Source organism: Callorhinus ursinus, unplaced genomic scaffold, assembly GCF_003265705.2.
Source record: "Callorhinus ursinus isolate GAN/ISIS: 27379988/994484 unplaced genomic scaffold, GSC_fseal_2.0 scaffold2, whole genome shotgun sequence".
NCBI classification, from domain to species: domain Eukaryota; kingdom Metazoa; phylum Chordata; class Mammalia; order Carnivora; family Otariidae; genus Callorhinus; species Callorhinus ursinus.
In genome coordinates, this window is record NW_027397064.1 from 6,380,066 (window position 1) to 6,441,013 (window position 60,948).

Sequence of the window (60,948 nt, forward strand, 5' to 3'; positions counted from 1 at the left end):
GCTTGTGTTCCCCCTCTCACTGTGTCTCTCTCTGTCAAATAAATAAGTAAAATCTTTAAAAAACAAAAAAGACTTAAAGTAACTAAAAAGAATAACAAACCATGTCAATTGTTGCTTTTATTTTAAGTAGGATTAAATAAAAATAATAATGTGCTATTATCTCCTCCCTGGTATCGTAACTGCTGCTATAGTTTCACAATCAATCCTTTAAAACAGATTAAAGCCGACCATGGCAAAGAGAAAGAAGCAACGGTTTCCCATGTGGAGAAATGCTCTCTAAATGAGAAGTTAAAGAGAAATGTCTGGGGCCTTTCTCTGAATTCCTCCTAGCACCTAGACAATCACTACAAACGTCTCTTCCTCATCAAAGCCTAATGGGACTTAGAAACAATCCAATTTTATCAAAGGAAACCTGCCGAGGAACCTAAAGAGCAGAGTTCCTCAGTTAGCATCATATGATTTTCTGCCTCCTCCTGGTTTGGGTACCCAAGCTCTCCATTCTACCAGATACCCCAACAATATTTTCCTTCATTTTAAAGATTTTTTTAAACTTCCTACTGTATCAGCCTACTTCATTACTTGCCCTTTTCTATACAGTCCCTATGGTATTTATGTTGATATGCTTGTGCCCAGCATTTATGCTGAAATCAGAACCTGATTCAAAGAAGTAGCATGATGCGGTGCTGTGGAAGGAATACGGGCTCTGGAATCAGACAGACATGGGTGCATACTTTGGTCCTCCCACATATTGCCTCGACTGGAAGTAAACTCCCTGAGCCTAGTTTTCTTATCAGTACAAGAGTCAAACCATCTTTCTCACTGGACAACAATTGGTATTAAATGGCATACGGCATGTGAATTATTTGACACACAGGAGGGGAGAGGGCTCCAGAAATAATAGCCTCCATCCTCTTCTTTCTTTTCTAATTAGAAGGCATTTTCTGAGGCAAGGTACCTCCATCAGCCCTTATCAGCCCCAGGTGTCATCAGTGACATTTTCACTGTACTTTGGGCCCATTAAAGGCCTTCTCTGCCACTGTGAACACTGTCTCTTGTCTGCCGACATTAGTGGGTCCCAGAGGCAGCTGTATTAGAATGTAAGAAAGGAATTAAAAGTATTTGGATGTTGGGGCGCCTGGGTGGCTCAGTCGGTTAAACATCTGCCTTTGGCTCAGGTCATGATCGCAGGGTCCTGGAATGGAGCCCCACATTGGGCTCCCTGCTCTGCGGGGAATCTGTTTCTCCCTCTCCCTCTGCCTGCCACTTCCCCGCTTGTTCTCTCTCTCTCTGCCAGATAATAAATAAAATCTTAAAAAAAAAATAGTTGGATGGTACTCCCATGTTCATAGCAGCATCACTCACAATGGCTAAAATGTGGAAGCAGCCCAAGTGCTCATCAAGAGATGAACAGAAAGGCAAAATGTGGTATATACATATAATGGGATATTATTCAGCCATTAAAAAGGAGAAAATTCTGACATATGCTACAATATGGATGAACCTTAAGAATATTATGCTAAATGAAATAAGCCAGTCATAAAAAGATAAATACTGTATAATTCTACTTCTGAGGTACTCAGAGTACTCAAAATTGTAGAGACAGAAGGTAGAATAGTGGTTGCCAGAAGCTGGGGAGAGGTAATACAAAGTTGTTTAATGCACATAGAATTTCAGTTTTACAAGATGAAAAATAGTTATGGGGGCGCCTGGGTGGCTCAGTCGGTTAAGCGTTTGCCTTTGGCTCAGGTCATGATCTCAGGGTCCTGGGATCGAGCCGTGCATCAGGCTCCCCAGGGAGCCTACTTCTCCCTCTCCCTCTGCAGGTCCCCCAGCATGTGCTTTCTTGCTCTCTGTCAAATAAATAAAATCTTAAAAAAAAAAAAGATGAAAAATAGTTATGGAGATGGACCGTGGTGATGTTTACACATTACGAAAGTAATTAATACCTCTGAACCATACACTTAAAAATGGTTAAGACAGTAAATTTTACCACAATAAAAAGAAACTCGAAAAATAAGTTCTTTGTACTAACAGTTGACTAAACCTGACCACTTCCAGCCTCAATGTGAGACTTAATCGCATAATTACAACTTGGGGCATCAAGTTCTTGCTATGGTTCCAAAATAAAATGCTATCTGAAAAGTCCTTGTCAGATCCTTCTATGTCCCATAATGTGACACAAAGGAGGATCTCGTGCAGCTCCACCACCCTCCATTTAATAAAGACAACAAGAATTCTGGCTGTCTCCCTGACATCACCAGTAATGGCACAGATGGCTGGACCTCAGAGGGATCTATGGAACCATGCCAGGCCCACTCACAGTCTGACTTGTGCATGTGCTCAGTAGTATTTGCATGAAAATGAACTTTACTTCCCACAGCAATTCCCCATATAAAACAAAAAAATTTTCTGAAGATTCAAAGGACATTCTAACTGGATTCTATAAGGCTAGTTCTACAACACTGCAGGAATGCAAAGTCTAGGACAAATTGGGAAACTGCAAATAAAAGTTTACAAATCTCCCCCATCCAAGAAAATACTTTGTTATACTTTTTTGTACTTAAAATACTGAGCCATCTCAAAATCATTTTCAGTCCAATACCCAAAATCAACTGGTCTGAAGGCATTCTGAGATGAGTACTATAAGATGTGGTACAAATAATGATTCTTAAAACATTTACAGCAGGGGTGCCTGGGTGGCTCAGGCAGTTAAGCGTCTGCCTTTGGCTCAGGCCATGATCCCAGGGTCCTGGGATTGAGCCCAGCGTCGGGCTCCCTGCTCGGCGGAGAGCCTGCTTCTCCCTCTCCCTCTGCCTGCCGCTCTGCCTATCTGTGCTCTCTCTCTCTCTGTCAAATAAATAAAATCTTAAAAAAAAAAAAAAACAGCATTTACAGCAATAAAACTCAAATGCACCAGAAGCTGGGGAGGGGGGGTGGTAGAAATAGGGAGTTGTTCAATGGGTACAGAGTTTTAGTTTTGCAAGATAAAAAAGTCCTAGTGTAAATATAGTTAACATTACTGAACATACACTTAAAAATGGTTAAGAGGGTAAGTTTTATGTGTTTTTATTACTACCATTAAAAAGAAACAGTCATAGGGGGACCTTGGTGGCGCAGTTGGTTAAGCTTCCAACTCTTGGCTAAGCGTCCAACTCTTGGTTTCAGCTCAGGTTGTGATCTCTAGGTCCTGAGATCAAGCCCCACCTCCAGCTCCAAATTAGGCAGGGTCTGCTTAAGACTCTCTCCCTCTTCTCTAACCCTCCCTCCCACCATGTGCTCTCACGCGCGCACTCTCCCTCAAGTAAATAAATAAATCTTAAAAAAAAAAAGTCACAGTAGTTAGTGCCCTAGCAGTCATACTGATGCAAAACTATTTCAAATCAACTAACCTCTACTGTCCAATACTAATCCCTAAAACTCCTTTTGTCCCAACTAAATAAATAAATAAATAAAATGGACACATCTTGCTGGTAGGACATGGAAGCTTCTCTAACTACAATAAAGCTGAGGGAGCATGTTAAGGAAATAAGGAAGAAGACAATACAAATACTAAACAATGGTAGAAATACAAAGCAGACTATTTAAATCCAATCTGTGTCATCCCCATCTGCAATCCAGCCTAAGTCTCTAAGTAAAACTGTATAGAGACTTCACCTTATTCCAAAAATAAAAACTCCTCAACTGCTTACAAGGCCCACCACACCTCTCCAACCCCCTCTCCCACCAGATTCTTCAACACTCTTCCTGTTCTCTACATAGAGCTGTACCCTAAATCCCCAGTCCTCCCCATGAACCCCACCATCTTTGCCCTTGCTGTTTGCTCTGACTGGAACACTCTTCCTTTCCTGTGCATCCTTCAGATCTTAGTGCAAATGTCTTTCCAGTGACTTCCCTTAAATCAAATAGTGTCACTGTTGCAGTTTTACATTCACGTGATTATTTGGTATCCTCTGCTGAAGACAGGGGCCAGAGATGCATTTGCTCTCCCCTTCCATTTCCAAGGCCAAACACGGTATACCCAATAAGCAGTCAAATATCTGTTGAACAAGTGAATAAATGGGCACTAAACCTATAAGAAAGCAATGAAACATCCTAAGAGGTTTCCTTAATGAATCTTTGGAGGATGTCCAAAGCAATTAAGCCTAAAATCCCTATGCAACTCTTAAGGGAAAAAAAAACCTCTCTGGCCCTTCTATGTCCCTAGGCAAATGCTGAGCCTCGAAGGCTGGTAAGTAAAACACACAAATACACACACACATCGTAGATAAAGCAGAATTACTATTTGCTGAGCAAATTGTTTTTGGCATTTCTTGATACAATGCCTGCTACATAGGGGGCACTCTGGAATACCTGTCAAATGAACAAAGAGCAACATTTCACAGGACTGGTGAGTATATATGAACTAGTAACTAACTCTACTGAAAACTGTGGTGACTCGTATAAAAGTAAGACCGTCACAGAAGCAAAGGAGTGAATCTCTTAAGTGGGAAAGCCCCCTACTATAAGCCATACTTATTTAGATCTCAAACAGGAAAAATGCCAGATTTGTACTAAGAGTGAAAGAAATAGATACTGCCATCAAGTAACCGTAGAGCTTTAAAGAAAAACTACAAAATGTCACTTGGAACTATTTCCCAAAACCCTTAAGAACATAAGAAACTATTTAGGATTCCCTGTCCCCTCCAACACAAATACAAACTATCTATACTTTAGAGATATAATCCATAAACATAATACAGAAAACTCCAGCCCACACTGCTCTCTCCTCCCTCTGACTTTGCCTTTAAACAAATGCTGCTTTATAGTTTTCCCAATAATTTAATCTATACACTCTTATTTTATATCCTTTCACATAATAACACTGTGGGTGCTTATTAAATACTTACCGAACTGATAAGAAATTATACTGCGTTAAATAATGGATTTTGGTATAGAAATTCCCGCAAATATCATCCCTGAAATGTCATTCCTAAAAATTTTTCATATGCCTCAGTTTTAGCTCCATCATTAGATTAAATATAAAGTCGTTATCCAACAATGTTCAAACAAGGTTTAGGGTTTTCTTAGTACCACATCTACAAACTCAATTAAGGGAGGTTTTCAGTGTCATGGTATCTTTTCAAATGTAAGCCAAAGATATTAACAACACCTGTCCTACTTCAACTTAGCAAATTTCTCTTGAAATTTTTCCCAAACTTAATCAGTCCCAGGGAGAGCTCCTTCTGTAGAAAATTGGAAGACACAAAATCTAAGCTACATGATACTAACCGCACACCGCTAAAAACAGAAAACCTAATCCCCGGAAAAGGATCAGTTTAAAATGTTCAATTACATGAGTTTCCACGGTCAACAAAGCAGATAAAATACACCACTTTGGAAAGCGCAAAGCAGCAGGCAAACAGCAAGTGTTCTAGTTAAGTGGCTGCTGTTCAAGGCTCCTCAAACGCTCCATCCCTGCCAGTCCCAAGCATCTGTATCAGGACCCATAAGAACGCGCCCACAGGGGACCCGAGCCTCGGGAAGCGTCCTCTCTACAGCAACAGGCACTGTTTAATTCGGGTATTCCTATCCGCGCCCCTAAGGGGGCTACAAGGGAGGGCCGGCGGGGCCGGGCGCGAGGAGCCGAGCCTGGCAGGCCGGGTCGGCGGAGAGCTGGGGGCTTGTGGTGGGCAGGGGCGACGTCGGAGCCGGGCAGCGGTGCCAGAAGTGGAGGGCGCTCGCCCGGGGCCGCTGCCGCAGGTGCCCCACCAAGAGCTGCGGAGACCCGGCAGGCCAGCCCCGGGGCCGGTCCAGGAAAGGGGTCGAGGTGAGGCGCGCGGGACGGGGGCGAGGAGGCCTCACCGTTGCTCCCGGGAGGCTGGCGCCGCTGCGGTCCCGCAGTTGCTAAGGAGAATGCTCTTCCGGGTCAGGGGCGCGGCGGTATAGAGAGCAACGGTGGCCGGAAGGGGCCAAGAGCGACGCGCGCAGCAAGAGCGCGGCGGAGGCGGTGGTCGGCGGTTGTTTGGCTGCAGGGGGTGGGGCGGCTGGCAGGGGCTGGCGAAGGGCCAACGCGACTTCTCGGGCCTCGCCTCGCGGGGGCGATGGGCTGTAGCCGATGGCTCTAGCGAGGCCACCTCTTAGAAGCCTTCCCGCCCGACGCCGGCCGCCTCAGTCCCCGGCTCCGGACCCCGCCCAGCTCGGGTTCTAGGCCCCCGGCTGTAGCCACGCGGGCCCCTTCCTGGGTCAGGGTTTTACTCATTCTTTCATTTAGTAGACACTCGGTTGTTGGACACCTGCTAGCAGGGCTGGCCCTGGAGATGCAGAGAGGGGCGATCCAGCCGTGGTCCCTGCCCTCAGAATGCACAGACTGATGGGAGGGCAGGCAGAGGGGTGCTGCTTCCCCGGGTGGGCTAAGTAGAGGCCGTGGGGCCTACGCAGACACGGGTGGGGAAAAGCCAATGGTGGAGACTTCAAGCAAGTAAAAGAGTAGGGAGGAGTGTTTCAGGTAAGAAAGAAAGTAGGCTCGGTTGAGAAACCTACTGAAAGGTCAGTGTGGCCTGCCCAGGGACGTGGGTAGAGAGGGATGGAACCTAAGAAAACATCAACATTGTGGTGTGAGCCAAGGAAAAGGAACCTCCCAAAGAGCAGTCAGAATGTTCGGCTGAAGGACTGCTGAGAAGACAGCAGGAGAGGAAAGAATTCCAGTGAGGACGTGGTCACCGTGTCATGATGTGGCCATCAAGTGCCCAGTGGTGACCATAAAAAAATCAAAATTCAGGAATATGGTGTCAATATCGACAGTGGCTTGAATCTATGTAGTGACGGAGTCCACCACCATATGCTCCATATTCGAACAAGGAAAAGAGATACGTTAAATTGTTCCTGAATGCCTTAATGTTTTTGAAAGTATTTGTAAATTTCAGGATTCCTCTACTAATACCTCTACTAGTTCTTTTTTCTTTCTTTTTTTTTTTTAGGATTTCTTTATTTTAGGGACACCTGGGTGGGTGGCTCAGTCCATTAAGCATCTGCCTTCAGCTCAGGTCATGATCCCAGGGTCCTGGGATCGAGTCCCACCCACATCAGGCTCCTCTACCTGCTGCTGCCCATGCTTGGGCTTTCTCTCTCTCTCTCTGACAAATAAATAAAATCTTTAAAAAATAATAAAATAAAGGTTTCTTTATTTTAGAGAGAGAGTATGTGTGCAGGAGGGGGGACAGAAGGAGAGGAAGAGAATCTCAAGCAGACTTCCTGCTAAGCCTGGAGCCCAGCACTGGGCTCAATTCCATGACCCTGAGACCATGACCTGAGCTTGAAATCAAGAGTCAAAGGCTTAACGACCGAACCACCCAGACACCCCTCTACTAATTCTTGAATGTGGAAAATAATTTATTTTATCTTGCATCTACGGTGCTTGCCTCACACAAAGGCCTCAATCGATGTTTGTTTAAAGAATAAATGAACCCATGAGCCTTTTTTTTTTTTAAGGTTTATTTGAGAGAGGGAGAGAGAATGTGAGTGGAGGGGGTAGAGGGGGTTAGAGGGAGAATGAGAGAGAATCCTCAAGCAGACCCCCGCGCCACCCGCTGAGCATGGAGCCTGACCCAGGACTTGATCCCAGGACGCTGAGATCATGACCTCAGCCAAAATCAAGAGTTGGAAGCTTAACCAACTGAACCACCCAGGCGCCCTGAGCCTTTGGTTTTTAATGTTCACACAGGTCAGAATCCTCCGCAAAAACTGTGATGTAGGCAAAACTTGTCTATTCAAACTGTAGATGAGATGGAAGAAGCCCAGCAGGGGCAGGACGCAGAAGATGGCAAAGGTACAGTGATCCAATGGGTGAGAGAGGGCCCAATGGAGCCAGGGATGGGAAGACCCAGAAAAGGAAAAGAACAAAGGATTAATAACATAAAAACTGGGGTTTCAGAGCCAGAAATGGAAGATGAAGCCAAGAAAACCAAAAATATTAGAAGCAGGAATAGATGAGCAAGGACCAGAGCAAAGGAAAGACAATTATTGTACGTAAGTTCAACAGGAAAATCTCATTTGGGGACGGCTGACAGAAAGTTTGGTGTCAGCCAGTGTGACGGCTTCAGGGCTGACTGGACGTGTTCCCATGTCATCTAAGCAGAGTGAGCTCTGGGCTTCCTCATGTGGGCCAAAGGAAAACCACAACTGTAGAGCCACACTGTAGAGTGACTTGGGGTGAGAGGCTTGCCCCACAAGCATACCTCCAGTCCAGAACCAGTACATTCCCATTATATCCAGTTATTACAACAAGCTCGTCCAGAAGAGGCATAGTCTTCCCTAAGACACTGTAAATCTATCCACAATGGATGTAACCAGCCATCTGTGGGAGTAAACCAAGAAATTCGAAATGTGCAGCTGAAAAGTTTAAAACACCCAAAATATCAGCCTAGGTATAACATAAGCAAGGCAGGACCAGAAAATGGTTACAATTTGATAAAAGGAAGCTAAATCAATTGTTCTGTGAACAGAAGGGACAAAGTCAACTTGTAATATAGACAAAAAGAAGCCCCAAATCCTTAAAGTATAATAGATAAAGTCTATCCTGCATGTTCCTGGCAGCCTTGAATAGAGCATCAATTCTAAAGAACTGTGTTCTGTTGAAGGGCCAAAGTGATTCATTAGGCTCGACTTGGCTGGGGTTCCAGGAGATTTCAATGGTACCTCAAGAGATGGAAACTTATCATTGCTGTGAAGAGCCTATTTTTAGAGAACTACAGAGAATTGTGGGTGAACTTTGTACTTCCAGGATGGTGTGGGCATGAAAGGTTCCAGATGATGCGCTTTGTCTGACTTTGGTCTCTGGATAAAGGATAGCCAATTAATGATGCAAAATGCTTTGAGGAATGCCCAGAATATAAACAGAGGACCAGGGTTACCATGCCCTGTTGGTATAAACAGTGAGCCATCTGCTACCTCCAGAAGAATTCCATTTTGGCATTGGGAGGGAGTGTGTCTATTATGAAATTCAAGCCTTCCTGGGAATTTAAGGATTATAGACAACTATAGTGCCCCAGAGTTTTCCAGGTCCAACCTGACCCTGATTCCTAACCACCACCACCCCCAACTCGGTGTTCTCCTATATTAACATTACCCGGTCACAGAGGCAGAAACCCAGACACCTAGGAGACATCCGTGACTCCTCCACTCCCCACCCCTCCACCACACCCTCACCCTCACAGCCCAGTCCAAGAACAAGTCCTGTAGATTGTCTCATTCCCCCCAACCCAATCCCGCTACTACAATTACATTGAAAGGAGCAAATAACCAAGCAAATCAGGTTCAGTAGGAAGTGTTAGAACATCAAAATCGAACCTGGGTGATAAAGATAGTGTGTGTGAGAGAGAGAAAACAAACAGCATAGTAACCAAATGCCACAAGAACTTCAAGGAAATACAGTGGAACAAATCCATTCAACAACAACATGTTTGATTGCCTTTCACATGTGAATTCCATCTTGAAGGAAGTAAAAGATAACAAAAGGACTATTAAATATGTTGAAGAAAAACTAAGGTAGAATTGAACATATTCCAAGAACCAAAGTGAAGGAGTGTTTGCTGGCCTAGGGGTATGACTTTGGAAGGACCCAGTCGGCTGTGGGATGGAGTCAAGTGCCATGAGCCTCATCTTTACGTCTGCAGGCTGATAGTGCTGCCGGCTGAGTGTTATGGGTGAGCAGAAAATATGTCTCATCATCACCATGTCAATTGATCTTGGCCTCCTCAATTCCAGCAATTAGCTCCACCCAGACCACTATTTCCCACTTGGAATTCTTGTCTGATTAGAGTCTGTTTTTGTTCTTGTCTCACTTTAAACTTAGTTTTTTTTAAACTTATTTTTTCTTTTCCCTCTATCTTTATGAGTATTATTTTTCTCTTAGCTTTTTAAATATAAATCCTTCTAGATCCTTCACAACTTTTGCCTCATAGATCTTAGCCCTTATTTTAATTTCTCTTTTACCTTCTAGCTCCTATTTAAAATCTCGTCTTTTTGAATACTTCTAACTGCTCATTTTATTTTATCAGGAGCCATCAACATGTTATTCCTAATTTTTTAGATTTATTTTTTTTCATTTTCTAGTTCTTTGCTCTTTTGTTTCTTTTATTTTCTATTTAACATATGCTACTTCAAGTATGAATTTTAGAAACTTCTCATTTACAATGTTATTCTTTCTAAGTTTTTATTCCCACATCTTTGGCTTTAAATTTGCCTTAATTTTTATTTTTTAACTTTATCTCTCATCCTCCCATTTTGATCTTCTCTTCTTCTGATCTTCCATCTTTTTTCTAATTTTGAGCTCTCTCTTTTAATCACAGATATATCTCAGCAGCTGTAAATGGCATCTAATAATTACTACATTTTAAAAAAGAAAGAATGGTCCTCGCTTAGGCAGCACATATACTAAAATTGGAACAATACAGAGATTAGCGTGGCCCCTGCACAAGGATGACATGCAAATTCGTGAAGGGGTCCATATTTTTCTAAGACTAATGAATCACAGACCTGTACCCCTGAAACAAATAATACATTATATGTTAATAAGAAAGAAAAGGAAGGGAGGGAGGGAGGGAGGAAGGAAGGAAGGAAGGAAAGAAGGAAGGAAGGAAAGAAGGAAGGAAGGAAAGGAAGGAAGGAAGGAAGGAAGGAAGGAAGGAAGGAAGGAAGGAAGGATGGATGGATCACGGTGGCTCCGTTGAGTAAGCCTCTGACTCTTGATTTTGGCTCAGGTCCTGATCTCAGGGTCCTCAGATCCAGCCCCACATCAGGCTGGGCACTCAGTGGAGAGTCTGCTTCTCTCCTCGCTCTCCCCCTGCCTTCCCCCTGTGCTCTCTCTCTCTCTCTCTCAAATAAGTAAATAAATAAATCTTTAAAAAAAAAAAATAAAAGAGAAAGAATGACATTTAAACTCATTAAACCCAGAATGTTGATGCCTTTGTTTTGTTGGAGAACTCACTGCAGAGGATGGTCTTTATAGGACAAGGTTTTACATTTCTCCTGTACCTTGCCGCCTGCCAGATATCAACCTCACAGGAAGCTGGCCATTCCAATACAACAGTAATGCGTCATAGCACTTAAGGGGAATCAAACTGCTGGGTTCAAATCCAACTCCTTCAGTTACTCACTGTGTGTCCTTAGGCAAATTACTCAACCTCTCCATTGAGGTTTCCCTACCTATAGCATGTGAATAATGATGGTATTATTCACCTCATATATACCTCATAAGGTTGATGTGAAATTTAAATGAGTCAATACATGTAAAGCACTTAAAACAGTGCCTGGCACAGAGCAAATACATATTCGTTATCATTATCATTTGATAAGAATTTATCCTAAATGGTAGTCAGTCTTAGGAGTGTAAAACAGCTAAGTCTCTTGTAGATGATGGTCCTGACAGAGACAGCTTTCTTTCTTCCTTCTGTAACAGACGCTGCAGACTACCAAACTTCTCTTTTGGCATGCTAAGAGAACCCCCCAATTTTTTTTTTTTCAGATAGCAACTCTCCTCCAAGGAGTCATGTGCTGGAGGAGAGGGATGGGTTTGCTCTGCGTCTGTGTGTGTGTGAGGTGGGTGGGGGACAATTTCAATAAAAGGTGAGTCTTTTTCTCCCAGTCCAGGGCCCAATGCTGAACAAGGTGCTTCGTTTTCGAAGTCTAAAGAGAAAACAGCTGATTGGCTAAGGCCAGCCTGAACTGGGCGAGGGGTCCATGGGAGCCAGTCGGCTGACCCGGGGAAACAGACTCACTCAGTACAATTATGGCCATTCAGGCCTATACCTTCCTTAGGATCTCTGTGTATGTGTGTGCACCCATGGACCCTCAGGAAAGGGGGCAGATTTCAATGAAGGTATATAGGCAGGGAGAAATAATATTATGCACTAGATAGCTCATCTGCACAGGTAGACATAACCTAGTCTGAAAAGCAAGAGTATAACGTATAATTTTTATAAAATGTGATCATCATATTTCAAAATATTTAACTGGAGATAAAACTTCTCAGAATGCTAAAATGAAACCAAGAGGATTTGACTAAAGAGGACTTAGAGAAGGTGAGTGAATGACCCCCCCCCAAAAAAAATCTGAATCTATTCATAAGAAAGAAAAACAGTTGTTTTTTTTTTAAGAAAAGTAGTTTTTAATTAGAACAAATATAAAGAAATGAGCACAGTCTGTTTTTTGTTGGGTAAGTGAAAACATAGTAGAACACTAGGAAATTGGGTTGTTCAGAAAATTGTGAGAACATCTCATCTCACTTAAATGAATGAAAAAACACGGCCTCCAATAGAAATCCTAAATTAAGCTAAAGAGAAAACAAAGAATTTTATTAACTGAGAAAAATACAGAATAACACAATTACAACAATTATAAGATTACATGTAAATGGACTAAATTCTCCTATTTAAAAAACAGCATCATAGACTGGATTAAAAAGACAAAATCCACACCTATGAATCTTTAAAAAAAAATACACTTAAAGAAAGGGGAGATAGAATAATTTAAAAGCCTGGCTCAGGTAAATCATGCTTGCATAAAAGCAAGTATAGCGGGTCCCAGCTTGACTGATTAAGTTATGTTCATCCCAGGATTCTGGCATACCTGGGCATGCCCAGAACACCCGTGGCAGGACCCACTGGAGGTCTGTTTTCATGAGAAGGCAGCATCCTAGAAAAGAATCCCTTCTTCAGGCAACGCCAAAGAGAAGCCCAAGGGTAACAGGTCAGTATGATGCAGTGTAAGCTGCAGGGGAGGGTACGCACACAATAAAGCTGTCTGGCCTAAGGCAGCCCTGCTCTGTAGCTTTTCAACAGAACGGGGCACCAGCAGAGGAAGGGTGCTGTTGGAGCATGTTGGCGTTAACTCTCCACAATGCTCCATTCATTGGCCCCAAACACAGGCTCTGCCCCAGCCCCACTGAGAGATCATGGGCAAGTCCCTGCACCTCGGGGGCCTCCATTTCTTCCACAGAAGGAGGCAATTGGAGGAACTGATCCAAAAAGGAAAAATTGGGAAATAGGGAGCTTTCTCAAGTGCACATTAAGGCTTCACAAACAATTAATTGCAGTTTTCAAGATAAAGATATTCACAATAGATACACAAAGATTTTACACATGCTTTCTCGGACTTCCATAAAATAAAGTTGAAAAGAAAGCCAGTATACTACCTATACGCACACAACCATGCAAGAAGGGAAGAAAGACTCTGTGATGGAATAATTGAGTTAAAAAGGCAACACCAAATATGGGGACATTACTTTAAAGACAAAGAAAAAAAGATATCATTTACACAGTTAAAGCTGTGTCAGCAACTTTTGTATCTCTCCTCCTATGCTAATAAGAAGGTAAAAGAAAAAAATAATTAAATCTACACCTAAATTTTTTAAAGATTTAGGTAACAAATTTAAAAGGGAAAAGCAAAAAATATGAAACAAATAAATTAGAAAATAAGAGGGTATCTGCTTAATATGCAAAACTGAGAAGAAATTAACTAATAAAATATTTGCAGACTATTAGGATAGCCAACTAAATACCCAAGAGAATGTAAGAGAAACAAAATGCAAAAGTTACAAACACAAAAAGAGTTTCAATTATTAGGAAATATTATTCAAAGCTAAACTCTAATAAGTTTTAAATATTAAAGGGAATTAACAATTTTGAATACAACTTACACAAGAAGAAAACTCAGGTAAAAGGGAAAGATTAGCTAAAGGAAAAGGTCAAGGAAGAAACGGAAAATTTATTGTAGAATGAATCGGTGAATTCTTTAAAAAAGGCACCTAGAGTTGATAATGTTGTCATTAACACTTTCAATATCAAATAAAAAGCAAATTCATTTCATGAGGCAAATATGGTTCTTTCCCTCCTACTTGTAAAGATAAAAATTATAATACTGAAAAAAGTTTCAAAAAATTCATACATAATTTTACTACTTCATACATAATTTTACTACTTTTGCACAATTATTTTTATTTTGTTCTATTTTTCAGGACTAGTGCTATATACTCCTGCTGCATAGTTGCAAAATGTGTAATTATCTTACATCCCTTCATTTATAAATTGTAACTTAGTATGGTCAATGTTTATTTTAGGGTTTTCTTTTATCTTATGCTATTATATAAATTATAAATGTTAATTGGAAATAACTTAGATAATACATTTGATTATGAAGAAGCCACTAAAAATGTATGCCTGATTCCACCACCCAGAAATAGACAGATAGACAGATAGATAGACATTTGGGTTTGGCTTGGAATATACTTTTCTGAAATTTTTAAGATGAGATATACAGTTGACCCTTGAACAATGCAGGGGTTGGGGCACTAATCCCCCAGACAGTTGAAAATCTTGCATAAAACTTTTGACTCCCCCAAATGTTCCTGCTAATAGCCTACTGTTAACTGGAAGCCTTACCAATAACATAAACACTCAATTAACACATATTTTATATGTTGTATGCATTATATACTGTATTCTTACAATAAAGTAAGCTAGAGGAAAAAAGTTATTAAGAAAATGATAAAATACACTTACAATACATACAGGGCTACATTTATAGAAAAAAAGCTGCATATAAGTGGGCCCACACAGTTCAAACCCATGTGGTTCAAGTGTAACTATATAATTCAAATAACATCTAATTCACCATTTTAAAGTGTACAGTTCAGTGATTTATAGTATGTTCACAGTGTTTTCCAGTCATCACCACAATCAATTTAGAACATGTCATCACACCAAAAAGAAACCCCATACCCATTAGCTGTCATTTTCCTCCCATCCTCCCAGACCTAGGCAACTACCAATTTTCTGTCTCTATGGATTTCCCTATCCTGGACATTTCATATAAGAGGAATGTGGCTTGGTCCTTGTGACTGGCTTCTCTCACTTAGCATGTTTTCAAGGTTCGTCCATATTGTAGCATGAATCAGTACTTCGTTCCTTTTTATGGATAACTAATATTCCATTGTATGTATATCCACATTTTGTTTATCTCTTCATCAGTTGATAAACATTTGGGGTGTTTACACTTTTTGGCCATTATGAATAATGCTGCTATGAACATTCAAGTACAAGTTTTTGCATAAATATATGTTTTCAATTCTTTCGGGTATACACATAGACATGGAATTGCTGGGTCATATGGGCCAGGTTATGTGGTAACTACACCATTTTAAATTCCCACCAGCAGGGCACCTGGGTGGCTCAGTTGGTTAAACGACTGCCTTCAGCTCAGGTCATGATCCTGGAGTCCCGGGATCGAGTCCCACATCGGGCTTCCTGCTCAGCAGGGAGTCTGCTTCTCCCTCTGACCCTCTTCCCTCTCATGCTTTCTATCTCTCATTCTCTCTCTCTCTCAAATAAATAAATAAAATCTTTTAAATAAATAAATAAATAAATAAATAAATTCCCACCAGCAATGGACGAGGGTTCAGACTTCTCCACAACCTTGACGTCATTTGTTATTTCCCATTTTTTTTATTACAGCCATTCTAGTAGAGTGATATCTAGTAAAGTGGTATCTCCTTGAAATTATAATTTGCATTTCCCTAATAGCTAGTGATGGTGAGCATCTTTTTCATGTACTTATTGACCTTTTTTGTATCTTTTTAGAGAAATGTCTGTTCAAGTCTGTCATCCTTTTTTTTAATTGGCTTGTCTTTTTATTGTTGAATTATAAGCATTCTTTATGTTTTCTGGATGAGAGGCCCTTATCAAAGCATGTGATTTGCAAGTATTTTCTCCCATGTTGTGGGTTGTATTTTTACTATCTTAATAATGTCCTCCAGTGCAATAAAAAAGTTTTAATTTTGATGAGGTCCAAATTATCTATTTTTCTTTGGTTGCTTGTGATGTAGCTGTCATATCTACGAAAATTTTGCCTAATCCAAGGTCACAAAGATTTATGCCTATGTTTTTTCCTGTTTTAGCTCTTACATTTAAATCTTTTATATATTTTGGGATAATTTTTGTATATGGTAGGAGGTACCAGTCTAACTTCACTCTCTGGCCTGTGGTTATCCTGTTGTCCTAGCTCCATTTGTTAATGATCTTGGCACCCTTGTCAAAACCAGTTGAACGCAGGTATATGGATTTATTCTGGGCTCTCAATTTTATCCTATTGATCTGTAAGTCTAACTTCATGCCAGTGCCATACTGTCATGATTACTGTAGCTTTTTAGTAGGTTTTGAAATTGAAAAGTCTGAAAAGTTTTGAAATCAAAATGGAATATACTTTGCCATTGTTTTATAACTTTTTCACTTCAAAAACTTGAAAGTATGTATCAGCATGTGGACAAATATAATTCTATAGCATTAATTTAAATAAACATCATGAATTTTCTGTTAGTTATTTGACCAAAATTACATCATACTGTTAGATACATAATTTCCAATCTTTTATCATAAACAATGTTAAATAAACATCCATGCAACTAAATCTCTGCACATGCATGAAATTGTTTGCTTTGAAAAAATTATTTTTATTTGTTAATTTAAAAGACTGTATAATATTCCATTAAGTTTATGCACAATAACTGTATTCAGTGTTTAAGCATTATAAAGAATGGTGTGATACCATTTTTGTATATTTGGTTACGCTCCTTTTGGATAATTTCCTTAGACAAGATATACTAACTTGAGATTCCTCAATCAAGCAGTGTGAACATTTTTATGACAATTGATATATATCCAGTTCATACTCCAAATAGATGTAATTTTCAAGTTAATGCTGCCCTAAAGCAATTTCACTATAACTTTGTCAGAATTGGGTATTATACTTAAAAAAAAAACTATTTTAGTGATTGAAAATAGTGCTTTATGTTTGAACTTCATCTGTATGATTCCTGGTGATGTTTTGACTTCTTTCGTATGCTATAAATGTATTTTCTTCTGAATACATTGTTTTTTCATGACTTTAACCAATCCTCTATCAAAGCCTTCAATCCAACTAATTTGTAAAGAGTCTTATTAAAGTGTAATAATCACTGTTTTCTGTAATTCTTGCTATAAACAATTTCGTGCCCACTTTGCCTCATTTATTTTTAGTGTACAAGGATGGAACAGCAACCAGGGCATCATGCTGGGCTTAGAATATTTATTTATTTAGAATATTTATTTTGAAAAAAAAAAGGAAAACTGAAGCTAAGCTGATTTTTGATCCTTCAAAAGTGGCCTCTTATTCTGCGTGGGAAATAGTAGAACTTATTATTTGAAGTATTTATTCTGAAAAGTAATATACTCATTTAGTGCAAAGGGTAGCCAGTGAGTAAGTGCCCCCCATCCCTGTCCAGCAGCACCCAGTCCCCCTCTTGTTACCAGCTTCCTCTATCCTGACACCCATCATTCACGCAATCAACGCTTTCATGGTCCCTGCTCTGTGTGATGGCAGTCAGAGACAATGGTTCAGAGAGGCTTGAACCCATCTCTCCCCACAGACAGTCCGTGGCCTTGGGCTCGCCACTGGGTCAAGCGGTTCCCTTATCTCGTGCATCATCAAGAGGAAATAAACATAAGGGACCTGGCAGAGGCCTGGGTCCTATGAACACCAGTGAACAAGCCAAATGTCGCCTCTCCACAAGAGCTCTGCTCAGTCATCCCTCTCAGGTCAGCTTCGTGGTTCTTGCTTCTCCCCCTTCTGATCGGGCCATTTCTCTTTGCTGCCAACCTTGAATCCTCCATCATCTCCTCCCACAACCAGGAGGCCCGTACACAGGCCCCAAATTGCAGTCAGCCAGGAGGTAGAAGCCTGGGGCTCCCCACTGCCTCAGATGGTCCCCGAGAGTTCTTTTCTATTTTTTTTAATTTTATTTATTTATTTGTCAGAGAGAGAGATGGAGAGACCATAAGCAGGGGGAGCGGCAGACAGAGGGAGAAGCAGGCTCCCCACTAAGCAAGGAGCCGGATACGGGGCCTGATTCCAGGACCCTGGGATCATGACCTGAGCCGAAGGCAGGCACCTAACAACTGAGGCACCCAGGTGCCCCATCCCTGAGAATTCTTAACCAAATCCTCACACTTCATGTTCACCAGAATTATCTTGTCAGATGCAGTAAAAACAGTTAAGTTTTGCTTAACTAACTTTTGCTTAACTAACTAAAAGTTAACTAACAGTTAACTTTTGCTTCCACGTTATGGATGGCAAGTGTTTCACCATAGGGAAGAAGGTTAAGATAAACAATGAACTCATTCACCTTATTCAGGGGTCAATATTTTTGTTCCTGTTGAAGAATAGTCCCTGAACTCTGAAAATATTGGCCAGCATCTCTATCAGCAATGCCATCTGTCTGCAGAGGAGAGCAAGTTTTCAGTCGGGTGATACCTATATCCAAACACATATTTCTTTTTCTCTTTTGTTTTTAAATTGTTTTATTTTCATTCCAGTGTAGTTAACACACATGTTATATTCGTTTCAAATGTACAGTATAGTGATTCAACAGTTCTATACATGGCTCAGTGCTCATTCGGGTAAGTGTGCCCTCAATCCCCTTCATCTGTTTCATCCGTCCCCTCCCCCACCCGCCCTCTGGTAACCGTCAGTTTGTGCTCTATAGTTAAGAGTCTGGTTTTTTTGTTTGTTTGTTTGTCTCTTTTCTTCTTTGTTCATTTGTTTCTTAAATTCTACATATGAGCGAGATGATACGGTATGTGTCTTTCTCTGAATTATTTCACTTAGCATTATACTCTCTCGCTCCATCCATGTCATTGCAAATGGCAAGATTTCAGTCTTTCTTATGGCTAAATAATATCCCATTGTGTGTGTGTGTGTATATATATATATATATATATATATATATATATATATACCACATCTTCTTTATTCATTCATCTATGGATGGACACTTGGGCTGCTTCGATAGTTTAGCTATTGTAAATAATGCTGTTATAAACATAGGGGTACATGTATCCCTTTGAATTAGTGTTTTCATATTCTTTACTAGTGTGACTACTAGATCACAGGGTAGTTCTACTTTTAATTTTTTGAGGGCCCTCCATACTGTTTTCCACAAGGTCTGCATCAGTGTGCATTCCCATCAACAGTGCACAAGGGTTCCTTTTTTTCCATGTCCTTGCTAATGCTTGTTTTTTATGTTGTTGATTTTAGCCATTCTGACAGGTGTGAGGTGATATCTCACTGTAGTTTTGATTTGCATTTCCCTGGTGATGAGCGATGTTGAGCATCTCTTCACTGTCTGTTTAAAAAAAAAAAAGGAATCCAATAACATTCATGAGATTGTTTAGCTCTCACCATAATTGTTATTGTTTAAAGACTCTTTCTTCAAACCCACTAGAATGACTGTAATCAAAAAGACAGATAAGGGGCGCCTGGGTGGCTCAGTTGGTTGGGCAGCTGCCTTTGGCTCAGGTCATGATCCCAGGGTCCTGGGATCGAGCCCCCCATCGGGCTCCCTGCTCAGCGGGGAGCCTGCTTCTCCCTCTGCCTGCCGCTCCCCCTGCTTGTGTTTCCTCTCTCTCTCTCTCTCTCTCTGTCAAATAACTAAATAAAATCTTAAAAAAAAAAAAACAGATAAAACAAGTGTTGCTAATGATGTGGAACAATCAGAACCTTCACACACTGTTGGTGGGAATGTATGCTGCAGCCAGTTTGAAAAACTGTTTGACGGCTCCTCAAAAAGTTAAACATGGGATTACCATATGACCCAGTAATTCCACTCCTAGGTATATACTCAAGAGAATGAAAACATATGTTGAACCCAAAATTTGTGCATATATATTCATAGCAGCATTATACATAATAGCCAAAAATGGAAGCATTGCAAATGTCCATCAACTGATGAATGGATAAACAAAATGTGTTGGATGCGTGCCATGGAATATTATGTAACCATAAAAAAACAAAGTACTGATATATGCTACAATATGACTGAATCTTTTTATTTATTTATTTTAAAGATTTTCTTTATTTGACAGAGCACAAGCAGAGGGAGAGAGAGGGAGAAGCAGGCTCCCTGCTGAGCAAGGAGCCCGATGTGGGGCTCGATCCCAGGACCCTGGAATCCTTACCTGAGCCGAAGGCAGACGCTTAACCGACTGAGCCACCCAGGCATCCCTGAATCTTTCTTTTTAGAGATTTTATTTATTTATTTGAGAGAGAGAGTGTGTGAGAGCACAAGCTGGGGAGAGAGGCAAGTAGATTCCCCGTGGCGCAGGGAGCCCGATGTGGGGCTCGATCCCAGGACCCTGGATCATGACCTGTGCCAAAGGCAGACATTTAACTGACTGAGCCACCCAGGTGCCCCAATATCACTGAATCTTTAAAATGTTATTTTAAGAAAGCAGACACATGAGGCCACATATTGTCTGATTCCATTTATATGAAATGCCCAGAATAGGCAAATCTATAGACACAGAAAATAGATTGGTCATTGCCTAGGTTTGTGGGGCATGGAGGGATTGAAGATTGATGGTTTGGGGGTGGGGGGCGGTTCAGAGTGATGGAATGTTTTAAAATGGATTATGGTGATGGTAGCATAATTCTGAATATACTAAAAGCCATTGAATTCTACATTTTAACTGGGTGAATTGGTTAATGTACACATTATATCTCAAAAAGTGTTTTAAAACTCTTTGTTTCCTACAGGTGAAAATCACCTGTGTATATTTAAGCTTACTTATTTTTTTAAAAGATTTTATTTATTTATTTGACAGAGAGAGAGAGAGAACACAAGCGGGCGGAGCAGCAGACAGAGGAAAAGAGAGAAGCAGACTCCCCACCGAGCACGGAGCCCGATTTGGGGCTCAACGTGGGGCTCGATCCCAGGACCCCGGGATCATGACCTGAGCCAAAGGCAGACACTCAACCGACTGAGCCACCCAGTTGCCCCTAAGCTTACTTGTTACAACACTCAGTCCATTGTATTTACTGATCCTTTGATCAGATCCTTAGAATTAATAATCACGACATTAAATTTATTTTCATGCTCACATTTCTTTAAAGAAAAAGAGAGAGAGTGCACACATGCACACACACACACACACACATGCAAACGGAGGGAGCAATAGAGGGGGAGGGAGAGGGAAAGAATCTCAAGCAGACTCCACACTCAGAGCAGAACTTGACATGGGGCTCAGGCTTGATCCCACAACCCTGAGATCATGACCCCAGGCCAAACCAAGAGTCCGACGCTTAACCAACTGAGCCATCCAGGCGCCTCTCTTGCTCACCTTTAATACAGGATTTGAAAGAAAGTATTAAACTAATTTCAGCAGACTCAGAGGAGTTGGGTCTTTGTTGAATAAATATTGCCCCCTTTCAAGTGAATTTATCCTTTCCAGGAATGTAAACTCTTCTAGACATTGACTGGTAATAAAAATGTGGATGGAAGCTCTCTTTTCCATAGGGACAATATCATAAGGAAGGCTCTCGTGATTAGCTAACCTCACAGTTCTCAGAGACATAAGGGGAATTTTCAAGAGGCTATCACTTCCCCAGGTTTTGTTTCATTTCAGTGGAGGTAGGCTTGTGGAATCCATTCCTAGTTCTTTCCCTGAGACACGTTTAATTATTCTTCACAATATCAAAACCAGTATAATGGGAGAGTCATAAGCTTCACCTGCTTGGTGGACAAGTAAGATCACATTTACATTTACGTCCAAGTTACCCCAACTCTGGGACCTTCCTGCCTTGTCAGCAGGAAGGCTGGTCAGTTTGGGGGTGTAGCCTCCCCTAATATGTGAATTCTTCCTGCCGTGCTTGGATATGTCCCCACATTTGTCCCCAGTATGTTCCCTGGGCTGCCTGCTAGGGAAGCAGAAATGCAGACAGTCCTTCAGGGACACAGGCCTCCACCATTGCAGGAGTCCACCCCACCCACACGCCTACCCGGGGGCCTCTCGCTGGCTGGTGTTGCTGCCTCCAGCCCTGTGGCTCCGGTGTCTGAGGTGGCCCCGGCTCACTGGCTCTGCTCGCCAGGGTGCAGGTGTAGGTCAGGCCGCAGCGAAACTCTAGGAGAGCCTCAGAACCACGGTTCCTATGGTGCTCATGCCTGGTCCACCACCTCTACCACCATGGGGAGACCGGCCCTACCTCTGGGTCCCTTAGTTGAGTGGGGAAGGGAGAGGCTGTTGCCCATGTTACCGGTGTCCAGGGAAAGCACCGGCGCCCCAAGGCAGTGCAGCTTTTCCAACCCACACACAGCCGAGCCCCCAGGCCCGCCCATGGTGCCAGTGGGCTAGCGTGATCACAACATAGGTGTGAGCTCCTGCCCGGGAGAGCTCGATTCCCCAGACGAGAGTTAAGAAATACGAGGGTGGGGCGCCTCAGTGTGGAGTGGCTCAGTCAGTTAAACATCCAACTCTCGATTTCGGCTCAGGTCATGATCTCAGGGTTGTGAGGTCGAGCCCCGCGTCAGGCTCCGTGCTGAGGGTGAGGCCTGCTTAAGAGTCTCTCTCTTCCTCTCCCCCTCCCCCCACTCTCCCTCTCTAAAAAAAAAGAAAGAAAGAAAGAAAAAGAAACACCAGTGTGACCACGGGCTGGGGGGCTTCCTTTCAGGACTCCCATAAGGCCCCATGCTGGTTATTCTCCATTTACCTCCTCACCCCCCAAATCCATTCTGCTTATTCTCTGCCCTGCTTGGCCACGTTCTGCCAGTGGCTGCTTTCGGCAGTTAAAAGTACCATTGAAAGGCCCATCTTTCAACCCCCAGCGGTGGCTGGCGTTGGGCGGTGATGCAAGCAGACATGGGGGTTGTAGCTAAGACCAGATATCGCAGAAACCAGCCCAGGCTGATGGCACCCAGAACCGACAACCGGCAGAACCAGAGAAGTTCTGCCAAGGCCCGAGACCGATTAAACTCCTTTAAAACGGGAGGGTTTTCGCAGCAAACTGTCAGACTTTCTAGATGCTGACCCTTTCACGTCTGACCCCACCAGGCTCTGCCTGATTGGTCTCTGAACAGAACAGAGATCCTCCACCGCTTGACCGTAATAAGCAGCACGTGCCAAGAGGCGACCCAGACGGGACAGGGGCCCCATCTCACCTGCACGCCTGTGGACTGACTTCGCGTTTGGTTTGTTCGCTTCCTACCCTCTGTTGTATCTTGGTGGTTGTGCGACTCTGCAGTGTGTGACGTGTGAGAAGCCACATTAAACGCACAGTGAAATGTCATTGAGCCCAGAATCCTGAACCTGCTTTACTGTCACGTTTACCTTGCTTTATGATTGAACAAAGCTGACATGGTGGAGAGACACAACCATATGTGTGCCGTCATAGTGTCCTCATGGAAGTAGTCTTCTCTAAATTCTCCCAGTTAAACCTTCTGAGTTGCCACGAACCTGACTCCCACTGCCCCCCAGGACTCTTGAGGAATCCTCGGCAGAGAGGTGGCTCCCCAAAATCATGAAATCGACCATCCTCTCAATAAGGCAGCTGCAGACTGAGCCACGTTCAATCTGACTTCAAAAAATAGAAAAATGTAGCCTTTCCTGCACCTTAGCATTGCAGAGCAAATCTACACCCTGTTACCCAAGTTTGGACCTCTGTGAGCCCCTGGACTCTCTCACTTTGCCGCCCAGAGCTCCCCTGTATTCTTCAACACTCTGTGAAGAGATGTTAGGTGCATAAGACTGTTTGTTGCCCTCTCCGTGACCCTGCGCTCCAGGGGCAGAATCGGTGAGGGTCTGAGCCCCATGTGCTCAGGGAGAAGCCCAGTTCCTGACACAGATCTGGGGTTGATGCCTTAACCCTACAAGTTCCTGATCCGGGCTGTTTCATTTAGAAAGGGAGTCACTAATCAGAGATAAGATCAGGTAGGATAAAGCCATTGGATTCTGCCCTCCCTTCTCATTAAGTTGTATTTTAATAACTTGATATCATTTTCTGGATAAGCTGGTTACTCATGTCTCCCAACAGCAACCCACAAAACGCTTTAATGATTGTGGTGGTTGGTAACACCTGCTTTAAATTTTTGCAGGTTAAAAAAATAAAGCTGGCTCTCTACCTCACCCCTTAGTAAATTCCAGCTATAAAAATGTACACATATACCAACACATACAAAACTCCATAAAAGTACTGGGGAAGAAAATAGGTGATGTTTATTTAATCTTGGGAAGTGAAGGGGCAGGCCTTTCTAAAAATGACACCAAAGCAAAAAACCATTAAAAAATATGGGTTATGGGGCGCCTTGGTGCCTCAGTTGGTTAAGCATCTGACTCTTGATCTCAGCTCAGGTCTTGATCTCAGGGCTGTGAGTTCAAGCCCCACGCTGGGCTCTACACTGGACATGGAGCCTGCTTAAACGACAATAAAATTTAAAGATGACGGATTTGACTATATAAAAATTTGAAATTTCTATATGCTACTATCCATGTGGATTTAAAAGTCAAAGCAGAAACTGAGAAGTAACATTTTGACGCGTGAGAAGCAAAGGGATAATGTTCCCAGCGCATGAATAACTCTCACGAAACAATTAGGAGTAAAAGAATACTCCAGTGGAAAATATGCAACGGATGTGATGACGTGGTATTTGACTGAGATTTGCAAGTGGCCAATGACCTCATGAGAGGACGTTCAACCTCATTGGTAACCAAGGGAAGATTAAAAAAGAAGAAGAAAAGAAAAGTAGGAGGAAAAAGAAAACCACACACACAGCACCATCACCACAGAACACATGGGGTGCCTTTCCTCACCTCCTAAAAGAACAAAGATGAAAAAGACTGTAACACCCACTGGGGGTGAGGGTTCTCACGCTACTTCTCACATACTGGTGGGAAGAGTGTAAATACTACAAACTTTTTGGAGAGCCGTCTGTCAATAAGTATTAGAAGCCTTAACAGATGGATACCTTTTGACTTAGCAGTGGTCCTGTTACCCCTGATCTGGCCTTGAAAGGAGGGATACCGTCTCTCTTGGCTATTCCATCCAGAACATGGGACCAGTTCCTCCTCTTAATTCCCCCGGCAGAGCAAAGGCCAGGCTCTCTGAAGAGATCATGTAATAATTCACTTTTTCTAATGATTCAGGAAATGGACAAGAAAAAAGATTTCAAGGCTTTTCCAGGCAACCTTATCTTAATATGAAAAATCTTGACACATTAACTTGGTAGTGAAGTGCAGGTTATATAGTACTCAGGAAAAAAAAATAAACTATTTTCATATTTTTAAAGGTAGAATAAAATAAAAACTTTCATATTTTTAAAAAGTATAACAATGCCCGGGGCCTGCTTAGGGGAATGGGCCCCAGAGAAGTCGATCCTCCACCAGCCTCTGAGCTGGAGGGTACCAATTGCTTTCTGTGGAAAAGTCGACTCCCCACAGGTACTTCCCTGGGTTTAACTGGCTTCAGCGACAGAACCCAGAGACAATGCCCAAGAGCAGCTCTAGGCCGGCCACCTTACATACAACAGGAAAGACATCTCTTTCCTGTCAGTTCCAGGTAGGAAAAAAAAAATCCCTGGGCTTGGCTTGGGTCACATGCCGATCCTTGAATCAATCGTAGGGCCAGGGGGATGCAACCTGTTCCAGACAATTACTGCTCTTCAATTCCCAGAACCATTTTCTCTTCTCCCTTTGGTAACAGTTATTAAATTTCCTTTGGAGACCCATTCTGTCCTCGTTCCCCGGGGTTCTCTGAGGCTGCCAGTCTCTGTACCCCGCCTCTAGGTCCCAGACATGAGCACTTGAACTAACACTGGCCAACCCATGAAAAACCATTTTCCTGGCCACCACATCTGGGGACTCAAATGAAACAGAACCAGTTGGTCCCTCTGTAAGATCCTGTCTAGACATTGGAGGGAGAAATCTGAGGGCATCCCCCTCCTCACCTCCATTCCCTGACACATGGAGAGAGACCCCCTGCAGTAGGAGAGAATACAGTCAGTACACAGAGGCAGAGAGGAGTCATGGGAGAGCGACCCTTGCTCTCATTGGAATCACTAGACCTGGTTGTGATCAGCTAATAGCATCCCCCTCCCTAGACTTCCCAGTTATGCAAATGGTAAAGTGCCTGATAGCTTGAGTTGGGTTTCTGGCACTGACAGATTCAGGGTCCGGGCCTGCTGAGATCTGAACCACGTGCCCATGTCTATGATCAAAGAAATAGGTCATTGAGATTGGCATACCCCAGTGAAACCGCAGGGCTGGAGTGGAGGAGTGTTCCCCAGAGAAGGGGCTACTGCATGGGAGAAAGCAAACAGTAATGGCGAGTGAGGACTGAAACATCATTGATCGAGTAACGAGAGGGGGCTGCATATTATACTCTGTACCTTACAAAGAATAGACTCATTTCATTTCCCACGAAATATTTATAAAAATAATATATATTCAGGGGCACCTGGGTAGTTCACTCAGTTAAGCATCTGGCTCTTGATCTCAGCTAGGTCTTGATCTCAGGGTTGTGAGTTCAAGCCCTGCATTGGGCTCCAAGCCCAGGGTGGAACCTACTTAAAAAAAAAAAAATAAATATATATATATGTTATATATATATACACACACATATATATAATATGCATATATAACATATATATTCAAGTACAGTGAAAATCCCAGTAAAATCCAAATCCCAGAAATATAAGTTCTATTCTCGGACCACAGTGCAATCAAATTAAAAATTCATAAGAAATTCTACACCTGAAACCAGTTTTACCATATATGTTAACTAGAATTTAAATAAAAACTTGAAATAAAAAATAAAATAAAAATCCATAAGAAAAGTTCAAATCAAAGTAAAATGCAACCAATTAAACTTGAAATTAATCTTATAGAAGTTTATAAAGTAATAACATTTATATGGGGAAAAAAAACGTTGAAGAATTTTTTTTTTAATTTTAGGGCAAAACCAGGAGAATACCTACCAGTCTATAGAACATACATAGCAGTTGTCAAAATTTTATGGTGGAACAGATATGAACAAATATATATATGAGCTATATAGAACAAATGTATTTTAATGTAATATATAACAAATCAAGTGAAAACTTTAAAATGATGAAAGAAATACTTGTCGCTATATTCATATGGGAAATGGATAAGAAGGTCACATAAGTAACAAATCCTTATTCATACCATTTACCACAGAACATTCCAGACAGGTTAAAGTTAAATTTTCACATGAATACACACACAAAGCCATTTAAAAAAAAGAAACCACAACAGAAGAATAGAAAAACATAGCTCACTCAATCTACTGACACATGGGTGTCAGGAAAAAGTGTGGGTTTCAGAGCAGACAGACCTCTGGGTTTCAGTCCCACCCGAGGTGCTTACTCAAATACTTAACTCTCTAAGCTCAGTTTCTTATCTGTTTTCCTGCCTGATGTAGGTAAAAAGACCCAATCCACAAGATAATCGAAGCCACTTCATGGTACATACTTTTAGCCTCTGCAGTGGATTTTTCCAGGCTGGGTGCTAGGGATGCAGTGGGGGATCTCTGGAACAGATGGCCCTGGGGAGAAAGCTCTGAGTGAAGGAACCGTCCAAGCATGTAATTAAAGAAAAGTATGGGAGGCTATGAGAATAGAATACACTTTTTAAATTTGTAAGCATCCGTATATAAACGTAAAGAAAAGCAATGGAGTGGAGAACACTTCATGGTATCTGTGAAACAGAATAATGTCAAGATATTTAACAAGCTGATAAAAGTATTTTTGAAAGCCCTTAGAAATTAGTGGAAGACGACTTAAAGCCACTCGGGGGCTCTTGGGCAAATACAAAGCTACAGGATTAGTGAGGAGTGAGAAGTCACTCAGTCAGTATGTACCACTGGCCCGGAGCTACCAAACCACAGAGAGCTCCCATCATCAAATCCTCCAACTGGCAATTCCTCTGATTGAAGAAAGAAAAGAAAGAAAGAGGGAAAGAGAGGCAGGGAGAGAGAGAAGGGAGGGTAGAGGCAGAAGGAAGGAAGGAAGGAAGGAAGGAAGGAAGGAAGGAAGGAAGGAAGGAAGGAAGGAAGGAAGGAAGGGAGGGAGGGAGGGAGGGAGGGAAGGAGGGAGGGAGGGAGGAAGAAAAATTCTATTTGCATGGAGATGTATTTTCCTGTGTAATTTGTATATATACACAGTATTTAAACAGCCCAAATCCTGACTGTGATTATATTACAGATTATGCAGATCCATGGGAAAAGTTATACAAAATTACGTTGCATTAAAAAAGTCGATCACAAGACACTGTGTACTCTTAGATTCCACCTAGGCACAAATTTGGGGCGATCTGAAAACTTAGAAAAGTAATAGGCAGATCATGTTATATTGGTGGAGGCATTTAAACATTTTGATGTTGGTTTGACATTTCTGTTGACCTTGCACTGTAACCCTGGATAAATATTCTATACACGCACAAAGTTGATTACAAAAAAAGAACGTTCCTCACTCCGCCCACATTAAGCTCGACACTGCCCGGGCCATCTTGAGGCTAGCTTCCTAGCCCCAGCCCGAGGTTTCCAAGCAAGTGAGAGCATGTGTGCGGAGAGCAGAGGTTGGCAGGGCCCCCAGCAGGAGCCCCTCCTGTGGGACACAGCTGCCCGCGGGGTCCTGGCCTGGCGAGGCCCGGGGAGCGTCTGATCGCATGAGCTCATGTGAAAGCCCCACGCCTCCAGGTCTCCAGCGAACATTTGCCATTCCTTTCCTGTCACCACCCAGCTCTGCGCTTGTGCCCATGAGCTCATAGTGCTGGGCAAGACCGCCTGGGGGTCAGATAACTGCCAGGGGCAGCTCTTTTCCCAGCATCCTGCCTCTGCCCCGTGCCTCCAAGAGACACCGAGCCGCCCCAACTCCCGCTCTGCGATGCCACACGGAACAGAGAATCGTGTGAGCTCAGCACAAGCCTGGGGGGCCGGACGGGGCTCTCCCCCCGAGCCCTGCCCCTGTGTCCGCCTTGCCTTGCTCTGGGAACTGCTCCGCCAAGGGGCACCAAGCAGACCCCACCTGGACTCCAAGCCCCGCCCCCGTCTGAGCCACTGTCTTGTTTCTGTCTCGGTTCCAGACTCAGCAGCGCCCCTGCGCCCCTCGTTGCCTCCCAGGTTGGGGGGGCAGCCCGAGGAGATGCTGGGGGAGGGGAGTCCCTCAGCTGTGAGGATCCCCACCCGGACGCAGAAATGGAGGCTCTGTCTGCCCAGCGGGTGTGAGGGACTGTTTCTCAGGTGCGTGACAGCTGCTTCCCACACTCAGCCTCATCCACGAGGGACCCCTCCGTGCCAGGCCTCCTGCTGCTGGGAATCCAAGGTGAGTCCCGTGGCCTTTGTCTCGACAACAACAGAGAAGAGGACGAGCACCCCTTTCCTTGTGTGTGTCACCCCTGCCACTCTCGAACCCCATCGGCCATCTCCGGCCCGGACCACCTAACTCAGGCTGTCCCCCCGAGAGGGCTGGTTTCCTGACACTGGAGCCCTCCGTCTCCCAGTCCTGTGACCACAGCGCTCCCAACCCATCTGGCCCGCTCCTTTCCAGACCTCCCAGAAATTAAAGAAGAAAAGAATGGGAAGAGGGGACGGTGTGGTCCCAGAGAAATGGCCGCTGACAGATGTGACAAAGGCCCCAGAACTCCAAGCAGCGCCCCCCCACCCAGAAAACGGCCACGAGCGGCAGAGGGGCTGTGTCCGTTTCTCTGCCCGACAGCACACCACGCTCCCACGGGAGGCCGCTCAGCCTCGGGTGGAGACAGCTGCTCGCTCCGCAGATGTTCTCGCGGGAAGCAGGGGCGCCGAGCCCGAGCCCCCCCCCCCGTGACTCGCTGGAGCTCAGCCAGCTCACCCTGGAGGCCTGAGCGGCCTGTTGAGCCCGGTGTGCGGCTGGGGGCAGATCAGATAGCCCGTCCGCAGAACGGGGCTGCTGGTGGCTTTGCCAGCGTCTTTGCCACCGTGAGGGCAGAGGCTAGCTCTGTCCCTGCTGCCCCCCCCCAAGGCCTAGCACAGTGCTGGCCTTAAATCCCTGTGCATTTATTAAGCACCTACTGAGGGGCAGGCAGTGTGCAAGAAGCGGGAACGACTCGGGTGGACGTAGGCGTTCCTCAAGAAGTGGACAGACGGTGACATCAAGGCTGTGACAGCGACACGCTGAGGGGCTGCGGACTCAGAGGCTGGGCGGGCCCCCGCTGACTGTGTGGAGCCAGAGGAGAAGTCTGTGGGGACCAACAGGCCCAGGGAGAGCCCCGGCACTCAGCAGGGTCATCACACCCGAAGATTCCCCGGGCCATCCCACATCGTTTCCAAGCCTGCGAGGCTCTTCTGCCAGAAACAAGCCTGGCTTGGAGGCTCTCCTGCCTCCGCAGGGCTCAGAAACCAGTCCCAACGGTCACACGTCCTTCTCCATGAGGCTCACCTCCGGAAGGTTCTCGGTGAGCAGTAGCAACCACGCCCCCCTAGTCTGACCACCGTGCTACGGCCCTGCAGTCCGCGCAAGATGAAAGCTCAAGGGACAAGCAGGAAGTGGCATGGCCAAGACTCAGGCAGGGTCCCGCACCTGGAGCTATGGGGCTGGGATGTCCAGAGTACGATGCTCAATCCCTCTGAGTTCAAATTCCCTCCAAGGGTAGAGGGAAGGGGCCGGACCCCACTGCCTGGGCTGCTCGATCTGGGCACGCTTCTCTGAAACCAGGCGCCGTGTCTCCCCGGCCTTCTACCCTCCACTTCTGGCCCACTTACCGCCCGCTTTCCGGATTTGCTCATAACACATCACTCACCACGCTGTGTTTCTCTTAGCTCGGTGAAACCTATTCTGCCTTAGAAACACATTTGGATTTAATGGGGTAAGAAGGTGCTGAAGTTAGAAATACTTGCTTCATTTAGTAATACGTATGAGCATATGTCACATTCATTGTACTGAAGGGAACTCTCCCCCACCAGGCTGTGAACTAGGATCTGGAACTGTCTAATTCTATAGAGTCAGGGTGATATTTTTAATCATCTCACAAAATAATTTACAGCATGATTTTTCAAGACCACGTGGCCAGCACAGTCAGCCCGGACCCAACCTTCAAACATTGTCCTGATGACTTGCTCTGCTATTTCCAGAGAGGAACTACTCAAGTCCCTCCTGACTGTGCTTCTCTGCACATTGTCCCCTTCTTCTATCCACCTCTGAAGGTGCATAACAAAGGCCAGATGCCCCCAGATGTCCTCACGCTCACATCCGCACTAGGTGTGGAGCCTGCTTAAGATTCTCCCTCTCCCTCTGCCCCCCTCTCTCTGTCTCTCTCTTTAAACAAACAAACAACCAAAACTAGGGAGTCCTGGGGCGCCTGGGTGGCTCAGTCGGTTAAGCATCTGTCTTTGGCTCAGATCATGATCCCAGGGTCCTGGGACCGAGCCCCGCATCCTCCCTCTGCCTATTGTTCGCCCTGCTTCTCTCTCTCTCTCTCTCTCTCTCTCTGATAAATAAATATAATCTTAAAAAAAAAACAAACAACAACTAGGGAGTCCAGATCACACACCCATGCACAGTCTGCAGGGCTGGTCAGGCAAACATTTGGCATTTCAGCTTCTCCGGGGGGCTGAGAAGCTAGGCAGCACAAAACCACTGATAACTGTGGTAACATAGAGACTGCCTCCCCTCCTTACCACCTCCTTGGAGCCCAAGATCCTGCATCAGCTGTTTGAGTGGAAGCCCTGAACCCTACTCTATGCTAGAGCCTCCCCTTTTAAATTATTTCACCCGTGAAGCAAAGCAGGCCTCATTTGGGGGTGGGGGGAGGGACCTTCTCCTTGTTCAGCCTGCATTGAGACAAAGGGACCCTACTGGGCGATCCAGGAGAAAAGGTTTGTTGTGTGATTTTGCACACTGGGCCCAGAAACAATTCCCACAAACAATTCCGGGCAAAAGGGTGGGTTCCAACCAATTAGTGGGGGGCACCTGGGTGGCTCAGTTGGTTAGGTCTAACTCTTGATTTCAGCTCAGGTCACAATCTCAGGGCTGTGGGATTGAGCCCCGAGTTGGGCTCTATGCTCAGTAGAGAGTCTGCTTGAGATTCTCTCTGCCCCTACCCCTCCTCAAATAAATAAAATCTTAGAAAGAAAATGTATGGGCTTTGGGCTTTTTCAGGGTGGCGGGGATTGGGCTTAAAAGTATTTTCCCATCCCTGGGGAGCCCAGATTGCGAGAAGTATGTTCCTCCAATCCTCGTTAGCATCTGGCTCAGTCGTATCTGTCTCTTGCTAGTGTTTTCCGGTCATTCACACTGACTGCTCCCCAGAAAGTAATTGATGATCACACACTCCTGGGGCAGAAATCTGCAGAGGACTCTCAGGCTTGGGAAACCCAGAGATGGGGTTCCCTGAGCTGACTGGTGGCCCTGGATCCTGACAAACCAATCCCATAATCCCTTCTGTGAAGATGCCAAGTTCAGAGGCTTCTGTAAGACACTTGGGGACCCTCCTACCTACACGGAGAAGCCTCCTTCCTTGAAGACTATAGACTCCAACAAATCTGAAACATGATCTCCAAGACCAGAGAGTAGATAGCCTGCCCCAGGTACACATCAGGAAGGTGGTCTCACTGTAGGGATGCCCAGAGCAGCAAGGAGTGGCTCCCTATTTGGAAAAGCTCCATGTGATCAACATTTTACCAGAGCCCAACCAAGGCAAGCCCAGTCTCCAGGACCTCTGCAAACATCTGGGGCATACTCCACGCCGAAAGTCAAGATGCTGAACCATCTTCGGCTCAGAAAGGCCTTTGCCATTACCTCCCTGCTCACTTTCTCAGGAATTAGGCCTTGACCTCTGCTCCCTCACCTGCCTGTTAAAAGCCACACGGGGAACAGTTGTTCCCCCCCCCCGCCCCAGGGAACTGAGCCTATCTATTGAGGCTCTCTGTCAACCTATCTGTCTTTTATTTTTGAAAAGGAAAAAAAAAAAGGAGGGATAAACTCTGACGTCATGGGCCTGCGTAGGACAGCGGGGTTGGAGGCCATCTGGAGCAGGTCCTGGCAGAGCCCCTGGGAAAAAAGAAAGAGGGCAGCTGGCTCATCAGGTGGGGGTGTCCTGGGGTCAGACAAAGATCTCATGGCACCATTAGGTTAAGCTTTCCTGGAATTTCTCCCAGGACGGACGGATGACACTTCCTTGGCCTCCAGCTCCTGTCTTAAAGCCAGGCCCTGTAGGTGTAGGACTCCTGGAGGAGCCCCCAAGCTCAGAAAGACCTGGCCAAGCTTTGGTCTCTGTGTCCACTGTGGGTCTCCACCACCAAACAGTCCTGGGGAGACTCAGGGGCCCAGGGCCCCCCCCTTTCCCCGGGATTGTGAGTGTTTGCGCCGTGACATTCAGATTCCTCTTCTGCCCCAGCTGCTTGTCCTGCCTTTGTCTAGGGGTCGGAAGCCTCTTGTCAGGCCTCCTGATTCCCTCTACCCCCGTCCAGGAGGCAAGTACAGTTTTTTCACAATTACAGGTGATGAAAGTGAAGGCCCAGAGCAGTGATAGGACTTGGCCAGGGTCCCGCTGAAATTTCCCTGCCCGGCCTCCATAGGATCTGCTCACCGCCTGTTCAGTGTCCTCTCTGGGAAGTTATGCAGCTGGAAGGAGGCCCCTGGGATGAAATAATTGCAGAGAAAACAGATGGACTGCTGAGGATCCCTCCCTTCCTCTGTGAGCCTGAGAATCCTCCTGCTTTGCCCCAGTGCCAGGAGGGGGCGCTGTTTCACAGAGAGCTGGTTCGCCCCTCCTGCCGTGGGGAACTGGACATTCTGTCTTAACCACCCCTTCCCCAGCTTCAGAGAAGCCCTTCTACACACGTTTCTCACTGGAGGAATACTAATCAAGGCCCCCTTCATGTTCCATAGGGGCTGGGTAGCCGAGTGGACACCAACTCTCCCAAGGAAGGGCCGCATCCCTAGTAGGTGCGAGAGTCTCACCTTGCCTTCATGGAGGAGAAAAAGGGAAAAGGGACCCACAGGAATGGAGTCTTCTTTCTCCATGTCTCCACCTTTCAGAGGTCCAGGAGGGAGAAGAGGGTCCCAGCCGTGTGCCTCTCAGATGCTTGGGGTTTGGCACACGTTAGCCCGGCTCTGACTTTTCCCAGTTCCTGTTCCCTCTCTGTGCTTCCCCCCAACTGGCCACTCTCCCTCCGCCTCATCTTTCATGCCCGCCTCCAACCCAAATTTGCTTTTTCCTCCCCACCCTCCAGAGCACAATAGGCTCTCACCCTTGCCAGACAAGCCCTTCCCCCTCTTTATCACAAATGCCTCCAGAACCTACCTCTGCTGACTTGCCTCGCTCCCAACCCTGCCTCCTCTGGGTCTGAAGCCCCCACTTTCCTGAGCATGCAGCACTCTGCAACATCGAGGGGCTGCCCTCCAGCTTCCCTCCGTTTCAAGGACTTGCCCTTTGGCGAGGCCGCTCATTGTTTTTCTTTTACTGCAACCCTCTAAGCCTGGGTGCGCTCCACGGTGTTAGCCCACAGGGCGTCACTGCTTTCTCCTCCTGCCTGCCAGGTCCCTTCCCTGCTCAGCGCAGACTTTTCCTCTCCAGGAAGCCCGCCCTGCTAGCCCAAGCTGGGGGAGCTGCCCTCCCTCCCCACCATTGTCCTTTTCTGCCTATAAAGCTGGTGGCTGTTTCCAGGGGTCCTTCCCTGCAGGGATGGGACTCCGCAGGCTGCCTGGGTGCTCGGCAGATACTTGGGGTATCGGTGGGTGGATAAGAGACACATGACAGGAGTCTCTACAGAACTGCCAGACTCCTGAGTAGCCTTTTCTCTCTCTTTTGCCATTGGCAGGAGTTTTCACGCTGAGCGTTCAATAAAGTGCTGCCAACAGTTCCTGTTCAGCTGCTCAGTGGGTCCAACTTTCCCAGGCCTGGCCCCTGGGGCCAGAGCAGAAAAAGCAGACCTCATGAGGGAAAAGCAGGAAGGAGGAACTTGAGTCCCCATTCTAGACCCAAGAGGGAGAGAGCTTCCTCTGCATCTCGCTGCGGGAGGAACCCAAGGCACTGACATGCTGACCACCTCCTTCCCTGAAGGTTCCTCCAGCCTAGTCCTGGAACTGCTCTTCACCCCACCTTCCGGCAGTTAAGCAGGAGCTGCTCCCTGGCCTGCCCCAGGAAGCGTCGCTCCACAGGTGACTGTTCCTGGATCCGGTCTGTTGCAAATGATCACAGCCCAGTGGTCAGCAGTGGGGGCTCACCAGAAGATTCCACTTCCAAAGAGGGAAAGTAGAGACTGAGACTCTACCCACACTGGGGTGGGGTTGGGTGGGGTTGGTTTATTCAATTTAGTCTCAAAGCTCAAAGAGAGGGGAGACTTAGATAGTTAGCCAGCTGTCACCAAGTATGTCCAAGGGACGCAAAAGACAGGAAGAACCAGCCTGCAGACATTCAGACAGAAGGAGGTAACCACTGTGCACCAGAAGCTTCCAACCTGTCCTTAATGAGGGGTTTCAGAGGAGGTAGCTGTTGTCCCCTGGAAACGAGCCCCATGCCTGGCCCTAGTCAATCTGCCCAGCTCCTTAAACAGGTGTAAATAAAGCAAGTCTCAGGGAAGTTCCAGATTGGTAACACTCTCCTTTGATCAGTAGGCAAAGAGGAGAGAAAACCTCCATCACCTACCCAGAAATCCCTCCCTCTTCCCCCTTCTTGCTCCTCTTCCTGACTCCTCAGATGAAAGAGTGGTGCCACTCTATGGGTGTTACCAGGGAGCAGCAATCAGGGGGGCTGCATGGAAGTGGTGAATCAACTCACCAGAACTCCCAAAGGATGCCCTGTCAATGTCTGAATCCTCTTCCGGGCTCAGAAATTCTGCTACCCCAAACTCAGACCTCGGGTGCGGGTTATTTCCTAAACAAAAGGACCTTGGGCTTGGTGGTTGTGCAGTCCTGGGTGGGAAGGGGAGAGCCTGAAGGGACGGTGTGCCATTGCCTCCTGCCGTCTAGGCCCAGCTGTGGGAACTACCCACGTGGCACCTGATTCCCCCTGCTCTTCTCGACTGTCACTGCCCTGTGCCTTGGCCACAGCTTCCGATCCCTGAAACAACTCCTCCAGGCACCTGCATCTGGCTGTGGTCTTCTTGCCTAGGGACTGCCCCCGTGTCCCTGTTGTGTGCTCTCCAGCAGAGGTCCTGCTGGGTGGCAGTGGGATCATACACTTCGGCACCTGGCTCAATTCTTGAGGTGCCCATCCCCAAGGGACTCCTCAGAGCTCAAAGGCACCAAGACACCCTGCCCCAGGAGAGGGAGTTGTGAGCAGCAGGTATAAGTGACTTTTGTCCCGACAGCTTCAGCACAGATCTATCTGAGTCAGAAAACAACGAAGGCAACCGCCTTTCACAGTTCACGGAAGCCACACTGGGCTCGAAGCTGGGTAAAGCTCCCTCCCCAGCCCGTGCAGGTGCACAGGACGCCGCAGCGAACATCGTCACGTTGCGGTTCCTCGGTTCCTCGCGTGGGTGCAGACAGGCTCGGGCGCGCACCCGTGAGTGCACACGGAAGCCATCCGCCGGGTCAGGGCGGTTCTGTGCGACGGACCGAGGCTGAGCGCGAACTTAGAGCCACCGTGACGGGTACAGGATGCTACTGCACATACGCACCGGCACCACTATCTCGGGCCTGCCATCTTAGCCCATCTGTTCGCGATTCACTCTGAAACACACCCGCAGGCGAAAAGCTTGCCCTCTCCGGTGTAGGACTTGCGCTCCCCCCTGCGGCCCCCGGGCAAACCTCGCTCTCCCTGCGCCTCCCGCCCAGACCTCCGCCCCATCCTCTGCCTCCCCAACTTAAAGACGTTGGTGCGATCTGACTTCCCGAGTAGGTGAAAGGTGGAGCCGCAGTACCAGGCCTGCACCTGTCTGGTGCCCAGGGAAGAGTTTGGCAACAAGACAGATCTGCGTGGATTTCGGGCTGGGCCAACTTTACCGCTGTGCGGCTTCGGGCAAGTGACTTGGTTCCTCTGAGCCTGTCTTTGCAGCTGCACAGAGGGAAACTGATCCCTTCTAGGGAGAGCGCGTGTGTTGAGGTCCAAGCGTGTGTGCAGGGCACCGGGAGCAGCAACGCTTGGCATGCCTGGCACGCGCTCGCTGCAAATGGAGTTCCCTGTGCGCGCCGCTTTGCAGCCGCGAGTGCAGCGGGAGAGAGCTGGCGGAGCCGCGGGATCCCTCCGGGGCTGGGATGGAGGTGGGGGCAGTGGGGGAGCCCCCGCGGCCCCCTCCGGGCCCTCGGCGCGCGTGCCATTGGCCCGGGCGGCCGGGTGGGCGGGAGGATGACATCAGCGGCAGGTTGGATTATAAAGGCGCGAGCGGAGCCGCGGGCTCAGAGCGCACCCAGCCGGCGTCGCGCAGCACTGGGACTCGCGCCCACACCGCAGCCCGGCCAGCCTGCTCCGCGCTCGCCTGCCTGTCTGCCCGCCGGCCCCGTGCGCCCTCGTTGCCGCGGGTCTGCGTCCCTCGACCCCACCGGCACCATGCACCTCTCCCAGCTGCTGGCCTGCGCCCTGCTGCTCACGCTACTCTCGCTCCGGCCCTCCGAAGCCAAGCCCGGGGCGCCGCCGAAGGTGGGTGCTGTTGCATGGACAGCGGGACTGTGAGGGGCCATGGGAGGGCTGGGGGCCTAGGAGGATGCGGCGCACAGGAGGGAGCAGAGGGCGGGAAGGCTGCCCTCTTCTCCGAGCTGTGCACGGGTGAGAGCCGGGGAGCCCTCGAATCCAACTCGGGGGGTCTAGGTCCCCAGCCTCGGGAGAACGTCGACAGATGCGCAGCCCCTGCCCCAGTGTGGCCAGCCCGGCAGGGGGCAAAGAAGGGGAGGGCAAGGGGCTCCCGAAGGAGCGGACAGCGGCGGCCGCGTGGCAGGTGGCTGCCGGGCCAAGCTGTCCGGCATCTGTGGGGGCGCGCTCAGGGCTCGGAAGGGACAAATCGCGCGGGCGGGCGCGTCGGGCTGGAGCATCAGGGGTCCCGCAAAGTACCTCGCGCTGCCGCCGGGCGTCCCTTCACCTGCCCGCCGTTTCCCTCGGACAGGTCCCGCGAACTCCGCCGGGAGAGGAGCTGGCTGAGCCCCAGGCTGCGGGCGGCGGTCAGAAGAAGGGCGACAAAACTCCCGGGGGCGGAGGCGCCAACCTCAAGGGCGACCGGTCGCGACTGCTCCGCGACCTGCGCGTGGACACCAAGTCGCGTGCGGCGTGGGCCCGCCTTCTGCATGAGCACCCCAACGCGCGCAAATACAAAGGAGGCAACAAGAAGGGCTTGTCCAAGGGCTGCTTCGGCCTCAAGCTGGACCGGATCGGCTCCATGAGCGGCTTGGGATGTTAGTGCGGCGACCCCTGGCGGCGGTGAGTACCACCAACCCTGGCGGCCCGGAGCTTGTGCACACCTAGCTCCCCCGCGGCGCCCGCCAGAACCAAGCCTGAACCCCCACCCCACCCCACCCCACCCCCCCGCCGCCCGCAGGCCGATCCCTCTCTGATCCCCTGGCGCTGGGATCGTTCCGCCTCCCAGCCGACCTTTGGAGGCGAGCCAGACGATCCCAGCACGAGAACCGGTGTGTGTGCGAGGCATTTGCCCCCAACCCCATTGATCGTCCCATTTTACAGACGAAAAAAGTGAGGGATAAAGCGGTCAGGGAACTTTGGCAAGGTCAGAAATGGCTCAACGCGGACGAACCCACCTCACTTCCTTTAGAGAAGCAGAAACAACTTGGTGGGGTCCTGCCCACTCCCCGACCATAAGCCAACCAGCAGAACTGGTCCCAATCGGCCATTTGAGTGTATTGAGGGGAGATGGCGGGTTTGTGGGAGCAGAGAAGGAAGGGCAAACACACAAGCGGAGGGTAAGTTTATCTACCAGCCACTGGTATCGTGGTGCCCAGGCATTAGGCAGCCCAGAGGTCAGGGCTGCTTCCCGGGACTAATTTGGACATACTTGGAGAAATACCTGCCCCTTCACAATAGAGAGAATAGCCTTCTGTCGGCATCACCAGGATGCCCTTCTGCCCCAGAGCTTTCTGATTCTTACTCCTTCTCTAAACCCTGGCTGTGAGCAGACTGGTCTGTCCAGGGTCCTGATGCTGCTTGCTGCCTGCAAGACTTCAGGATGGAAACTCAGTGTTCGAGGCATTATTTCAGGTCAGGGAAAAAGACTAAAATAAATTTTTTTTTTTTTTGCCCCAACCTGGACCTCAGCATGTCCCAAACGGCTCCTCACCATCTCCCCGCCTCCATCATGCCTGGGACCCCTGTTTCTGGCGTGTCCTCCACAACCTCTACCAGGGCTGGAAACTCCTGTGCTCCCTTCAGCCCCTGCCGGGTGCTGCATCCTGGCAGTGTTGCAAAGACCCTCCCCACCTCCCCCCTCCTGTCCGTCCCTGCTGCCCATCAGTTCTCACGGAGAAACGGAGCCCACCTCTGAAAGTGACATTCAAGTGCTTTAGGATCTGACTCTTTTTGGCATCCAACATTTCCCGGCAGCCTCATGGCTGCCATTCTGGATCACACAGCCTGTCTGTCCCACTCTGAGACCACGGGGAAGCGGCTCTCTTACCCTGGAAGCCTTGTCAGCCTCCACGCTGTCTGCCCCCAGAGGGCAACAAGAGCGCCCCTCTTTGAAGCTCTCCGGCACATTGCCTAAGCCTTTTTGACAGCACGGAACCCTTTTTCAACAGAGCCAGAGTTGCTTGGGAACCTATTTAGCTCCTCCAGATGAACTCATGAGCAACTTGAGGGCCAAGTGCTAGCCAAAGGTGATCTGGAACCCACGGCAGCCCAAAGAGGCTTTTAAAAATATTTGTCAATGACCAGAGAAACATGCCCCCTCCCACCCAGCTTAGGGGCATCCCTCTCCCACCCGCCTTGGGCTTTAGCAGGGCTTCCCCTCTGTACAGCCAGACCTGACTGTGTGTTCCCCTCCATTTCTGCAGGGGCTTCATTTGTCTGAGATCTTGATTCACCCCTGCCCAGGAAGAGGTGATTCTGGCCTTTCGTAGCTTCCATTGTCGTGGTTTTGGTCTCTTCCGTCCTGTCTAAACAATGAAGAGATGGAGCTACAGGCCTCACATTTTTTTAGTTCACGTTGATTTAAGCACCGACCTCAAACTTTAGAATCTAAACAAATGTTATTCAACAGGTTAGCAGGAGACAAGATGAGGAAGGGGACCTGGAAAGTGTCTGGCGTGCACGTCCCCCTAGGCTCCTTGTTCTTGGGTGTGGCCGGCTAGGGAGGTGCTGGGCAGGAGGCCAGATTGCTAGGATGCTCAGCCCCTTTGATGAGGGAAATTTGTCGACCTCCCAGAAGTTCTGTCCTTAACAGCCACCTCCAGCTCCTTAACCTTTTCAGCCCCACCCTCACACCACAGCCGTCAGGATAAGACAGAGCATCCTTCCTGTTGCCGGCAGCCTCCTAGCAGAGACGACCCAGGCAGCTCACTGTCTCAGCTTCAAAGACAGAGACAGCTTAGATTTTTCACATTCATGAAAACTCATCCCAGGCTGTGGCCATTTCTTCACTCAGGAGTTGACTTTGGCTCTAAGTAGCCACCATAATGACTGTCGCTGACGGTTACAGTCTTGATTATAAAATTCTAATGACAGAGACGGGGTGTGGCCGATGCCTGAATGAACACCTTGCCCAGGAGCCCCAGGGACATCCCAGACATCTGTCATTGTTTAAACACATAGGGCAGCCAGAGACGGGAGTTGAGGGACAGTTCACCAAGGCCCAGGGTCCCTGTGCATGTGCTGGCCTCTGGGAGGGCACCACACCATCTCAGGGGGACTCCTTCCTCAGGCCCCAGAGCACCCACACGCCCGTTAGCAGAGAACCGGTAGAGCCCTCAGCAAAGGACTCTTTTAACTCTCAACCCAGCGAACCCAGTATGACCATTCCTTGCCCCAGGGCTGGCGTGAGACCCCGCTCCCTCTGCGTCTGAAGGGGACCCTTTCTGCGGCGCAGCGAGCTACAGACGGAAGTGCTATTTAAGGAGGGGCAGCTTGACCCAGACACTCTGCCAGTGCCCAACGTGTGGCCCCCCGTTGAATCTTAAAGCTGGCCCTGGGGAGATGGCTATTATTCCATTTTATGGGTGAGGAGAGCAATACTCAAAGCTATCCAGGGCCATCCAGGAAGTTAATGTCAGAGTTGGGATTCGAGCCCAGAACTCCCAACTCCTCAGATGGGTGTCTTCCCCTTCCCTCAGCTGTCACGCAGACACAGAAAGCCGAGGCAAGCACCTCGTGGAGGGTTTGTGTCGTTAGCAAAAAAAGGAAGGAGGGCATTTGCACTGTCCTCTCCTCCCCGTGCCTCACCCGGTGCCAAGGGCCGGGCCTGCAGGGAGCCTGAGGGGGAGGAGGGCTGGCAGACATCCTGGTTCCACCTGCGCTGGGGCAGGAAGTGCCAAGGACACTTGGCAGATGAGGTGAGGGCCAGAGAGGGGCCCCTTCCCCGCTCCAGGACGGCCTTGTCAGGGCTAGTCGGCCCAGGTGGGACGCGGCTTCACACTGCTCGGCAAAAGGGCCTGTCCTGCAGGCTGGGCTTCTCAGCTAAGTGTCCCATGTCCCCTCTGTGTTTCAGGATCGGGAACTTGCTCCGTTTTGCTGAGGTCATTCTTGGTCATCAGCCTCACAGCATCTGGAAGCACCTCCAACGCAATGTGGCTTTTACATTTCCTTTTTTTTTTTTTTCCTGGTACTAGGAATACACAACACCAGCTGTTTTATTATTATTTGGGAAGGGGGGGTATGATTTTATTGTTTGGGTTTTTTTTAATGAAAAATAAAAAGTTATATATTATATATATATTATATACATGCAACACACACCTACACAAACGTGATGACAAGGGACAGTTTTTAAGAGACTGACAAAACCAGCTGTAAAACGTTGCTGTTTGTAAATTCATCTCATGCATAAATGTATTTATGTTGTAAAGCTATTTATATTGTTTATAAAGAGATATTTATAAAAATTTTATTTATGTAACTAAATGAAAGAAGTCAATCATTGTAATGTTTTTGTCTTAACTAGTGGAAAAATGTAAAAAAAAAAGTCATTCCATGAACATCTTGAAAACTGTCTTTATTTACTTACTGCATTTATTGTTTAGATATTAGTCTGAGGAAGAGGGGAAATGTGAAGACAAGGCTTTTGCCTTTCTTCCCTCCAGCTGTAGGTTCAACCAGTTTCCCGATTCCGGATTTGTTTGTATCAGAATCCCCTGGGGATCCTGGGGCACCTGGGTGGCTCAGTCGGTTAATCGTCTGCTTTCAGCTCGGGTCATGATCCTGGGGTCCTGGGATCGAGCCCAACGTCCGGTTCCCTGATCAGCAGGGAGCCTGCTTCTCCCTCTCCCTCTGCCCCCCAACTCATGCTCTCTCTCCCTCTCTCTCCCCTCCCTCTCTCTCAAATAAATAAATAAAATCTCAAAAAATAAAAATAAAAAATGAAAAAAGATCTTGGGGATCTTGCTAAAAGTAAAGACTCCTGCCCCCACCAAACCCCTGATTGAATCTGAGCCCCCTGGGCAGGATAAGACTCGCCATGTGCGGGGCGCCTGGGTGGCTCAGTTGGTTGAGCGACTGCCTTCGGCTCAGGTCATGATCCTGGGGTCCCGGGATCGAGTCCCGCATCGGGCTCCCTGCTCGGCGGAGAGTCTGCTTCTCCCTCTGACCCTCTTCCCTCTCGTGCTCTCTCTCTAGCTCATTCTCTCTCTCAAATAAATAAATAAAATCTTTAAAAAAAAAAAAAAAAAAGACTCGCCATGTGCATTTTGTCTCTGATGCTTCTGACCAGTTCGGCCAGTCAGGAGGCTCTGCTCAGAGCCCTTCACAGCTGGGAAGTCAGATGCTGTGAATTAAATTAATGTAGAACTTAGCTGACTGAGGGTCCTCTAATTCTATTCCATCTTTTCTCTGTTATTAGAGGAGGGAAAGAACTGGAAACTCCCCTTCTGTTTGGAGAGATTTAGATTTCTGTGTAGGTTGCAGAATTGGTCAGGTTACCTTGTGAATCTTAGCGCACAAACGCATTCGGTGGGTCGTTTTATCTCAGAGTGAATGTCATGGTCAGAAGGGACCAAGGCCAAGGACCTCAGAGAGTACAGGAGGTATCAGCTCCCGTGTTTGCACAGTGTGCTGGGCTTTGCCAGGGGTTGTGGTGTTTCTCTTCACTTGAAGCTGCTAACAATTATGATTCCTATGCCCGGTGGAGCCTGAATGTGACATTATGAATATTTAGAATCTCTTTGCCTGAAACCTGCAAGAAAATCAAAGAACTCCGAGATAATCTCACCACATCTTTGGCGTGGTGACCTCTTCCATCTGTCTCTTGTCCCCTGTTGGGTGAAAGCAGGGACAAAAAGAGCCTTTCGGGCTGGTTATATCAGCTGGGAGGGAATTGGACAGCGTGGCCCCCAGGTCACGGGTCGGCAGGCCTGGCGCAGTGGTTCCCCAGGAAAACCGGCACGTGGGGGAGGCGGCCAGGACACCCAGCCTTTCTGTTGACATCGGAGCTCATGGCCTTTCTTCCCTGCAGCTGCAGGTTCTCAGGACAACCCAGTGACCTCGCCCAGGTGAGAAAACTGCTTCTAAGACAGGTTCCAGCTGGGGAAGGTTAGGGCTCCTCCCAACCCCCCCAACTTCCGCCACTGCGCCAGGGAACTGCTCGTCCAGGGTGTGGCTATCTTCCTTGGTCTCACCCCACCTCTGTGGCTTAGAACTCGGGTGCCTACGTCAATGAGGGTGAGGGGTTGCTGTACTCAGGCCTCACCAGTGCCTCAGTTCACTGTGCTGTCTGCAGACCCCATGCCAGGGGATGCAGAGAGGGGCTGCAGAAAAAGGGGGAACAAGAAGGCAAGGGGTACACTGTGGGCTTTGCGGGTGGTGAGGTAGGGACATCTCCCCTAACCCCAAAGACACAAGGGGGGAGAATTCTGGGATTCAGGGAGTCACCAAGCTAAAGGCTTTTCCTGTGAACAGGATCTGGGGTGCTAGTAACCCCCCAGCCCAAGTATGCATGCCATCCGACCAAGTGGCTCTCACCCCATGAGTTAGTCCACAAATAGCACGCACGACTCTGTTGTCAGCTTCAGTCCCCACCGGGTGGAAGCCAGTCCCTCAGTCTGTTGGCTTAAGATGTTGCTAGACAGCCAGTCCTCCTTTGCTATCCAAACCTGAACTCCTATGGCTGCTTCCCCAGCAGTGACAAGGACATGTCATCCCGGCTGGAATTTCTGCTGAAAAGCCAGGAAGGATAGACAAATATTCCATAAATAACAGGACAAGTTTTGAAACCCTCAGAGATTTCCCCAGGTAGTATTACCCAAGAAATTCCAGTCCTCTGGTCTGGGTCTTGGTCTCCCCCGTCTCCACAACCACCTTGCCTCCAGAGCTGCCTGGGGAACCCACAGCTTCTGTCCCATGCAGGGTGACCACCACAGCCAGGACCACCTGGAAGGTATGGCTCCAGAGAGGTACCATCCCTGCACCTACCATGGAGGTGATGGGAGCACTAAAGACAGAGTCTCCAGATCCTCGGCCAGGCATGTGGTTCCAGGAGTCTACCTCTGCCCCTCCACACACCCAGGACATGGGAGGTCCTCCGGTGATAGCCATGACCCCAAAGGGGTGGTCCGAAATGGACTGCACAGGAGCAGGGAGCCTCTGGGGGTGATCAGAGAGATGACAATGTCTGGACAGGCTCAGAGCCTGGAAAGGGGCAGACTGAGGAGCCCCCTCTCTTAGGGACCATGTAAGTGGGGAGGGTCCCATCAGAAATGGAATTTGACTCAGACGGTTCACATGAAGAGGCTTTACTGAAGGTACTACTCACAGAGGTGTGGGCAGGTGCCACCGAGGAGCCAGGGGGTGGTCACTTCCTCCCCTGGGAGGAAAGGAGGAAGCTGTCCCTGAGTTGGAGCTGAGTGAAGGGGGTGTCCTATGGAAGCTGGGCCATGGTGCAGGACATGTCCCCAAAACAGGGAGAAATACCCCAACCTCTCTTTCCCCTCCTTGCTCCCTCTCTTGCTGGTGCCTCACAGGCTGTAGGCTGAGGCTGGGAGGCGTTTCTCTCTCTGGTACCTTAGTAAGGTCCGTCCTTCCTGATCCATCCTGATTCTGACATCACATTGTCTGTCAGTCACTTCAGAGTCCTAGGAGTTTGGGTCCCCATCTACACCTTCCTGTATGTGTGGCCCTCTCCAGAAACAGTTTTGGGGCCAGGAACTGTTTGCCAACAAAGTACATTTCAGATTTGCGAGGGGCAGAAGTTTATCTACTTCATTAATGTTTTTCCCTTTTTCATGGTACCAGGACACAGGCTCTTAATTAATTCCACTAGTTTGCTATTTTCTGATCTGAATATTTTTGCTCATGTATTTTTTTACTTAGTAATATCATCTACATTGGTTTTCTTAACAACTCCCTCTAAATTTGTAATTGAACATTGATCTCTGAGTATGGCTGAGTGTCACTGCCACTTAAGGACTTCCTACATCGCATGCCCTGTATTTCCTAGTAAAGTCTTTTTTATCTGATATGAACATTATCAGTCCAATTTTATTTTTGTTTGTGCTTGGTATCTTTGCCCAAACTTGGATTCTTCCCCTTGCTGTGTATTTTTTTTATTTAGGTGTGTTTATCAAGTTTTAGATTAAAATATACGTAATTTGAGACATTTTGGAATTTAATAAGGAAACTAGATTGTTCACATTTGCCGTCATTATTGCTTATTCTTGGGCCAACTTCTTCGTCTGCATTTTAACTCTGTTTTTAAGGTTCTTTAATTTTTTTTTGTTCCTTTACATTTAATTTTTTTTTTCTGTAGACTTTTGCTTGCTTTTATCTTCTGCAATGATTTGGAAAGTAGACATCCTGTTTTTAATTCTGTTAGTGGTTCCATTTATTTTTTCATGAAAATTATTAAACCCACATTTATATTATTATCAAAATCAAAATCACGAACAATAACTGCAGGCTCCTTCACAAGAGAGACAAAGAATTTAGCCCATTTATTTTTTCCCTGGTCTCTGTCCTTTCTGGATCTCCATTAACATAATCTGAGGGCACTCTCCTCAACTAGACCATTAAAACCACCAAAACATCCTCTCTCCGAAATTCCTTCAGCTTTCTGTTTGTTGCCCCATTGCAATCAGATATTTAGACCTTCGACCCTAACCCTCTTCCCCAGATGGGGTCCCATTGCATACTATGCCTTTCCCTAGGCCGGCTTCTCTACCCACTGCCTGTCTGTCTCCACGGTCATTGGTGGGGGGGCTCCAGCTGGTCTGGGGTTTCCATTTCAGCCCCAGGGTATGGTATGTTGTGTGTGTGTGTGTGTGTGTGTGTGTGTGTAGTATGTGTGTAGGGGATGTGTGTGTATGTATGTTGGGGGCATATGGTGTGGTGTGTGTGTTTATGTTGTGTGGGGGGTGGTGTGTGTATGTTCTGTGGTGTGTGTGTTTGATGTATGTGTAGGGTATGTGTGTGTGTGTCTCTTGTGGGGGGCTGTATGGTGTGTGTGTGGTGTGTATTGTGTGTCTGTGTGGTGTGTGTGCGTGCATGTGTGTATGATGTATGTGTAGGATGTGTGGGGGGGGCTGTATGGTGTGTGTGTGGTGTGTATTGTGCACGTGTGTCTGTGCAGTGTGCGTGCGTGCGTGCATGTATGATGTATGTGGGGGGGGTGTTGTGGGGGCTGTATGGTGTGTGTGTGTGGTATGTATTGTCCATGCGTGTCTGTGCGGTGTGCGTGTGTGCATGTGTGTATGATGTATGTGTAGGGTGTGTGTGTGTGTGTGTGTGTGGTGTGTGTATTGTGTGTCTGTGCGGTGTGCGTGCGTGCATGTATGATGTATGTGTAGGGGGTGTGTGTGTTGTGGGGGCTGTATGGTGTGTCTGGTGTGTATTGTGCACGTGTGTCTGTGCGGTGTGCGTGCGTGCATATGTGTATGATGTATGTGTAGGGGGTGTTGTGTGTTGTGGGGGCTGTATGGTGTGTGTGGTGTGTATTGTGCACGCGTGTCTGTGCGGTGTGTGTGCGTGCGTAGGGGCGGTGTGGGGGCCGCGCATCACACCGGGCAGTGCAGGGTGCGCTTCCTGCCCGGAGCCCTCCGCCCCCTTCCCTTCCCGAGCGCTCCCTCCCCGAGCGGAGCACGCAGCCGCTGCGCATTGCTCCTCCGGCCGCAGAGCTGCAGACCCGGAGCTGGACAGACTTGTGATCCCCCGGGCTGGCCGGCTCTCCAAGGCCTCTCTCGGAGGCCTTCACCCCCTTTGTCTAATCTGCTGGGGAGCCCCGTGAGGCCACAGCGAGGTCCAGGTGTTGAGCTGGGTCAGAGAAGGCGCCCCACACCTGGATGGACACCAGGGGGCGCCACAGCTCTGGAGCGATCAAGGGCTCCCAGGAGACAAGGGCAGACAGGGCTGAGAGTGCGGGCCAGAGAGGCAGGGCGTCGAGTGAGCGAGGTGCCCTGTGGAGCACGTGCAAACTGGGGCATGGACCCCAGGCGTGGGTGCTCAGAATCAGATGGGGGACCCGGGCTGTGCCTTGAGCCCTGAACACTGGGAAGCGCCACAGGACTCCCTCTCCTGGCTTGGGGCTCAGGTCCGTTGGTCTGTGGGCTCAGTTCACGCATCCTTCCAGGGCCGCTGAAGGCCCAGGCCTGGTGTGAATCCTGAGTGGGAGCAGAGCGCAAGGCCGACAGACTGCCGCAGCAGCCTCCTGGGGGCACGCCGCCCGAAACAGATTGGGCCCCAGGAGGGCTGCCCGAGCTGTTCAGGATCTACCTTCTTTCCACGCCCTGAAGGAACTCCAGTTTGTGAGCTCACACATCCCATCAGTAAGATCTTGGGTGTCTTATTTATTTGTACATGAAATGCAAGCACTTCTGTGTTAATGAAATTGTAAGACTGTGTGTGTGTGTATATATATATACTTTCTTCCCAGGCCCCGGGAGAGGCCCGCACTCCCATATGAAGAGCGCCAGCCCAAAGAGCCCTCAGCACCTTTCCACGGAAGGCCTGGTGGGGGGCATGGGATGGGATGGGGGGAATGGTGTCAGCTCCTGCATGATCCATGAGCCGTGGGAATGGGGAGACTAGGCCTAAACTCCAGGAGAAGGTTGAGATCATTCTCTGAGGCTGGAGATGGGGTGACATCTGACAGGATCTTTACCAAATGGTGACGGCTATTATCCCTAGATGAGGGATTTCAGGTGGCTCTTTTTATTTTCTGTACTTTTGGTTGAACTTGCATTGTATGCAATGAAGAAGTGGCAGGTATATTAATGTATGTAGATATGAGTGTGTGTACATGTGTGCATGTGTGTAGATGTGTGTGTGCACGCACACACACACGTTCGTAGCAGCATTATTCATAACAACAAAAAAGTAGGAACAACCCAAATGTCCATCAGCGAGTGCATGCATTTGTAAAAATGATATATCCATACAGTGGAATATTATTCATTCGTAAAGGAAGTATGACACATGCTTACAACATCAATGAAATTTAAAAACATGAGACTATAAGTAAAAGAAGCCAGACACAAAAGGTCGCGCATCGTATGGTTCCATCTACGTGAAAAGTTCCAGAATAGCCACGTCAATAGGGACAGAAAGTACATTCTGAGTGCTTGTCTAGGGTCGCAGTGAGAGTGTGAGGAGATACAGGGAGGGACTGTTAACGGGTATCTGATTTCTTTTTGGGGTTAGGAAAAGAGTCTCAAACTGATTGTGATGATAGTTCACAAGCCTGAATAGACTGAAAACCACGGACTTGTACACTTTCAATGGGTAAAGTAGATGGCATGTGAACTAGATCTCAATAAGTTTGTTATTTAAAAAACAATAAGGTTATTTCAAAAGGGAGAAGAATTTCAAAAACCTCAAGGGAGAAAACTCTTAGAATAAATCAGGCGTTCAGAACCCAGACCTGTGCTTGGCTGGCCCTTTCCCAGGAGCAGGGTCTCCTAAGCTGCGTGCAGAGCTGGGCGCACCAGCCCAGGGGTCAGGCAGCCCGGTGCCCTCGCCTGGCGCCAGCCGGGAGCCTCAGACGGTGACACCACAGCATCGTCCTCCAGAAAAAGGCAGCAACCCCAGTCCTGCCTTGTGGGGCAGCTGCAGGGACGCACGCAGGACATGATGCACGTCAGGATCCTTGCTCTGGGCCTGGACAGCGGGAGTGCGTGGTTATGGAAGGACAAGGGCACAAGGTGCACACATGTCCCCCCAGCAGGCTCCCCAGACGACGAACAATACCCCAGTCACAGTAACAGTGATACTGGAGGGCGCCTGGGTGGCTCAGCTGGTTAAGCGACTGCCTTCGGCTCAGGTCATGATCCTGGAGTCCCGGGATCGAGTCCCGCATCGGGCCCCCTGCTCGGCGAGGAGTCTGCTTCTCCCTCTGACCTTCCCCCTCTCGTGCTCTCTCTCTCTCTCTCTCTCTCTCATTCTCTCTCTCAAACAAATAAATAAAATCTTAAAAAAAAAAAAAAACAGAACAGTGATACTGGAATTAACTCAGCCTGCAGAGTCAGGCCACCCCTCCGTCGTCACCCGCAATTTCAGAGAGATCCCAGAGGCACCACATGCTGTCTTCTCTTTTCCTCTAGGCTCACAGCCCATGGCTCACAAGCCCGAAGGGGACATTGGCCACGGTGGCCATGCTGTCAATGCCCCTCAGAGATGCCACTCTGCTGGACACAGCAACTCCCCACGGGAACACCCGAGGTCTCCAGGCGTCCATGTCTGGAGGTGGGGTGGGGGGACTCATGTCCCTAAGTGGTCCTGCCAGGAGCCACTCTGGCCTCTGGGCCTTGAACTCAATCCACGTGCGTGGGGAAGGGGCAGAGGTGGAGGGCGGCAGATGCCCCCGGGCCATCCCCTCCTTCCTCATCACACTGAGTGTCTGTCCCTTACGTTATCCTTACCGCCCACCCAGCACCTCCCACACTCCCCCCAAACTCTTTCTTCCTCCTTCAGCCAAACGCAAGGGGCTTTGTGCTTGCCAACATCTACTAACAGATGGCCAGAAAGGTCATTAGCTCCCAGGTCCATAAAGGTAACCCCATTTGGGCAGAGCCAAATGCCCCGTGATCCCCCCCAAGGGGTTGCAAGTCCCTCGTGGGCAGGGACGAGGTCTTTCTTGTTTTGATGTTCCCACTATCTCAGCCAGTTGCTGGCACGTCAAGATGCTCAGCCCGAGTCTGTGGGAGCCAAGGGCACCTGAAGGCTGGGGTGCTGATCCCCGCCCATGGGAGACAGGGTAACTCTCATGGGCGAGACCCCTGGGAGGCCTCTGGGGCACTGCTCACACAAGGGCCCCGGGATGATCTCAGAGACAGAGAGTGCTCTCAAGTGCTCCCTCTCAGCCCTGCTTTCCTCCCTGCATCCCTGCTCAAAAGCAGCAGAAATGGCCGCTCACTCTCCGTCATTGCCGTCATCAGAGTTTTAAGACTTCCTTTATGACCCTGCAAAGCCCATTTGCCCTGGCTTACCGCTTCCTTCTGTCTTCTGGCCGCATTCCCACTCTGTGGTCTTTTCCTGTGACAGGAAAGTCTCTCTGACCCTCTGCAGTTAAGACAAACATCTTGGGATCTGTGTGGTTAAGCAAGTTATCTTTGCCCCTCTGAGCCTCAGTTTCTCATCTGCAAAGCGGGGGTGATGTCTAATTCAGAGGGTTATGGAGAGGATTGGATACCCTAATAATGTCTTGGCTGTTAGCACAGTTAATACTTAATAAATGGTAAGAAGAACAATAAAATGTGCCTGGGCTACTCTGGCATAATGCATTTAAGACAGGGGAGAATGTGAAGTCTTTGCTAGGTTATAATTATTTCAAGCAGAAACGAATTTCATAGAAACAGAATTTTATTTTATTCTGTTTTTTAAAAGATTTTATTTATTTATTTGAGATAGAGGAGGAAGGGCAGAGGCAGAGGGAGAAGCAGACTCCCTGCTGAGCAGGGAGCCTGACTCGGGGCTCGATCCCAGGACCCTGAGATCACGACCTGAGCCGAAATCAAAAGTCAGACGCTTAACCGACTGAGCCACCCAGGCACCCCTAGACACAGAATTTTAAAGAGACCAGAAATCATCCAGGTAGACAGGTGTTAAGTCATCTAATGCAGAAGCAAATGCTATCAACCCTACCTTCCAAGAACGTCCTGGATCTGAGCCCCCCTTGCTGGTCTTCTGCTCCCAGACTGCTCAAGCCATCTGCGTCTCACACCCAGACAAACAGCTGATGACCCTAGTGGACCTCCTCCGCACATCTGCTCTTCGGACGAGCCCATGTGACCACTCCTGCCCCAGGACTTGGCCCTTGCTGCTCTCTCGGTCTGGACCAGCAGTGTCCCCCTCTATTCTCGTGGTGCATTCACTTACTCAGATCTCAGCTCAAATGCCAACTCCTCAGCCAGGCCCTCCCTGACCATCTTCTCTGGGATACCTTCCCACTTGACTGCCCCCACGCACTGGTTACTCTCTTACCCTGCTTTGTTTTGCTTCCCACATTTATATTACGTGCCTCTTTGTTTAGTGCCTGCCTTCCCCACTGAAATGTAAATTCCACAGGGGCAGGATTTTGTCTTGTTTACACTGCAAGTCCAGCGTCTAGACTCTAAAACACGATAAGTGCTCAATAAATATTTGTCAAATGAATAAATCATCATGTTTACAGCCAAATCCTGGGTAACTGCTCAGTAACAAGCAAGTTTAAAAAACATGTAAGTTAATGGAAGTGACTTTTAGCCAGTTCGGAAAATGCAGTCTGTCTTTTAAAATGTACTCCCTATACAAACTACAATGAAATATCACCTCACACCTGTCAGAATGGAGAGAATCAACAACACAAGAAACAACAGGTGTTGGCGAGGATGTGGAGAAAAAGACACCCTCGTGCACCATTGGTGGGAATGCACACTGGTGCAGCCACTGTGGAGAACAGTATGGAGGGTCCTCCAAAAATTAAAACTAGAACTACCCTACGATCCAGTAATCACACGACTGGGTATTTACTCCCAAAATACAAAAACACTAATTAAAAGGGATACACACACCCCTATGTTTATTGCAGCATTATTTACAATAGCCAAATTATGGAAGCAAGTGTCCATCGATTGAAGAACAGGTGAAGAAGATGTGGCATGTATTTACAATGGAATATTACTCAGCCATAAGAAAGAATGAAGTCTTGCCATTTGCAACATGGATGGAGCTAGAGAGTATCGTGCTGAGCGAAATCAGTCAGTCAGAGAAAGACAAACACCATATGATTTCACTCATATGTGGAATTTAAGAAACAAAAAAAAAAGGAAAGGGAAAAAATAAGAGAGAGAGAGAAAAATCAAGAAATGGACTTTTTTCTTTTCTTTTTTTTTTTTAAAGATTTTATTTATTTATTCATGAGAGACAGAGAGAGAGAGAGAGGCAGAGGGAGAAGCAGGCTCCCAAGGAGCAGGGAGCCCGATGCGGGGCTCGATCCCAGGACCCTGGGATCATGACCTGAGCCGAAGGCAGATGCTTAACCATCTGAGCCACCCCGGCGCCCAATGGACTTTTTTTCTTAAGATTTATTTATTTATTATTTGAGAGAGAGAGAGAGTGCGAGCGAGCAAGCAGGGCAGGGGCAGAGAGAGAAGGCGAGAGAGAATCTCAAGCAGGCTCCACGTTCAGCACAGAGCCCAACACGGGGTTCGATCTCATAACCCGAGATCATGACCTGAGCCAAAATCAAGAGTCCGACACTTAACTGACTGAGCCACCCAGACAGCTTCTATGGGATCCCTGTGCTTCTATGGGAAGCTCTCAAGAAGGCCCTCAGGGCACCACCAAGAGAACCTTCCCTGCCTGAAGTGCGCTGTTCTGAAGGCAAATTCAAAGGCCCTTTGGTGCTAAAGCCGAAACCAAACACTGTGTTTTGGGGGGGGGGGGGGGGGGGGGGGGGAGGGAGAAGCAAATAAATGGATCTGTTAGGTTTCATTTTTTTAAAAAATCAATGGGATGGTGGCTACATTTGTCAAAATTCATCGAGCTATCAACACTTCCAATGAGTACACTTATATGTAAACGGCACCTCGCACAATTGATTGGAAAATAACCAAAAAAAGAGGAAACCAGAGGGCGGGGAGAGAAGCGTCCCTGGTGATAGCCAGGCTCTCAGCCCAGGGCACCTGCCCCTGGAGGCAGGAAGTAGGGGCCTGCAGGAGAAGCGGAAGGAGGGGACGGGCCACAGCGAAGCTGTATCCTGCTTTTTATAGAATATAAGCTTTTACTAGGAGGTAACCTTTGCTGCTCACCCCAATGCTTTCGCATTTCTGTGTGTTCCAAACAAAACAAGCACTATCAAAGGAGCCCCACCACCACCCAAACACACTGGGTCCTCAGTTAAGCAAGGATAGAACGACAGTACAATTTGGTCCAAACATGGTGACATTTAAGGTTAGCCAGCAATTGCCAACATAGTGACAGTCGTTCTTTACTCAAAAAAAGAAAGAAAGTCTGGCTTGGCCTTAATATCCTGAATATCCTTGCTAGTCTTTGGGAAACTAAAAGCTGTCAAGGGGGAACCACAGCCCACTGGTGCCCTCTGGTGGTAAAGCGGCAGGACTGCATGGGCTTGCAAAAGTCACAGGGAGCGATTCCCAGACTAGAGCTCAAGAGGTCAGCTGAAAGGGTGCACCCACCCAACTCTCAATTTCTAATGTGCAAAGTCCCAGGTGGGGCCTGAGAATATGCATTTCTAACCAGTTCCCAGGTGCCACTGCCTCTGGCACTGCCGTTCCTGGGGCCACACTGAGAATCACCAGTTTAGGTTGGTCTATCCCAACACCTTGCGTCTATCATACTCAACTGCATGCTAGGAAATTAACTAAACCCAGCATTTTCCTACATCTCAACAACAGTTTATGGGTGACTTTTTTGTTGGTTTTCCCCAATTTTTGCAATAAGGTTATAGCTTCTGGGTTTGTTTTTAGCAAAACGAAAAAGACCTAAAACACATCGGTCTTGTCGGAGAAGGGTTACTGCAATGTCCTTTCAAGAGACAGGCACAGACACTTTTGCGAAGCTGGACTGGGCACTTCAGAGCTTGGGCCCTTCTTTGTCTTTTTAATCGCCTTCCATCAAAGGCCCCACCGGGACGGTTGTGCCCCCAACCTGCAGTGCTGGCTTCCCCAACGTAGGCTGGATCCCTGGGGCAGCTGCTCATCCTTCCAGGCCGGGGCTCTCACCCTCTGCCTGGGGGCTCCAGACCCCACTTCTCTTGCCGCCCTAGGCCCTTGCTCTCAGCTTCTCCCCCTGCTCCTCCAAGAGCTCTGAGACCTGGGTTCACCCCTGCCCTGCTTCTCCGCTGATGGGTCAGCTTTGGGGCTGCAGGTGAAGAGACTCTCAGCTCCCACTGGCTTTGCAGAGAGGAGCCCTCAGGGACTGGCGGGGGGAAAACGGGCTGTGGGGGCAGGGGTGGGACCTAGAATCAGCATTGCCAAGGCCACAGGGACTTTCTCGGCATCAAGTCTCTGTTTCTCTCTAAGGGTCAGCCACTTCCTCTCAGGCCTGCTAGAACCAAGAGCTTGGCAGTTCCCACACCTCTCACCTCCCCACATTACCATCAGAGAGGAACTGGGGGCTGGGAGGGGGGCGCAAAATCCCAAGGATGGACCCCAGGTGGCCTAGCTGGGGTCAAGGACCCACCTCAGGCCAACTGTCTGTGGCCAGAGTTCAGGGGTCTTGTGATGGGCACCCCATCCCTACAAGGACCACTTGGACTTGGTTGGCTTGGGGCAGAATTCACCTTCCAAAGGAAGCTGCACAAAGTGAGTGTCCCAGCAGCTGGGTGGGCTGGGGTACAATTCTCCTTGCTTCCCAGGGCTGGAGCTTGCCATTGCCAGGCTGCCTCGGTGGCTGGCTCTCCTCTGGCTGCAGCAGACATAAGCCATCTGGGCTCTGCGCAAGGCACCTGCCCCTTCCTGCAGCGGGTGGGGGCACGAGAGGAGGGGCAGTGCCTACTGGTGAGTGCTCCACACCACATGACCAGAGGGAAGGTGCTAGTGGAGAGGGGACTATCCCCCCCGGAGGATGGAACTACTGGAGGGCCTCAAGGTGGCCGAATGACTGAACTGCCTCCAATCCCCCCCGCCCCCCCGCTTCCTCACCAGGGGGCCACGGACATTCTCTCCCCTTCCACTGAGACTGGGGAGGTGAGGGAACTCCTGCTCTGGCAGATGCCCAGGAAGTGGGCCTCTTGCTGCTGAGGGCTGGGCCCTGACCAGGGCAGAGAAGACCTTTGGGCCTACAGGTGGCTAGTCCATAAAGGTGCATGCACCTGCTGGGGGCCCTGCTTCAGCTGCATCAGCCCCAGACTGACACCCTGTTCTCAATCCCGGAAGTGAGCTTTCCCTTCCAGAAGCTTGGAAGTTCCGGCCTCTTCCCCAGACAGGAGTCTGCCAGGCAGCCCTGCCCATGTGGCCCAGCAACCTCAACCAGCCGAAAGCCTCCCTATGCACATGGTTCTCGCCCATAGATACCTGCAGGGGCCCAGTGACCCGCGAGACAACCCCCAGGGCACTGGAGAGCACGTCAAGAGGCCAGGGCTGAACTTGCCTACGGCCCACGAGCTCCTCATGGGTCCTGGAAAACCTACATTCTCCCCTCAGGTCAGCTTGGGCCCCCACTAGGTCTGGCCCTGCCTGCCCCCAGGTCCCGGGATAACTCTGAGCTCTGCTGGGAAGAGCTCCAGACTTGCCTCAGTGAAATTACTCACAGGCCCTCACCAAGATCTGTGTCTCAAAAGCAACTGGCTGCTTTTGGAGATGGGTGGTGTGGTTATAGACAGTCCCAGCCTCTCCCATCATTTCTAGATTAGCTCCGTGCCTGCCATGTATGGGAGCAGAATAATGACCCCCTTCAAGAAGTCCACATCCTAGGGGCACCTGGGTGGCTCAGTTGTTGGGCGTCTGCCTTTGGCTCAGGTTATGCGGGATCGAGCCCCGCATCGGGCTCCCTGCTCGGCGGGAAGCCTGCTCCTCCCTCTCCTACTCCCCCTGCTTGTGTTCCCTCTCTCGCTGTGTCTCTCTCTCTCTGTCAAATACATAAATATGTAAAAAAAAAAAAAAAATCTTAAAAAAAAAAAAAGTCCGTATCCTAATTCCAGAACCTATGAATATGTCCCCTTCCCGGGCAAAAGGGACTTTGCAGATGTGATCACATCTTAAGGGTACAGACCTTGAGATGGGGAAACGATTCTGGATTATATGGTGGGCCCAATGTCAACACAAGGGTCCTTAAGAATGGAGGAGGGAGGCAGATGAGTCCCTCTGAGGGAGGTGGGACTACAGGGGAAAGGCACAGAGGGGCGCCTGGGGGCTCAGTCGGTTAAGTGTCTGACTCTTGATCTCAGCTCAGGTCTTGAACTCAGGGTTGTGAGTTTGAGCCCTACACTGGGCTCCAAGCTGGGTGTGGAGCCTACTTTAAAAAAAAAAAAAAAAAAAGAAGGAGGAGGAGGAGAAAGGCACAGAGAGGCACGCTGCGGGCTTTGAAGGTGGAAGAAGGGGCCATGAATCAAAGAAAATGTGGGCACTTCTAGAAGCTGGAAAAGTCAGGAAACAGATTTTCCCCTGAAGCCTCCAGACTGGAATGCTGCCCTGCCAACACTTTGATTCGAGCCCAGTGAGCCCCATGTTGGACTTCTAACCTACACATCGGCGTGATAGATGTGTGTGGTTTTAAGCCACAAAGTTTCGGTAACTCGTCACAGCGGCAATAGAAAACTAATATGCCGTGACAGCCTGGCTAGTCGAGAGAGAAAACTTCAGAGCTGCCACAGGATTTTGAAAATTTTCTAACAGCTTTATTGAGTTGAGATATAATTCACCTATCATGCAATTCTCCATTTAAAGGACCCAATTCACCATAGAATTTTAAGGGTTTTTTACAACCTCAACCTCTGGGGAAAAACCACCATTAACCAACTCCAAGTACATCTCCGGAGGCTTATGTAAAATAGTTTGCATCTTATCGGGGGTTCTTAAACGACTGATACCAAGGAACTCACCCTTGTCCAGTTGTGCTTCCTGACTCCGAGGTTCAACCTTAGGTGAAAGGAAGTGAATTTGGTCTTGGCTTAACAGTTGTGGGCGGAAGTCCTCTTGGGAGAGGGGCTGTCTTTGCGCAGAAAAACACCTCCACGTGTTGGGGGAAAGGCGAGCTCGGGGAACGTGGAAGGTGACAGCTGTCGGTCATCAGAGCTGGCTGAGTTGTTCCCTCTGAGAGGAGGAGCGGGAGGATGGAGAGAGGGGGGACAGAGAAGCTGGGGGGGGGACGGGCACGGTGGCTCAGGCCGGAGGGTCGTCGGTGCCAACAAAGGAGGAAGAGGGGCAGTGACACAAGCAGCATCCAAGGATCCGTTTGAAGTCGTTCTTGCTGAGAATGTAAATCCTCCTCCTCGTGGGTGGGCTTTGGGGGGCTGGGGGGTAAGGAAAGGCCTGAGCTGCACACCTCAACCCGGCGTGCAGAGCAGGGTCCACACTCAGCAGTGGCCTGGGGAAAGCAGGTCGTGTTAGACGTGGCAGACGTCTAGTGCATGACTCCTTGGGGCGTGGAACGGACCCCAAGCCGCGCGTTCATCAAGTCCGAGGGGCCAGGAGACAGCCCCACCCCACCCCCCCGCCGACGCGCACACGCCAAGCTCGTGCGTACTTGCACACCGGCGCAGAACGCTTTGTCACATTCTTGCTGTGTCACCCAGCTTTTTGCCTTACTTGAGCCAGTAATTAGTGTGCGTTTCAAAAAATGTTTTCTATCACTAAGTAACTAGCGTCCTCCTGGCTTCCTTCCGTGCCCCCAGACTGCAAACAGAGGTTGGGGTCCCCGGCCCCTAGTATATATTTTCCTCCGTGTGATCCCCGAGACCCTCCAGTGCCAGGGTATGCTCTGGGAGCTTGCAGAGCACCGCGCCCTGCAGCAGCCCGCCGGGGGCACGGAGGCCTGGCCCACGGTAAGCCAGGAGTCCAGTCTGCAGCTCTGGCCCGCGCCCCCTGGAGCCGGCAGAGCCCACCCAGGCAGGCAGCGTCCGTCTGGGGCACATTGATGACCACACCCCCGGGGCGAACTGGCCCAGGCCCTCCCCCCGCCCACCCCACCCCACCCCACCCCCGAGTTGTTCTGAGGCCGATCTCCCAGAAGCCCTACAACTAAGGTCCTCTGTTTCCTTCAGGGATTCTCCAAGGGATTGCTCAGATTTTTTTTCTTTTAACCTTTGAAACAAGAGGTTCTGACTGTAGTCCCTTTGCCCAGACCATTGTCACATCCCCTAGCCTGAGATCAGAGTGTTCTTATGTCGTCCTCTCTCCTAAATACAAACTCAGGCCAGGGGCACAGGTGTCTTGTCCTGTGCTTCTAAGGTTAGCAGTGACTGCTGTCAATGAGTTCAAGGAGGCTTTCTGGCAACTTCTTAAGAATAAGGGGAACAAAATATAAACTTAGCCTCTAACAGACCACCCTGACATTCTTAAAATTCTAAGTTTAATTTTCAGGCAAAGATGCTGAACATCCTTGGGTCCTCTAAACTCTGATCTGTGTTTATTAAATTATCCGCCTTTATGCTATTTGGTTCATTCAAAACATTAGCAGCACAGTCATGTATTTTATCCATAAACTAGGACAAACATTATTTTATCATACATTAAAAATAAATTTAGAATCTGAGCTCTACACAGAGAGTGATTTTTGCCCATCATGCTCGTCCCTGCATCCCCAGCATTGAGAAAAGTGCCTGTCACCTAGTGTGCACTCAATACTATTTGTCGAAGGAGTCAATTAACTAATTAACTGATCGGTTTTTACAAATTTTAAAAATACCTGAAAATGTCTTTAGTGTTATAGCTCACAGTGTCCTTGCAATACTAAAGAAGAAATAATGCAGTCATTTTCACCTTCTTTTTAAGATATCTCCTCTATCAATTGTGGCTTCCTTTAAGTGGATTTAATGTCTTATTAAGAAACAAGATTGGAGATCCCTACAGCATTAAATATCTCTTCCCTGAAATGACAGCATAATATATTTGCACTAATAATTCTGAAACTTTTGAACTGATGGAAATTCATTAGAAAAAAGCTAACCAGGGGCACCTGGGTGGCTCAGTTGGTTGGGCGACTGCCTTCGGCTCGGGTCATGATCTCAGGGTCCTGGGATCAAGCCCCGCATCGGGCTCCCTGCTCCGCGGGAAGCCTGCTTCTCCCTCTCCCACTTCCCCTGCTTGTGTTCCCTCTCTCGCTGTCTCTGTCAAATAAATAAAAAAATCTTTAAAAAAAAAAAGAGAGAGAGAGAGAAAAGAAAAAAAGAAAAAAGCTAACCATATTAGCTCTAAGAAAGCCATGATGTAATAAAAATTCAGGGGTGCCCGGTTGGCTCAGTGGGAAGAGCATGCACTCTTGATCTCGGGGTCATGAGTTTGAGCCCCATGTTGGATGTAGAGATTACTTACATAAATTTTTTTTTGATTCCAGAAAACCACAAGTTAACCCCTGATTTTACTACTTACTATCTCTGTGACATCAAGAAAGTTCACGGAACCTAGGACTCCTCATTTGTAAAAATTAATGTAACACCTCACTCTTCTGCTTCAGAGTTGCCATGAAGATCAACACCCGTGAGAGCACATTATAAAACACCACTCAAAACTAAGCCATCCTAAAAAATACTCATGTATGATCATACACACCAAAAATGAATATCTTAATTTTTTTAAAGATTTTATTTATTTATTTGACAGAGAGAGACACAGCAAGAGAGGGAACACAAGCAGGGGGAGTGGGAGAGGGAGAAGCAGGCTTCCCGCGGAGCAGGGACCCCGATGCGGGACTCGATCCCAGGACCTCGGGATCATGACCTGAGCCGAAGGCAGACGCTTAACGACTGAGCCACCAGGTGCCCCAAATATCTTAATTTTCAAAAAGTCAATCAGATAGCTAAACAGGAGTTAATCAGATAGTTAATTATCGTTTGTATTTCCTTGAACCCCACTGCTTATGTTTATTGGCCATTTGGATTTCTACCTCAGTGAATGATTTTTTCTTCCTCTGCCTATTTTTCTCTTGGGCGTTTGCTTACTAACTGATTTTCAGTAACTTTTTATCTAGTTAGCATATTTACTCCTTACCTGTCATGTATGTGGCAATTACTTTTTCCCAGATGATTTTATTTGCCAGATGGACATTTTACATTTTTACGTAGGTCAAGTTTATCAATTTTTTATTTTAGATATAGATAGATGATAGATAGAGGTGTGTGTGTATATATATATGTATAAAGGTATGTAAACATATATGTAAGCATTGGCTTTTGATCAGTGCTTAAAGAGAGCTCTCCAACTTTACGATTATAAAATATTTTACCTATATTTTTCTTCTCTGATCGATTTTTTTTTAGGGAGGAAGGGGGTGTGGGGAGGGGAGAGGGAGAGAGAATCTTAAGCAGCAGGCTCCACCTCACGACCCTGAGATCATGACTTGAGCTGAAATCAAGAGTCAGATGCCTGGGGCGCCTGGGTGACTCAGTCAGTTAAGCGTCTGACTTCAGCTCAGGTTGTGATCTCGGGGTCCTGGGACTGAGCCCCCGTGCCAGGCTCCCCACTCAGCAGGGAGTCTGCTTCTCCCTCTCCCCCTGCCCCTCCCCCTGCTGTGCTCTCTCTCTCTCTCATATAAATAAATAAAATATTTTAAAAAAAAGACACAACCCACTGAGCCACCCAGGTGCCCCGATAGATTTTTATATTTAATTATTTGATCCATCTGTAATTTATTTCAGCATAATATGAACAGTGGGGAATCTAATCATTTTCCCCCAGTGATGAGTCAATTGCCCCGAGGTCATTTATTGGCTAACCTGTACCCTCTAGACTGACCTTAAATGCCATTTTTTTTTTCAGCTACTAAACTCCCACCCAAACTTACGGTCAGATCTGGACTCTGTTCTGTTCTGCTCAGTCTACATATGTCTATGACAGCATGACACAATTTTGATCACCATAGGTTCAATAAAAGGGCCTTTATGGGGGTGAATCTAAGACATCATGCTGAGTGAAAGAAGCTGGGCACAGAAGAGAACATTCTGTAA

The 60,948-nt window shown here is 47.9% G+C and overlaps 2 protein-coding genes, 1 long non-coding RNA gene and 1 other non-coding gene across 9 annotated transcripts in view; 3 read left to right on the top strand and 1 right to left on the bottom strand.

Annotated features, from left to right (window-relative positions):
• DIS3L2 (DIS3 like 3'-5' exoribonuclease 2) overlaps positions 1-5,941 on the bottom strand; it is a 346,332-nt gene extending 340,391 nt beyond the window's left edge. For 2 of the 5 annotated variants that reach the window (XM_025889524.2, XM_025889509.2), the window contains exon 1: positions 5,842-5,940. The gene's annotated coding sequence lies outside the window, so the exon portion shown is untranslated. Of the gene's footprint in view, positions 1-5,332; positions 5,777-5,841 lie in introns of those variants that run through there. The other 3 variants (XM_073877261.1, XM_073877234.1, XM_073877263.1) reach the window with 3 other exon arrangements.
• A 24-nt stretch (positions 5,942-5,965) lies between these two features.
• Positions 5,966-12,723, top strand: LOC112837348 (uncharacterized). Its single transcript, XR_003211702.2, has 3 exons — positions 5,966-6,484; positions 7,700-7,804; positions 12,591-12,723. It is a non-coding gene; the product is annotated as an uncharacterized lncRNA (long non-coding RNA).
• Positions 10,387-10,490, top strand: LOC112808255 (U6 spliceosomal RNA). The gene has a single exon (XR_003204315.1). It is a non-coding gene; the product is annotated as a U6 spliceosomal RNA (small nuclear RNA).
• A 24,466-nt stretch (positions 12,724-37,189) lies between the features above and the next one.
• On the top strand, positions 37,190-41,893 carry NPPC (natriuretic peptide C). Of its 2 annotated transcripts, none has more exons than XM_025886735.2 (3): positions 37,190-37,412; positions 37,873-38,183; positions 41,416-41,893. In XM_025886735.2, the coding sequence occupies exons 1-2, from the start codon at positions 37,323-37,325 to the stop codon at positions 38,161-38,163; spliced, it is 381 nt and encodes a 126-aa protein (XP_025742520.1). In that variant the 5' UTR covers positions 37,190-37,322; the 3' UTR covers positions 38,164-38,183; positions 41,416-41,893. The 2 variants fall into 2 exon arrangements, with proteins under 2 accessions (XP_025742520.1, XP_073760163.1); XM_073904062.1 differs by lacking the exon at positions 41,416-41,893 and adding an exon at positions 39,033-39,718.
• Positions 41,894-60,948: the final 19,055 nt, after the last annotated feature.

Excerpts from the sequence above, each read along its gene's own strand:
- NPPC (XM_025886735.2), top strand. The coding sequence starts at position 37,323 with ATGCACCTCTCCCAGCTGCTGGCCTGCGCCCTGCTGCTCACGCTACTC. Across the intron at positions 37,413-37,872 it reads AGCCCGGGGCGCCGCCGAAG|GTCCCGCGAACTCCGCCGGG; the intron begins GTGGGTGCTGTT and ends TCCCTCGGACAG.